Source organism: Arachis ipaensis, chromosome B6, assembly GCF_059453495.1.
Source record: "Arachis ipaensis isolate K30076 ecotype BB chromosome B6, ASM5945349v1, whole genome shotgun sequence".
NCBI lineage: Eukaryota > Viridiplantae > Streptophyta > Magnoliopsida > Fabales > Fabaceae > Arachis > Arachis ipaensis.
Genome location: NC_142441.1, coordinates 6926499 through 6998587, shown reverse-complemented (window position 1 = coordinate 6998587; position 72089 = coordinate 6926499). Strand labels below are relative to the sequence as shown.

At 34.8% G+C, this 72089-nt stretch overlaps 1 protein-coding gene and 5 pseudogenes across 2 annotated transcripts; 5 read left to right on the top strand and 1 right to left on the bottom strand.

The window, feature by feature from the left end:
• The first annotated feature begins 4762 nt into the window (after positions 1–4762).
• LOC148554501 (uncharacterized) lies at positions 4763–5304 on the top strand (annotated as a pseudogene).
• A 23131-nt stretch (positions 5305–28435) lies between these two features.
• On the top strand, positions 28436–29332 carry LOC148554500 (uncharacterized; annotated as a pseudogene).
• A 648-nt stretch (positions 29333–29980) lies between these two features.
• On the bottom strand, positions 29981–31249 carry LOC148554499 (uncharacterized). The gene has a single exon (XM_088490349.1). The coding sequence runs from the start codon at positions 31247–31249 to the stop codon at positions 29981–29983; it is 1269 nt and encodes a 422-aa protein (XP_088346475.1).
• Positions 31250–39557: 8308 nt separating this feature from the next.
• LOC110263747 (putative F-box protein At3g21120) lies at positions 39558–50990 on the top strand (annotated as a pseudogene).
• Positions 50991–62228: 11238 nt separating this feature from the next.
• On the top strand, positions 62229–64522 carry LOC107648723 (carbon catabolite repressor protein 4 homolog 1-like; annotated as a pseudogene). The gene is made up of 5 exons (XR_015885638.1): positions 62229–62819; positions 63037–63782; positions 63889–63975; positions 64060–64143; positions 64219–64522. The product of XR_015885638.1 is annotated as a carbon catabolite repressor protein 4 homolog 1-like (transcript).
• A 3233-nt stretch (positions 64523–67755) lies between these two features.
• On the top strand, positions 67756–67863 carry LOC148554498 (dolichyl-diphosphooligosaccharide--protein glycosyltransferase subunit 4A pseudogene; annotated as a pseudogene).
• Positions 67864–72089: the final 4226 nt, after the last annotated feature.

Below are 72089 nucleotides of genomic sequence, written 5' to 3'. Positions count from 1 at the left end.
TTGATCTCGTACCTGGAACCGGACCGATTTTTATAGCACCGTACCGGATGTCACCACTGGAACTGGCAGAGTTGAAGAAGCAGTTGGATGAGTTATTTGAAAAGAAATTTATTCGTCCCAGTGTGTCACCATGGGGAGCTCCAGTATTATTTGTAAAAAAGAAAGACGGTAGAATGAGGCTCTGCGTGGATTACCGACAGCTAAATAAAGTCACTATCAAGAACAAGTATCCACTTCCACGGATTGATGATTTGATGGATCAGTTAAAAGGTGCAACTGTGTTCTCGAAGATTGACTTGCGATCGGGTTATCACCAAATTTGAGTAAGCGAGCCAGATATACCAAAGACTGTGTTCAAGACTCAGAAATGATGACGATGCTGAGACGTGTGGGAGTAGAAGAACCAGAAGCTGTAAGACAAGATCGTAGTGGTCTCTGGAGATACAAGAATAGAATTTGTGTGCCTAATTCTAAAGAATTGCGACAAAAAATTCTTGCAGAAGCTCATCAAAGTAGATTTTCTATGCATTCTGGAGTGACAAAGATGTATCAAGATATGAAACAAATGTTCTGGTGGCCGGGCTTAAAGAAAAAAGTAGCTGACTATGTCTCAAAATGTTTAACCTGCCAGAAGGTGAAGGTGGAACATCAGAAACCGTCAGGAACCCTGCAACCCTTAGAAATACCACAATAGAAATGGGAGCAGATCACCATGGATTTGTCATGGGGTTGCCAAGAACCTCAACAGGACATGATGCCATCTGGGTAATTGTGGACAGATTAACAAAATTGGCGCATTTCCTTCCAATTCGAGTTGACTATACATTAGAAAGACTGGCACGGATATATATTCAAGAAATCGTACGATTGCATGGGATACCTTCGTCAATTGTCTCAGATCGAGATCTAAGGTTTACTTCTAGATTTTGGGGAGCTTTTCAAAAAGCATTGGGGACAGAATTGCAAATGAGTACAACATACTATCCTCAGACAGACGGACAATCAGAGCGGACAATCCAGACATTAGAGGACATGCTAAGATCTTGTGTGATGGATAACCAAGGTAGTTGGGATAAGTATTTGCCGTTGATCGAATTCGTCTACAATAACAGCTACCAACAAAGTATCGGGATGGCACCTTATGAAGCTCTCTACGGAAGAAGATGTCAGACACCATTGTGTTGGAATGACGACGGAGAAGCTAGTGTCTTAGGTCCAGACTCAGTGCATGAAACTACTGAGAAGATAAAGGGGATTCGTCAGAAGATCTAGACAGCACAAAGCCGTCAAAAGAGCTATGCCGATAATAGACGTAGACCCTTAGAGTTTAGTGAGGGAGATCATGTCTTTCTAAAAGTAACTCCGACTACTGGAATAGGTCGAGCCCTTAAGACTAAAAAGCTTAACCCTCGATACATAGGACCTTTCCAAATACTTAAAAAAGTTAGTCCAGTAGCTTATCAAGTAGCCCTTCCTCCATACCTGTCAAATCTTCATGATGTTTTTCATGTCTCGCAATTTAAGAAATATATTCTTGACGAGAGTCACATTTTACAACCAGAGACAGTACAGTTATGAAACGATTTGACATATCAAGCATCACCAGTTCAGATCATAGAAAAAAGTGATAAGTAGCCAAGAGGCAAAACTGTTCGCTTAATCAAAGTAGCTTGGGGACAAAGAGGAGAAGAAGAGCACACTTGGGAACTAGAAGATAAGATGAAAGCTGATTACCCGCATCTATTCTCAGGTAACTGAAATTTTGAGGGCAAAAATTTTTTTTTAGGAGGGTAGAATGTAACAACCCCGGTTTTCGAGAACGCGAGATCTTTTTTGAAAGTACGGATTTCTCCGAAAGATCAGTAAGGGGAGAACCTCTGATATATCATCAAGTATATCGATCCTTATTGTCATTACGTCTTCTTTAAGCTAGAACTTTTTTTGAGGCAAGCTCGATAACACAGTCACGAAGAACCTAGTTTTTGAATCGTATCGGTTAGGAGTTTTGATCCTACTTTTCGTAAATAATCTCAGTTTGACGAACCGGACTTGATTTATCAGAGAAGAGAGATAATAAGATAATATTATCATTATATGAGTATTAGAAGCTTCTTGAATGATATTATAAGGTTACCTGGTCAGTTTTAGTTAAAAACAGAAAATCGGTTTAACCGGATTCACAGTTTACTAGTGCAGCTTAGCACCAGCATTCTCTGATGACTTTAGCGATGCTAAGGCCTCATCATACATGTTCTATTCTCATAATAAATATGTTACTAGTGTCATTTATGCTAGTAGCTCAGAAAAGAATTTTTAGAGATGTTTTCACAAGTGTTCCGATACATCTAGTTTTAGTAGTTATACACCTGAGATATTTTAATATTATTTTAATCCACCTCCAAGCCAACCAATCACAACTCACCCTACACCCCCAAAACCCCCAAGGCTGGTTCATTTGCTCCTTGTGGCCGAAATTTCCAAGAGAGAAAAAGAGAGAAAAGTTCTTAGTTCCAAATCTTCAAAGCTTGATTTCTGCTGAACGAAAACTCAGATCAAAATTTCAATCCGACCAAAATGATTCTCTCTTCTTTCTCTACATGATCATATGACTTATCAAGGTGGGAATCAAGGTGAGTTGGCTGCACCATCTCCCTTTTGCTTCGGTTTCAAGGAAACATGCTTAAACATGTGTTTTCTTGATGTTCTTCATTAGGAATCATGCTTAACTTGACTTGAGGACCAAGAAACATTAATTTTCAGCAAGTATAAGGTGAGAAATACCTTCCTAACATGCTGAGTAAGATTCGGTTAGTTGAGAATTTTTGGATTTAAAGTTGTTCTTGATGTGATTTAGGAGGAAAAAGTGTTTAAGGACCACCTAAGGATATAACCGAATTAGGAGCAGCAAAACCAGGTAGGGTTTGATGAAATTAATCTTGATTGATTGTGTTTGAGTTGTGTGATTATGATATGGTTTGGCTGTGCTTGAAATTGATTGTTTATATGAGTGATTCTTGTTAAAATTTTCGTGAAAATTTGATGAAATTTGATGATATTCAAGCTATGAAACATGTTCTTGAGTGCAGCTGGAAAAATGAACCCTAATCCTTAAATTGGGGTTCAATTTGTGTTGAAATCATGTGAAAAATATGGGGTTTTGGTGGCTGCAAATTTATTATGAATTATGGTAAAAATCGGTTGCTAAAAAGACTGAAAAACGGGTAAAAACAGAGAAAGAATCTGAAGAATTTATGAAGAACATGAAGAACACTTTGAGTGTGATGAAGAACAATGAAGAACAGGCTTTAGATCTTTAAAAGGGAAAGGAAGTAAAATTTTTGGTGTTTAAGGGGTTATTTGGTAATTTCTGAAAGTTAGGGTAGTTAAAGTAGAAATATTAAAAGTTACGGGTGGTAAAAAGTGAATTTTAACGGTTAAAAGTTAAAGTGGGGTAATTTTCGAAAATTTAATGATAAAATAATAAATAATAATACAATATTAAATAATAATATTTAATTAAAATAATATTTTAATAAAAATAATAAAATAATACAGAAAAGGCAGTTTTCTGTAAAAGTTTTAGAAAGACAACTTTAAGCGCAGAATCTCATAATTACTTTCATAAAACACTTAGGGAGTGGTAAGAACATATTAGTGAGGCAAAGATAAAATAAAGATAAAAAGTTGAAGAAAAGATAAAAATTGAAGAAAAAGTCTGTAAAGTATTAATGACAGAAAAACAGACAGAGACTAGCGAACGAACTAGGACAACATAGTTAGTCCTTGAATTGCGACTAGGGTTAGGTATTGTATGAAAAGTTAAACTATTTCAGTATATACTTAATGAACCTATACTTGGGACAGGCTAATTATTTATACCGAAATTTACATAAGCTTTAAATACTAACATTAAATAGAGAAATCAGAGCAGAGTAAAGAGATACCGAGAAAAGAGTAATCAGAGTAGAGTAAAGAGACAAAGAGAAAAAGTAATATGATAAAGAGCAGAGGACCTATTGAGAGGTCATTTGTTGCATTAAGGCAACCCCAGAAATATCTATATGTTCATCTGCTACATTGTGGCAGTCAGATAGATGGTGGTGTGACCACTGAGAACGCTTTCTTGCGGTACAGATCCATAATTTAATTCTGTAAGGCAGAGGGGTTATTTCCTGCTACAGAAGTACCGTGACCACCTGTTCCATCTCTGTAGTAGCAGAGGGGTTATTTCCTGTATACAGAAGGTGTGTCGGCATACATCCCTGCAGTGGCAAATATGTTATTTCCTGCATACAGTGGACCCTGTGGTGGCAGAGGGGTTATTTTCTGTACACAGGGGTATAGCCAACAGGAAAGCCATATCCGGCTAATAATGCTGGGTTACGTCGGGAGCGGGTAGAAACCGACAAATGAGCTCATTACCTGCACTAGGACTAGACATGCATCATTCTTGTCTGCACATTATTCTCTGTTGTTTTTCTTCTTGTGTGTATGATCTATTGCTCTATGTTTGTCTATGTGTATGCTATATCTGTGTTTTATTTTCTTGTATTCTTCTATTTGTGTTCTGCTTTCTGTTTTCTCTACTTTCTCTATCTATCTTTATCTTCTATTTATTGCTTTGCTATATCCTATTATTTGCCTGCTAATCGACGCCGAATAAATGAATGTAACTAATAATCCCGACCTTACTAAAGGCTCCCCAGTTCTTACCCCCTTCTCTCCCTTCCTCCCCTTCAGATGGAGACGGGCGTGATATTCTATGAGTTCGAGGACCCTTACGTCTACGAGGACCCAGTACATCACAGTTACTTCATTATGGGATTGGAGCCTCGTATTAGACGATATGTGTTACCTAATCGAGCTTTACAACATGCTCTGTCTAGCCTACATTTTGACCCTGACGCTCTTTACGACTTTTCCTTATCCTGTTTACACCCTGACGCACCTGGACATCCTTTTCCTGATGGTCCCGGACACCCTATACCAGCTCAACCCTTGAATGAGGCGGCACCGGAGCCTATCTTTCCTGATGAGGCTGAGTTAGCTAGAGAGTACGTACCTGTGATTCCACCAGAATGGAACTTTTCCCTTGAGCCAATCCCTAACTTTCCACAGCCTGATGAGCCGACACTACCGGACGACGGGGTAGCTCCTATATATTCGAACGGACCTGTGCTCGCGAATGGTTTTGTACATAGTGACAGTAGTGCTTCTGGTGGTTCTGAGGGTATAGCTGTAGCTGCAAACGAGGAGGAGGAGGAGGATCCTGAGATAGAGATAATGTAGGATGAGGAGATATAGTCTGACAGCAGTAGGGGCATGATGCGTGGACTTTTGTATGGTATAGAATTTCCTCAATTGAATGAATTCTCGTTGCAAGTATAGTTCTATACCAACAAAGAGTCATCACATACAAAAAATTTGAGTTGTCACATGTAACAAACCCCAATGAAAATTAACCGAAGTATTTAGACTCCGGGTCGTCTCACAAGGAATTGCAATGAAGTGTATGCTTATTGGCTATGAAGGGGCAAGGGGGGTTTTTGGTTGATAAGAGGGGCAACAAAATAAATGACAAGAAAAGTAAATCAAACAAGTAACTAAAGAAAGCAATTAATAAAAAGAGACATTCATGGCAAGGTTGAGATCATAGGCTTTCTATCCTAATGCAATGATTAATTCATCTTATTTAGTCAACTCCAACAAATAGAGAGAAAGTCAAACAAGATTAATCAATCATACCACAATAATAACAAGAATTTATCTTATTACGTCATCTCCAACATTGGAAGAAGGTATCATATTATCTTCCATGAGAGAAAGTCTAATAAGACTAGCTAATCTCAATCCAAAAGTCCTAATTAACTTACTAATTAAATTATCAAAAGATTAGCGTCAATGGAAACAATATTAGCTAACAACTCTAGATCACCAACATAAGTTGGGTTTTCATGACTCAAGATTGCCTAATTACTCTTCCCAAGCCAAGAATGCTCAAAATCTACTCTAAAGTCCAACCAAGCATTTTGTCAAACACTTGGTGGGTACAAATGGAAAGCATGGTAAAATTGCAAGAATAATAAATCTACCAACTACCAATTGCAAGAAAAGTAAATCAACAATTCAAATCATTAACAAAAGAACATCAAACATAAATTTCATTAAAGAAAAGATCCAAATCCAACAAGAGTTCATGAACATAAAAGTAATAAAATAAGGGAAATGAACAAGTAAAACTAGAAGAACAAAGATGTAATACAAGAAATTAAGAAGGAAAACTAAATCAAAACAAGAATTAAAAGTTGGATTTAAGAAAATTAAACCTAAACTACCCTAAAATCTAGAGAGAGGAGAGAGCCTCTCTCTCTAGAATTCTATCCTAAAACATGATGAAAACTAAACTATGACTACTTTGTTCATTCTCCCTTCAATCCTTGGGTTCAATAGCATCAGAAATGGGTTGGATTGGGCCCAAAATGCTTCAGAAATCGCTGGGGACGATTTCACTAAAATGGACCCACGTGCTCCATCGGCGCGCACGTGTACATGACGCATGCGCGCCCCTATGAGTCAGGCAACATATGGCAAATTATATATCATTTCGAAGCCCTGAATGTTAACTTTTCAACGCAACTGGAACCGCCTCATTTGGACCTCTGTAGCTCAAGTTATGGTCATTTGAATGTGAAGAGGTCAGGCTTGACAGCTTTACGGTTCCTTCATTTCTTTATGAGTTCTCCCACTTTGCATGCTTTTCTCCTCACTTCTTCCATCCAATACTTGCCTTATGAACTGAAATCACTCAACAAACATATCAAGGCATCGAATGGAATTAAAATGAGTTAAATTTAGCTATTTTAAGGCCTAAAAAGCATGTTTTCACATTTAAGCACAAATCAATGGAGAATTGTAAAACCATGCTATTTCATTGAATAAATGTGAGAAAAGTTGATAAAATCCCCCAAATTAAGCACAAGATAGACCACAAAATTGGGGTTTATCAGGGCATTCTTTTGATGACACTCTAGTCTAACATTATCAGTTAGTTAGTCTCTCACTTGTGTTAGTACACCTAAGAGCTAGGAGCTATATAGTGATTAGGCTAGCCTGGATGCCAGTTTAGCGGCTTTTTGTATGGGTCAGGCCCTGAGAGTGTCGTATATATATTAACTACGTAGGATGACGAGGATGTAAACTGACTTGATCTTTTGTGAGCGCTACATGTTTTGTTATAGTGTACATGATGTATATTATCAGCTGTGTTTCTATGTTTCTTTATGCTTCCTTATTATTTCTATCGGTGTGTGCTTATTTATTTTACTCCCTCGCTCGCAACGATATAAGTTAAAAAAAAAAGTTACTCGTAAAATTGGCAACGTTCTAACAAGGAACATGCTCATATATTAAATAATAGTTAATAATTAAGAAGGACAAGTTAGTAACACTTAGCTTCTTGTATGACCATGGCATACTGGGAGTTGGGTCGTTACATCATACAATTATTCAAAAATCATAAAAAACAACATTCACTCTCATACTCATTCTTTTCTAAATAAATCAAGCACCAAACGTAAACTTTTTCTTCATAATTTCCAAAAATTAAATTATAAAATCCTTGAAAATCTAAATCTTTCTAAATAACCATTTTTAAAACAAAGTCTCCAATTTTTATAAAAATTTGGGCAGCATCTCCTCTAAAATTCAGACTATGCCACCCTTTCTGGGTCCCAACAAAACCATTTCTCAAATTCCTTTCAAATCAATTTCAAAATCAGAACAATTTCAATATCTCAAACTATTTTCAATTTAAATTCATTTTTCAACAAATCAAGCTCATTTCCAATATTATAATCCTTTCTAGATTCCAATTCATTTCCAACAAAGTCAACTAACATTTTCTCAAACTCTTTACAACGATTTCAAACCCAAGTCATTCACAAATCTCAAATCGTTTTCCGAAGTCAAACTAATTCTAACATCAAATCATTTTTCAATTCTCAAATTATACTTGATAAACATTCGAATCAGATTTTCAAATTAATCTTTCATTCACTATCTCAATACCAACTCAATATACAGAACTAGCCACAGTCAAGTAAGCAATCACATTCATTCAACGCAATTCAGTTTAATTCATAAGACTTCATAATCACCAAAAATATTTATTTGCCTAAATATCAATTTATAATAATTCTTAAGAATAAAAATGAGTTTTAATGAAAAACGCCCCTACCTCAGTCGCGATTCAACTACGCAACAAAGCTCAATTTTCTCTCGGCCCCAGTGGTGGCAGCCGCAATCCCAGCAACTCTAATCACATCACGCAAGAACCGAAACATAATCCTAAAGCATAACGTTGCAAGGACCTTAAAAACATATAACAGAATAGAAGCCATAGAGGTTCGGGATGAGGAACAACTTACTATACTAACGAATAAGCCAGAGAACAGAGCAGTGGCAACTCCGATGATGATGCAGCAGCTTGATGTCGCATGCAACCGTCCTAGAACTCAGCATGCAAGACCCGTAACTCGATCCTATGACACCAAAATCTCATATCCCTAAACAACTTAAAATAGAGGTACTATTTCAAAGGTTCCAGAACGAAACGCTTACCCAGACAAGGAAGGACGGCTAAACTGAAACAGTGGTAACTCTGATGGTGGTTTCGGTGATCACAACCACGTTCCCAGTAACCCAAACGGCGGCAAAGGATCCCAACGGTGACGGCGCATGAAGATCGGTGTCAGCAGCAGCTTCTGACGGCGACGGCAGTGTTTTTTCGGCGAGGGTAGCTGGGTTCTCCGGCGCAGGAGCTTGGCGGCACACCCCCATCTGCGACGACGAGGCTCGTGATAGCAGCTGGGCACCGTGGCAGGGACAACTCCGCAACGGTTCTCCTCCGACACGGCTCTTGCTCCTTCTCGCGACAACGCCAGCATCGTTAGCGGCATGCAGACCGGCGATGACTCCCACGGACGACGACTGGGTGGCACAACTCTCCTCGCAGCTCTCTCCGCGAATGCTCTCTCTCTCTCTCTCTCTCTCTCTCTCTCTCTCTCTCTCTCTCTCTCTCTCTCTCTCTCTCTTCCCTCCTAGTGGCGACACGACAGTGGCAGTGACGCGGAGCTCCGACGGCGAGGTGTGGCGACACGGCGGCGACGCTCTTCTTCCCTCCTCCTCTCTCTTTCCTTCCCGTTCCCGCGGCTCCCCTTTTTTTTCTTCCCTTTCTTTCTTTATTTTCCGTTTCAGCTGCTACTGTGTGTATGTTGTTACTTGTTTGTGTGCGTGTGTGTGAGCCGTGGGTGAGAAGGGGAGGGGTAGTTAGGGTTAGGTTTAGATGAAAAATAGGATTTGATTTGAAAATTTTTGGGTTTAATTAGAGTAGGATAGTTTGAATAAAATTGAGGCATAGGATATTAATTTGAACTCTAATTAAATCTTTAAAAATATTATTTGTTGTACCAAAAGACTAATTAATTAAAATCAAATACTTTAATTGAGATTATAAGATAATAAGATTAATTTCCTATTTTTTTAAAACTTAAAGTATTGAACTATATAAAAAAAAATATCAACTATTTAAATTAAATCATATAAAATTCTTATTATTTTATAACTACTAACATTATAATTTAAATATAGAAAATAAATTAATAATTATAAAATTGGATAAGAATCTTAATCTATTTCAAATTCAATTAATTAAAGCTTGTTTTAAATATTCTTTAATAAAGTAATTTCTGAAACTAAAGCTAAAAATGAATAATTGAATTTGAAATTAGTTTATAATAAATCTTTTCAAAAGTTCTGGGTCTTACATTCTACCCACCTTATAAAAATTTTTGTCCTCAAAAATTAATTACAAAACAAAAGTGATTCACTTTATCTTCACTTTTAAACACATTAGGAAAAGTAAAAACAAAGTTTGGCATATATATAATTTCAAATACTGAAAAATCATAAGTCGTAACATATAAAGAAGAAGCAATAAAGTCTCAACATAAATATACATATACAGCTTTCAAATCCCAGGATATTCATATAGCATAAGGATATAATAGTATAAGTGTGATGTAAAAGATTATATAGTTCCAGCATGCGGCGATAGTATAACGTGGCGGAAGGTTTACAAAACAGGCTGGCGTTAAAACATCGTGGTTAATAATCGCACGCTGATCTCATACCAACTTCAGAGATTTAACTATTTAAACTCCAACATAACTTATCTTCACCATCCTCAATCGTACTTCATCGAACAGTTCATCCGAGGGTTCTCAGCCTCGTCAAATACTTTGCAAACCTTACCACTAGTCATAGGTCCATCATCGACAAACTCTTTTGTGAGGATCAAAATTCCACAACATCCCATGACGTAGCACACTTACAATTTTCACCTTCCATGTTCATAAACCACTTCTTAAAGAATCAACGCATCGCGTTACTATACCTAAAGGTCGCACGTGACGTTAAAACAATCCTCGAGTTTAATCAGAAGGGTACTAAACTTTAGAAAAAGGACAAGTGACAAGGCCAATATCGCAAAAATTTGAAATAATTGTTGGGGTCACAAGTAATCAAGGGTGTACAAGGAATGAAGAGGATCGAAAAGAGAAATCAGTTTGGCAACCTTAGGAACGACCCCTGAATCAGAAAAGATCGATAGGAACAACAAAAAGGAAAAGCGGTGTGGTGGTTTGAAACAAAATCAAGCTGAATTAAAGAAGTATGAAATCATAGAAGAAGATTAACTAGGGTTAGTGATGACGCTCACAAGGTTTAAAAATTTACGATTAAGAACACTTTCTAATACATTTGAATATAAAGAATGAAAAACTTAAGGAAGATCACCTCATGTTCTAAAAGAAAAGATATGTAACTCGCATTTTGCAAAAGGATAACAAAACATATATCAAAACTGCAATATGGTCAAAAGAAAATTTAATTGCATTTCTTCCAAACAGTTCCCAAATAAAAGACAGAATATGTGAAAAAATAAAAATCAATTGTGTTAAGGCCAAAATAATGTCTCACCATTCTCGAAAGACATGTAGGTACTAAATCAAATAAAATTGTGTAATGGAATCGCGGCAAGGTCGAAAGGAGTCAAATTTTGTTGGAAAAGGAAAGTCGGGGATAAAGTCTTAAACTACACAAACTTTCAAAGTTCATATTCAAATTCCATTTATAAAAGAAATTTCGAGGTAAAATTTGCTTATAAGTCAGTAAAGGAAATAAGTGGTGCGTTGCAAACAAACAGGTTTCCGATAAATAAGGAAGCTTTTCAAAACTTTACTTAAAATAGCGTATGCTAACTTTAAAACAGCTTTGTCAAATTTAAAGAATAGCTATAGATGTAGTTAAGCGAGAAAAATTGATTTAAATTTTCTTATGAATAGAATCCAAAACTTGTTTTAAATATTCTTTAATAAAGTAATTTCTGAAACTAAAGCTACAAATGAATAATTGAATTTAAAATTAGTTTATAATAAATCTTTTATGTAAGACCCAGAACTTTTGAAAAGATTTATTATAAACTAATTTCAAATTCAATTATTCATTTGTAGCTTTAGTTTCAAAAATTACTTTATTAAAGAATATTTAAAACAAGTTTTAATTAATTGAATTTGAAATAGATTAAGATTCTTATCCAATTTTATAATTATTGATTTATTTTCTATATTTAAATTATAATGTTAGTTGTTATGAAATAATAAGAATTTTATATGATTTAATTTAAATAGTTAATATTTTTTATATAGTTCAATACTTTAAGTTTTAAAAATAAAGGAAATTAATCTTATTATCTTATAATCTCAATTAAAGTATTTGATTTTAATTAATTAATCTTTCGGTACAACAAATAAAATTTTTAAGGATTTAATTAGAGTTCAAATTAATATCCTATGCCTCAATTTTATTCAAACTATCCTACTCTAATTAAACCCAAAAATTTCCAAATCAAATCCTATTTTTCATCTAAACCTAACCCTAGCTACCCCACCCCTTCTCACCCACGGCTCACACACACGCACACCAACAAGTAACAACACACACACAGTAGCAGCTGAAACGGAAAAGAAAGAAAGAAAGGGAAGAAAGAAAAGGGGAGCCGTGGGAACGGGAAGGAAGGAGAGAGGAGGAGGGAAGAAGAGCGTCGCCGCCGTGTCGCCACGCCTCGCCGTCGGAGCTCCGCGTCACTGCCGCTGTCGTGTCGCCACCAGGAGGGAAGAGAGAGAGAGAGAGAGCGTTCACGGAGAGAGCTGCGAGGAGGAGTTGCGCCACCCAATCGCCGTCCGTGGGGAGTCATCGCCGGTCTGCATGCCGCTAACAACGCTGGCGTTGTCGCGAGAGAGAAAGAGCCCTATCGGAGGAGAACCGTTGCGGAGTTGTCCCTGCCACTGTGCCCAGCTGCTGTCACGAGCCTCGTCGTCGCGGATGGGGGTGCACCGCCAAGCTCCTGTGCCGGAGAACCCTGCTACCATCGCTGGAAACACTGCCGTCGCCGTCAAAAGCTGTTGCCGACACCGATCTGCATGCGCCATCACCGTTGGGATCCTCTGCCGCCGTTCGGGTCACTGGGAACATGGCTGTGATCACCGGAACCACCACCGAAGTTACCACTGTTTCAGTTTAGCCGTCCTTCCTTGTCTGGGTAAGCGTTTTGTTCCGAAACCTTTGAAATAGTACCGCTGTTTTAAGTTGTTTAGGGATATGAGATTTTGGTGTCATAGGATCGAGTTACGGGTCTTGCATGCTGAGTTCTAGGACGGTTGCATGCGACATCAAGCTGCTGCATCGTCATCGGAGTTGCCACTGTTCTGTTCTCTAGCTTATTCGTAAGTATAGTAAGTTGTTCCTCATCCCGAACCTCTATGGCTTCTATTCTGTTATATGTTTTTAAGGTCCTTGCAACGTTATACTTTAGGATTATGTTTCGGTTCTTGCATGATGTGATTAGAGTTGCTGGGGTTGCGGCTGCCACCACTGGGGCCGAGAGAAAATTGAGCTTTGTTGCGTAGTTGAATCGCGACTGAGGTAGGGGCGTTTTCATTAAAACTCATTTTTATTCTTAAGAATTGTTATAAATTGATACTTAGGCAAATAAATATTTTTGGTGATTATGAAGTCTTATGAATTGAACTGAATTGCGTTGAATGAATGTGATTGCTTACTTGACTGTGGCTAGTTCTGTATATTGAGTTGGTATTGAGATAGTGAATGAAAGATTAATTTAAAAATCTGATTCGAATGTTTATCAAGTATAATTTGAGAATTGGAAAATGATTTGATTTTAGAATTAGTTTGACTTCGGAAAACGGTTTGAGATTTGTGAATGACTTGGGTTTGAAATCGTTGGAAAGAGTTTGAGAAAATATTAGTTGACTTTGTTTGAAATGAATTGGAATCTAGAAAGGATTATAATATTGGAAATGAGCTTGATTTGTTGAAAAATGAATTTAAATTGAAAATAGCTTGAGATATTGAAATTGTTCTGATTTTAAAAATGAGTTGAAAGGAATTTGAGAAATGGTTTTGTTGGGACCTAGAAAGGGTAGCATAGTCCAAATTTTAGAGGAGATGCTACCTAAATTTTTATAAAAATTGGAGACTTTGTTTAAAAATGATTATTTAGAAAGATTTAGATTTTCAAGGATTTTATAATTTAATTTTTGGGAATTATGAAGAAAAAGTTTACGTTTGGATCTTGATTTATTTAGAAAAGAATGAGTATGAGAGTGAAGGTTGATTTTTATGATTTTTGAATAATTGTATGATCAATGAGTTAAGTAGAATTGAGAATGATGAGATGAGATATGAATTAGTATCGGAAATGAAACTGATAATTATGAGAGATGATTGAATATATTGAGCTTGGGGCGTTGTCCCCATGTCAGCCAGGATTTTTTCCGTGGTTACTATTGAGCTTGGTGTGTTGTTTTCCCCATGTTAGCTTGGGGTGTTGTCTCTTCTCCCCATGTCAGCTTGGGATTCGTCCCATAGATATTATTGAGCTTGGGTCGTTCTTTCCCCATGTCAGCTTGGGAATTTTTCCCATGGTGTATTTTGAGCTTGAGAATATGTCGGGATGGCTACGTAACCGACAGTTGATATCAACAGCCATATGATAGGCATTCATCATATGCATTTGTATGCTTTGCTTGAGTTTGAATTTGTTTGGGTCTGCCTAATTGCTTAACTGTTATTAACTGCTATCTGAGCTATTTGCTGTAACTGTAATCTATACCTGTGTTTTCCTTGTATGTTTTGCTTGTGTTTGTTTCTGTTGTGGTTCCTTTGAGTTTGGATATTGATGATGAGATGATGATTTGGTTGTAAAATTGTTTGAGTCGCTGAGTTGAAGGCTATGATTAGTCATTCATACTGTTAGGAAACTTCTAATTTTCTTTTATAAGAAAAACTGTGCTTTGGAATTCTGTATACTTAGTCACTGAGTTTGAAAAATAATTTACCTACTAAATATCTTCTTATAACAAATTCTGAAAATCTGTGGTGAGACCATGTGGTTAGGTTCTCACCCCCTACAGACTTTTCTTTTCAGGAAACGGACGAAGAAGTTTATGAAGAGTAGTTGAGTTTAGCTTATACGATAGAAGATGTTTCTGTTTAGTTATCATTATTCTTCCCTCGCAATTAATATTATAACCTTTGCAAGAGGGATAGGAGTTTTGATATCTGAAGTTTATATATTGGAATGATGTGTGTGTGCGCGCGCGCGCGCGCGTGCGTACGTGCGTGCGTGCGTGTGTGTGTTATTTGTAAATGTTGTAATTTGTATTGAAAAGTATGGATGTATATTATGAAAACTCGGTTTAAGATTTTAATAGGCTCATATTTTATTATTAAATATTTTAAGAGTCGTAATATCCGAGCTATTAGAGTGGCGCAATCGAAAACGTGACATTTTGATAGTTAGGGTGTTACATATACTATACTGATATTGAATATCAAAAAGATCAAAAATTCGTCTAAAAAATAATGGTGCTAAAATTTTGGCACGCACTCATAAGATTTATTGGGGTAAGTGAGAATAACAAAAAACCTCAAGAGTTCCTTTTAAATTCATTAAAAAGCACAAATTTAAATTTATCTAATTATATTTAAATTTAATTTATTGTTTAGATTTGTCAAAAAAAATTGATTTGATTTTAATTTGTTTAGTAGTATTTTTAGAAATTTAAAATATAAATTAAATCTGATTAAAATTAATTATCAGATTTTTAGATATTTAAAATTTAAATCAAATATGTCCTTTCTTTGATACTATCTTTGTCTTTGAAAGAATGAGCAATTTTTGTTTTGAATGGAAGTAGCTCACAACTTCAATTTTAGAGTTGAAGAGAGCTAAATTTGTTTGGAGTTTGTCTATCCATAAATACATATTAATATTAATTTTTTACACAAGTTACTCAAGGCAATTATATTACCGTTATGTTTATTTTATTTTGTTGGTTCAAACAATTTAGTAAATTCTTTTTTCTAATATTTTATATTAATTTAAATTTTGCAGTTTAATATACACTTTATTCTTCATTGTTTATATTGTTGACAATTGCTTATACAAATCATTTGAAAAAATTTGGTGATATCGAAAGGAATTTATGTGGTGTAATAATCTAAATTTTTAATAAATTTAATTGTTTAATTATATACCTAAGTTTTAGACACTTGGGTATTTTATCATTCCAATTCATTGTAGGAAAAAAAAATTATATTATTATACTCAACAAGAAAATGAACTTTTTTTTAAAAAAAATAATTCTTTAAGGTTTTAGTGCAGATACTTTTTTTTTGAATAAATATATGCATTTACAAGGATAATTCATATTCTTTAATATTCATGTTAAATTTAAAATAAGGTTTTAATTTTGGCGTTTAAAAAAAATACATTTTCGACTTGGTGAAAAGAAGTCAAACTAGAGAAATATACTATCCATATAATTCCCAAAATATTTATACCATGTTTATTAGAATATAGTATATTTTTTATTTTTATTTAATTTATGATAAAATATACTTTTTGTTCCTAATAGTTGTAATTTCTTTTTAAAATATCGCTAACATTTACTTTAATTCAATTTTATCTCTAATATTTTTGAATCATTTAATTTTGTCTTTAACATTTTTAATTTGTATCAAAACTATCCCCACAATTTTTTAATTTTGTTTGTAACATTTTACATGGAATTAACATTTAAAGATAATTTTGACTCAAATCGAAAATATTAGGGATAAAATTGAATGCAACTAAATATTAAAAGTATTTTTGAAGAGTTTTTTTTAAAAAAAAATTAATTTTAATATTTTTTAGTTAAATACGCATGGCACATTTTTTCAGGAGTTTGTTAGAGGTTCAGAGGAGGGATGCACTTACTTTTAATAAAAACAACTTTTAGAAATTTTTTTGTTAAAAAAGAGAGTTGGAAAAGCAGTTGAATGATGTTTAGATTTCTCTCAAAAATGAAAAAATTCGAAATTGAAAGTGAAAGAACAAAATATTTAGGAGGAGGTAAAATATTAAAGTATTAATAGATTAAATTTAAAAAAATAATAAAATAACCTTTAAGAAATAAATATAAAAGGTTGAGGTAGAGCCCTCTTGGAACTAATTTGAATTTTGTTAAAATTCATTTTCTTTTAATGTCTATAACTCTAAAATAAACATTAAGTGTGGTGGTGGATAGAAAATATTCTATAAAAGAATATCTTTATAAATTTAGAAACAAGTAATAATACTTTTTTATGTTTAAAACAAATTTAATTATTTTATATTTTTATGTTGTAGTTAAAAATATCGTACCATTTTATTATAATTTTTTAATAAGGTTAAAATTTTGTGATAGTAATTTGAATGAGTGAAAATTATAGTATCATATTAATTCAGCATACAGCTCTACATATTATGGCTGAAGTTGTTAGCCAAATTCAATTAAATTTCACCTAATTTTATTTATTTATTTAACATTTTTGGTAGAGAAAGTCTAGAGGATCAGGATTTTTATTAAATTTTGGTCAGTACTTAACTATAAAAAAATAAAATTGAGTAATCTTACACCATTAGATGTAATCTCACACTATTAAAAATATTATTTATGACTAATTGATGGCTACAAATCATAAAATCTGCTGGCCTCCTAGCACTCCTCTTTTTGGTATTTGGTTTTAGTATATATTTATATTTTTTAATGGTAAAGAAATGTATGGTTAGAAAGTTATATTTAACAAAATGTTTAATTAAATTTGATTAATTTTACATATTGCACGTTTCATTAATTATCAATTATATTTAGACTAAACTAGTAATTAAGCAAAAGTCAATATAATTGTTTAAACTAAACATAAGACCAAAATGTCAATTAAAATGTTATTACTTGAAATTGGTAATTTATTTGGTTTTAGAAAAAAAAAAAAAGAAACTTAGAATAGTAAAGTTGTATTTAATTTAAACATAGTTTCTTAATGCAACAATAGACTTCAATTTTCCTTAAAATCTAAAAAGATTTTTGCTTAATTATTCATTCCTTTAACTTTGTTCTAACTTTCATCAAAACCAAAGAAATCGAGAAATTCAAATGATAACATTTAAAGTTTTAATTCATACTTTGATATCAAATTTAGTTTAAATATAAATATTGAATTTATATTAAATAGTTTTGATTCTAAATTATAATTTGTTATATTTTTTAAGAATATTAAATAACTAATTATTAATACAATGTACAAACTGTAAAATTAATCAAATTATCTTAAACTAATTTTGTTAAGAATAATTTGATAACATAAGAATTAGGTGTACTCTAACAAAGTTATGTGATTTAAAAATAAATAAATTATAAAAAAATATACATTTTGTAATAAAAAAAAATAATGGAAAGAGAAGGAAAAAATATTGAATGGTGAAAAAAGTAAAATCACAAGTCATCTTGATATTGTTTATCATATCTACATAGGCATTTGATGAATTTAGGTTTCTTCTTTTATTAACATTTATTAGACATTGTTTTTTTATTAAAAAAAACCCAATCTTAGTTTACATTCATCCTTTCTAGTGCAATAGGAAGTTTTTTTTTTTTTTTTTTGGTAAAAGGAGGGGGCATAAGCCCAAAAGAAAGAACACAAAAATAAGGTTCAACTAAACAAGTACAAAGCAGGGCATTTGAACCTCTTTGGCATCATCATTCAATTTGGAAACAAGTTCCTCAGGCGGCACATCAACAAATTGAAATCCTTGCTCACAATTAAATCAAGACTACGTTTAGCTAACCAATCTGCACATGAGTTAGCTTCTCTATATATGTATTTGAATTTAACTTGCCAAGACTTCAATTTCATTTTCTCTATATTTCTGATTAAAGCATTGTGACATTTGCAAGAAGGTCTGGACTTGGATATGCTCTTGAAGGAGATCTCAGAGTCTGTTTCCATTATCACATGGCGCATTCCCATCTGCCACGCCATATTAAGTCCATGAAGAATTTTCCATAGTTTAACTTCATCGATGCTATATTGCTCCAAATTCACCATGTATCCTCCTATCCACTCCCCAAGGTATGTTCTGATTAATCCTCCACACCCCGTATTTCTTTATGTATTTTGTTGTGCACCATCTATATTAAGTTTAACCCAATCTTTAGGAGGAGGTTCCCATTTAATTTGAATATGAGTTCTGGTTTGTTTGTGCTGTATGAGCTTTTTCTTGTTGAATGCTTCTTTACTGTTTACAATATATTTCCTGATGAGAGACACTGCATTGATGGGTCTAGAGAAAGGGAGAGAGAAAAACTCTTTGCACCTCCACTTCCATATCCACCAGCAGGTAGTTAGAAATTCTTCTATCCAACTAATATTATTGGATTTTTCTAAATTATTTTTCAGATTTAGGCTTATCCAATCCTCAAATTGGATTCCAAAACAAAGAGGGGTAGAGCTGGGGTTTAAGATTTGTACCCAAATAGGAGCTGTTTTGGGACAATCCCTTAGTGCATGTAATATAGTTTCAGAATAATGTTGACATTTTTTACATCTTAGGTCAGTTCTCATCAGATTGGCAGCTTTGTTTGCAGAGAGTAGTCTGCTATGTGCAAGTTGCCAAGCAAAGACTTTGATTCTTTCTTGTCCTGGCCATTTCCATATTATTTCCCATATATCATTTTTCTCTTCTCTATTTTGATTCAGTACTTTGTATGCTGTAGATACAGTAAACTCCCCATCTGTGGTATGGCTCCATTTGATAGTGTCCATCTCTGCTTCTCTAACAGGGACTGGGATGGCTCTTATTTTATCTATCACTTTCTTCGCTAGAAAATGGGACATAGTCTCTAAATCCCATTCTCCTTCACTCTTTGTAAAGGCTGACACCTTCAAATTTAGTTGCTCTTGTGGAGGATCTTGAGTAGCTATATTCAATAACAGGCCTATTCCGGTAACCCAGTTGTCTCTCCAAAATAAAACTTTTTCTCTATTTCCAATTAGCCAAGTTGTGTTCTCCTTAAATTTTTCCAAAACTTGGATAATTCTTTCCAAAATGGCAAATCTGACCTTCTGCAATTGATTCCTTCCTTTAAGTCTTGATTTCGCCCATAGAGTTGTTGAAAGACTTGCGAGCATAGGATTTCTGGTTCAGCTATCATCTTCCAGATCACTTTAAGAAGAAATGCATCATTAACTGTGCTGAGTTTTCTGAAGCCGAGGCCTCCGGTCTTCTTTGGAAGGCAGATTGTCTCCCAATTGATGTGATGCACATTTTTTTATCATCCATCTCCCCCCATATAAACCTGCGTTGTGCTTTTTCTATTTCACCACATACTCCTTTAGGAATTCTTGTGTGTTGCATCTCGTAGTTGGCCATCGGAGCAATAGCAGTTTTAGCAAGGGTTATCCTACCTGCTAGGCTTAAGTATTGTCTCTTCCACCCACTTAATTTATTCTTCACCCTTTGTAAGATGGAACTGAACTTCTCCTTCCCTTTTCTCTGATTGGTGAAAGTTGCTCCTAGGTATCTCCCTGGGCAATGTTGTTCTTGATAGTTACATAAATCAATAATGACCTTTTTTTTCTCTTGTGGGACATTTTTTGAGAAAAATATGTACGTTTTAGCTTCACTAACCTTTAAACCCGATGCTTGACAAAACTGCTTCAAAACCTCACAAACAATCCTAATTTTCTCTTCATTTGCGTCAGCAAAAACGAGTAGATCATCTGCAAATAGTAGATGTGAAATGGCCGGTCCCAACTGTCCCACCTTCATAGGCCTCCGTTGTTGATTTTCCACGCTGCTCTCTATTATTTGTGACAGTTTATCCATAGCTATCACAAATAAATAGTGAGAAATAGGATCCCCTTGCCTTAAACCTCTAGATAGGGAAAAATCCTCCGTTTTTGCTCCATTCCACAAAAGGTTATATGAGACTGAGGTCACACATTCCATTATAAGATTCACATATTTGAATTGAGACCAAACTCAAGGAGGCATGATTTGAGATAGCTCCACCTTAGGCGATCATAGGCTTTTTCAAAGTCAAACTTGATAGCCATAAATCCTCTTCTTCCTCTTATTTTCTTCATTATATGGACCATCTCCTTTGCAATTAAGATATTATCTTGAACTTTTCTTCCAGGTATAAAACTTGATTGGCAAGGTGATAGTCTTTGTGCTAGAAGCGGTTTTAGCCTTTCCACTATAATCTTAGTAACTCCCTTGTAATTAACATTGCACAGCGCTATAGGGCGAAATTGAGAGATAAATTCTGGAGCTTGAACCTTTGGAATGAGAGTTATTAGAGTTTGATTATAGTGTTTTATTTGGATTCTCCGAAATCTGATGCACAAATCTAATGCAGTTTTCCTGTATAATATCCCAATTTTCTTTATAAAATAGAGCAGGAAATCCGTCATATCCTGGGGGTTTTAAAGACCCAATGGAAAAGAATGCCTTTTTAATTTCCTCCTTGCTAGGCCTTTCATACATACGGGTTTGCTGGCTAATCTCCATCTCTTGGTACAAGCTTCTTCTATAGTTGCTATCTGGACTCCTTTCTTCCTCATCATAAAGCCGTTTAAAAAAATTGACTACAAATTGCTCTAGTTCTTCTTGATCTTCCTCCTATGTACCATCTTCTCTTCTCAGCTTTAGGACCCTGTTTTTCCTCCTTCAAATTATAGTTCTCGTATGGTAATATTTAGTATTACGGTCTCCCTCCACAATCCAATTTTCTCTTGATTTTTGTAAACACAACACTTCTTCTCTTTCCATGATCTCCTCTAACTCTTTATTCAGCTGTTTCTCGAGATCCTCCAAGAACCGATTTCTTCCATAGCTTGGGCTCCTTTGAATTTCTCCAATTCTTCTCAACAATTCTCTTTTTCGTTTATGGATATTGCCAAAAATATCTTTATTCTATCTCATCAGCACATTGGTGAGGGAAAATAAGGATGCGTGAAGATCAGTGTTCCCATTCCAATTCTCCTTGATGCAATCTTTGAATTCTGGGTGTAAATTCCACATAGCCTCAAAACGAAAAGGTCTTTGTCTGTTGTTGATGAGCTCTGGTTCTAGATTAATAAGTAAGGGGTGGTGATTCGAGTTAGATCTCACTAGAACCTCCACCTTTGCATTTGTGTACCTCATTCTCCATTCTACATTAGACAATGCTCTGTCCAATCTTTTAAAGACTCTATCAAGTCCCTCCCATTACGGACCCTTCTAGGTGAATTTGGTACCTATGTAACCCAAATCAATGAGATTACATCTTTGGATCCAATCAGCAAATTTTCTGCACGCATTAACATCAACTTTGGCACCGCCTTTCTTTTCCATAGGGTCAGCTATCTCATTGAAGTCCCCTACCATCATCCATTCCCCCGTAATCTCATTCGCCATTAATTGGAGTTCATCCCATAGTTTTTTTTGCTCTGCCTCTTGCGGGCTAGCATAGACAGTGGTTAATAGCCAACTGCCTCTATTACTTTCCTTAACTTTCATATGCACATATTGACTTTTCGATTTAATTATATTGATCCTTAGGTCAGGATCATTCCATAGAATCCAAATTCCACCACTAAAGCATGATGCTTCCTCAATATGATGAAAAGTCATACCAAAACTTCTAATAATATTAATTGCTTTATTACCACTACACCTTGTTTCCAACAACACCACTATATCTGCCTTAGTTTGTTTACAAAGTTCTCTTAGAGTGCGACAAAACTTTCTACTTGTCGTTCCTCTGCAATTCCATGATAAGACTATCATTTGAAAGGAAGAATGAAAGGCAAATACCTGAGTAAGTTGCCTTGTTCTGCTCCCCCTGAAGAGGTGCTTCGTTCTCTATTATGTTATGATTCTCTATGCTCATGTGAACATCTTCACATTGCATGTTGCAAGCAATTGCATCCTCATGGCAATCTATTTTCTCTTGGATTTCTTGCTCCTTTTCAAGCTCCATAGCCGCTTCTAGCATGATCTCTGTTTCAATAGAATGAAGGTCAGGTGGCTTAGGGTCAAGAGGGTGGTTTATCTCTTCTTCCATAGGTGTTGATATGGCAAGAAAAGAATCTTGTATGAAGGTATCTTATGTATCTACTTGGGTGTTGCTTTGAGTGCATGACCAATTTTCAGGATGGTGGCTGTGTTAGTTTTTGACTATTTTTGTTTCAGAAGTGGCTATGTTATTTAGCTTGTTTGGTACTGGGTTAAAAGGGCTAGGTAGAGGTCCTGGGTTTGTAATGATAGGTTCATGAATTTTCTGGGTTGTTATTGGCTCCTCTGAAGTAGAGTTAAAGGTCTTTTTTGGTTTTGGGTTAGTTGGATTAGGTTGGTATCCCAGTGTTGGACTTGCTAGTTTAGAGGTTTGAGTATGATTCTGTGTGTTATGGGTCCCGTTGGAGGTGATCATTTTATTCTCTTTGTTTAATGCCTCTGTTTCAACTTGAATTTGCTTTGATGGAATGTTCTGTTGACTGGTACTTTCTTCTAGTTCCACCTCATCCTCATGTGTTCTTAGCACTGCGTACCTGGTACCACTACCCCAGCCTTTTCCATTCGCTCCTTTTTCCATTTCTCCACTACCCCCTGTAGTATTGTCTCCTTTTGCCTCTTTTCTGTCCCGTGTGGATATCTGGACCAACATCCAGGGTCCATATGCTTCATTCTTTTCTTCAATTACCTGCTTACCCTTCTCTTTTTTTGAAATTCCCGGATTACCCTCCCCTACTCTGTCCACAGTGGTTGTCTTCTCTATTCCCTCTACACCCTTTCTTTCTTTCTCTGTCACCCTCACCTCTATTCCTTCTGAATTTTCTAGTATTGTCTTCAGGCAATTAGACTTCTCATGCCCTACTAACCCACAACTAAAACAGATGTTGTGGATTCCTTCATATTCCACCTTATATTTAACTCCATTAATGGCATATTGAGAGATTAGGGGGGCTGTTAGATCCAATTCCACACAAAGTCTGGCAAATTTTCCTTTACTTTTATCTGCAGTGTTTGTATCAACTTTCAAGGTGCGTCCAATCACGTTTCCTATTTTCTTCAGCATGTTTTCTTCATAATATTCAATAGCCAAACCTGGGAGTCTAATCCAAGCTGCGATTTTATCTATGGTGGCTTCAAGAGGATTGAAATCTAGTTGCCAAAAACAGATGGATAGATAGTGGTTTAGGATCTTTCAAGGACCCTCTGTAAGAGAAAAATCAAGATCCTCCTGAGAATAAAACTTTACAATGAAAATTGTCATTGCCTAAGTCAATGACCTCAATGCTGCCCATTTTTCCCCACATAGCCTCCAGTTTTCTAGTAAGGGCCAGTAAGGATATACGCCTCCCAAGAAGTTTAACAATAAGAGTATCCCACCATGGGTATCTAAGTTCCTTAATGGCTGCTTCGTTGATCCTGAAATTGAAAATCCCTTCAATCTTCTCTACTGTAATTTCTGGAATTTGGCTTCCTTCCATATTTACCTCTGATTCCCTCGAATTCCTGCGGTCCTCATCCTCTTCCATTAGCTCCTTCCCAGAAGTAGAGATGTGGCTCACTTTTTCTGTATCCATCGACACTCTACCTTTTTTGACAGTGTCGCTGAAAAATCGTTTGGGGTTGGTGGTGAAATTGCCTTCCTCTTCCCTTTCTAGCATCCACTCCTCCTCTCTAGGGGTAAGGTGAGAACTAGCGTCTCCAGTAAAAGCATGCCCTTCCAAATCAGTCCGGACCTTTTTTTTGGATTGTGTGACCAGGAATGTCCTCCTCGGACATAGCCGTCTCTCATGAGGTCGGAATCAGCTAGTTTAAGATTGGAGAAAGAAACAGGAAAAAACAGTTGTGAACACTCTAGAAGCACTCTATTGTGATCTAGATAGTGCAATAGGAAGTTAAAGGTTAAAAAAAGAACCTACATGAAACACAAGGCCCACATCTCCAATTATTAAAAAGGAGCCCAACAATTGTAATAGGCTCGACTAACTAATTTTTGGAGTTTCAGCTGCTTCACTTAGTTCTCCTGCAACGTGCTCTCTCAAAGGGGACAAGCTACCCACGTGTCATGCCATTGTATGATACAAAAAAATATTTGTATATCTGTATGATAATTCATCTGTACCGTAGAGCGCCCCCAGAACATAATTCTATTATTATTATTATTATTATTATTATTATTATTATTATAAAGATCAATATTACTATAAAGATAAAGATATAATTAAATATTAGAAATAAAAAAATACAAGAGAGATTAAAGAACTCAAAATTTATTTATTGTTCACCTTACAACCTAATAAAAACTAATAAAAATATTTAGTTTGTTATCCAATTCATATTAAAAAAAATTACAAGAGTTGAATTAATATTTTATCTATTTATCATTTATGTATCGTGATATTAAAATCAATTTCACAGCAAAATCGAAACAATTTGAAAAGAATCTAATGGTAGAAACGACCAACTATGAAGGAGGTGGTCGGCAGCGTAGCAAATTTCTCGTAGCAGAGCAGAAGCGGTGCGGATTCTTCACAGAGCAGAAGCGCGGCTTGAGCAAATTTGTCGTCGCGGAAAAAGGATAGTGCAAGGAGAGGAGGCGGCGACAAGAGGTGCCGGCGGGCTGACGTAGCGGTGGAGAGAGGAGAGGATTAGAGAGAGAGAGAGAGGAGATTTTGAAATGTATGGGGAGAGGATTTGTGCTTCAAATTTTAGGACTCGATATCGTCGAATTTACCGGCGGATAAATCCGACGGTAACAGTCACCAAAATGCAACGTTCCACTAATGGAGTTTACTGACAGACAAATATCACGCAACATTTTGCGCACTATTTTTCTCGTTTTTCTTTCAATTATTACCGGCAAATTTATCGTCGGAAACGAAAATTCACCTATAGTGATTTGACCTAACGAATTCCACATCAAAATCGTCAATAAATTCGTCGGTAAAATCGACGCTAATGTGCAACGCTGAATCTGACCATAAATTCGACAGTATTCAACGCATCTCTTGTAATAAAAGTAGGTTGAATTAAATAAATTTTTTGTATGATCTCAATTATATATTTTTATCAATATGAATTATTATTATTATTATTACTCAACATTGCATCAAATAGAAAAAAAATCTTCATATTCTCGCCGACATTATAATTGGCTCTGCAAATGAAAAAAATTAATCAAATTTTATTTTATTAGTTTTTTTTTAGGATTTGAATCCTTCAAAAATTTTTAATAATTTTTTACAGTATACATAATTTTATCAAAATAATTTTATTTTTCATGTGTATAATGGTATAAAGTAAATTTCATTTTTATTATGAATATCTTTACTAGCATTTTGAATATTCATAAACAAAAATAATAATTTATCCATAATAAAAAAAGGGTAAAAAACTCAAATAAGCCAAGGGTGTCTCATATTTACCCAAATCCGCCAAATGAAAATCTGAGACATTAATCCACCAGAATACAAAATAATGTAATTCGAATCAATAGAATTCGAATTAGGTTTACACATAATTCGAATTGATTCAATTCGAAATACTCCCTAGTACAATTTGCACCTAATTCGAATCAAGAAGCATCGAATTATGCATGCAAAAATCGCACGTAATTCGAAACAACTTGTTTCGAACTATATAAGGCAAATTCGAATTATATCAATTCGAATTACATGGAGATGGCTATGCGTATAGATTTCAAATCATATTGATTTGAATTATGTGTTTTTGGGTTCAGAGGGTAATTCGAATCAACTCGATTCAAATTACAAGGGTTTCACCTATATAAGGAGTTCGAACCAACTTCATTCGAATCACTTTTTTATTCTCATACCCCACCAAATCCCAGAGAAAATGACCAACAATCGGGCCGACGAAGACCGGGGTGCCAAATTCAGGCGATGGGGGACGATCCGGGGAGGCTTTATCGTTTGGATGGAGTTGCTCATATCGCCGGGGTGATCAACGACGAGGTTAGTTGTTTCTGATATTGCGCTGTTTATAGTGTTTATTGTTAGTGGTAAAAGGTAGTGGTTGATGATAGCGGTTTCTGATAGTGGTATTTGTTAGTGGTTTATGATAGTGATTTTTGGCAGTTGATTATGATAGTGGTTTAGCCTACCATTTTTTGTTAATGGTTTTTAACAGTGGTTTAGGCTAGTGGTTTTTGTTAATGGTTTTTGATAGTGGTTTATGGTATTGTTAGTGGTTTAGGATAGTGGTTTAGGCCAGTTGTTTTTGTTAATGGTTTTTGATAGTGGTTTATGTTATTGTTAGTGGTTTAGGATAGTGGTTTGGGGTAGTGGTTTAGGCTAGTGGGTTTTGTTAATGGTTTTTGATAGTGGTTTATGTTAGTGTTAGTGGTTTAGGATAGCGGTTTATGCATTCAATTTTGGTCGCTGGTTTAATATATCTACTATTGCATGTTTACTGTGTTGGTTCTTTATGGCGTTAATTGTATATGTTAGTGTTATTTTAATTTTTTCTAATAATGCGGTTCATGTAATGCCCAGCCCCGGCGTTGCATATCGAGCATGCGGCGATAGCAGGGATGTGTCTTGATGATAGATACGTTCCGTACTTGCAGATGGCCGGATTATACCGTCTTACGAGACTGAACGACAGATGGTTCCGAATAGACGAGCCCCTACTGAGTGCATTCGTCGAGAGGTGGTGGCCTGAGACGCACACCTTCCACATGCCGTTCGGAGAGTGCACCATCACACTTCAGGACGTTGCGTACCAGCTAGGGTTGCCAGTGGACGGGCATTACGTCAGCGGTTACCTGACAGACTTCCACGTATACATTGAGGGTGGCCGGCCATCTTGGCAGTGGTTCCATGAGTTGCTCGGTGTTTTACCTCCTGAAAACCAAATTCAAAAGTTCGCAGTGAACTGCACCTGGTTCCAGGAGACTTTTGGAGAGTGCCCAGACGGGGTCGATGAGGAGACAGTTAGGCGCTTTACCCGTGCCTACATCATGATGTTGTTGGGCACCCAGCTGTTTGCCGACAAGTCCGGCAACCGTATTCACATCAGATGGTTACCGTTTGTGGCTCGGCTTGAGGAGATGGGAGGCTATAGCTGGGGATCGGCGGAACTAGCATGGTTGTACCGGTGCATGTGCCGAGTGGCCAACTGACATGTCGTGAAGTTAGCTGGGCCGTTACAGTTACTTCAGTCTTGGATCTTTTGGCGGTTTCCTGATTTTAGACCTGCTGGGTATGATGCGTTTAGCTAGCCCCTTGCCTCGAGGTACCACTATCTTATTGTACTATTTATCCTTCTGTCTTGTATTTTCATTGTCGCATGCAATTTTTTGGCTTTTAGAGAAACTCATGAATGCAATACTATATTTAATTCCTATGCAAGTGGTCAGGATACAATCCTGGGATTAGCGAGAAAGGACCTCAGGTGCAGACGGCTCGACTGAGACTCGACTTGTTACAGGCTCGGGACGTAAGTACGCTAAGCTCATATGTGTAGCTACTACTTCTTTCAGTGTATATATTTTAACGAATTTGTCAAACGGACTTGATTTGCTTTTTTCAGTTCATATGGATGCCCTACAGCACATCCGACGTCCTGCAGGTGGTCCATCCGGAGGTCTTAGAGCCTCGACATACGATGTTATGGCGGTGTGTGACGTCCCTTATATATTTTGCGATAGTCGAGTGGCATCAGGTTGATAGAGTGTTACCGCAGTTCAGCGGCGTTCAGCCTCCCCCACGTCCCGCCCTGAACATCGACTTCCTGATGTCGAAGGACGGGCGAGGTGGTGACCGTTGGTTTCTGTCCCATTTACAGCATTGGCATGTTCACTGGGAGACACGTGTAGATCACGTGTTACGGTTCGATATTGTTGCTGACCCGGGACCCTCACATGAGTTCTTGACCTGGTGGCATCAGCATGGGAAGAGGTTCTTGTCACCTGAGATGTACTTGGGGGATCCGAAAGGTATTCCTATTCCGGTTGAGGCATCGCAGAGGGGTGCAGGCCGAGTTCCAGATATGGACATAGTTGACGACGTTCCTGACAGGCGTCGGGTTGACAGGAGAGCTCGAGTCGGGACACGTCGTAGCCAGCGTGACTGGCGCTGGCTGGATCAGGCTATGTAGGAGGGTGATGAGGCCGGTAGGGGCGATGGTCGACGACGAGGGCGTGGAGGCAGGATGAGGCAGGCTGCTCCTAGGCAGGATAGCCCTGATCGTGGTGATCATGCGGCGGGAGGAGGAGCTCTAGTGGGGGATGTTAGGCCCGCTCAGGGTGGACATGGTGGAGAGTGGTATGGGTCCGGTATGTGAGATTCATCCAGTCATCCTGACACTGGGCTTGGCGTGGGGTCGCTCGGAGATTACTTTGTCGATGTTCCCACTGACGACCAGACACCTCAGGAGAATACGCCATGGGTGATTCCAGGTTCCATGTTTTCAGAGTTTCTTGCCGGTGATGGGATTGACGCGGATTTTGGAGGATCACATTTCCTAGATGAGATCACCACCATCATGCAGGAGGATGAGGCAGCCCGTCGACGGGGACACACGACGGGGACACAGGCAGCGCTAGATGTCGACCTGAATGAGCCTCCCTCAGTTGGCCCTGTTCAGCCTTTCGCCTTGGGTGGGACCCCAGCATCAGCACGTGCTGCTCCATCACATTCAGTCGCCGGACCATCCTCCTCCAGACCCCTACATGTCCAGACTAGGGTGCCTGCACAGCCACCCCCGGAGGACGAGGAGGACGAGATCGAGGATGAGGAGCCCCTTATCCAGAGAGGTCATAGGACACGAGTCCCACGTCGTTGTGGCACAGGGTCGCATCTATTTAGATGATTTGTTGGTTGTTATATGTTTTTGTCGTTATGCCCCTATTTTATGTTGTTATCTTTGTTGTATGTTAAATACTTTTGTTGTCAGTGTTGTATTTTGTATTCCTATTTAAGTTGATCATGCAGCAGTGTCTTTGGTTTTGCGTTATTCTGTAAGTTATTTCCATATGTAAGTTATTCCTATTTTAGTTGATCATGCAGCAGTGTCTTTGGTTTTGTGTTATATACTTAATTTTCCATATCTAAGTTATTTCCATCATTAGTAACACATTTAACATATATATCTTCTACGAGACTTGTACTTTAGCACTGAAGACTGACAACTTAGCAAACATAGTACATCGTTTTCTAGGAAAAAAGTTACGCACGAAAACACTAATACAGCAGCAGAATATAAAAACAAACGCTACTATTTATTTCACCCTGCATGACTGGGTCCTCCGGCCTGTAGGCAACTCCGACGAGTGTGTCCCGGTTGCCTGCAAAGGCCACATCTCTTGGGCCGGTTCGGATCTGCCTCATCCATGTTGGTCCTTATCCGAGTGGACGGCGGACGACCCTCCCTTGCACGCCTCATACTCGGGTCGGGTATAACGGTCGGCCCGTCATAAGGTGGCCAGAATCCCTCCGGAATGGCCGGAGTAAATCCCATCTAATATACGCTGAAAACCGAACTAAGTCGATACACCGGGTGGACGTATGGCTGCCAAGTAACACGTGAGTAGGCACAGCATGCCAAGGCGTGTGGACATGGGAAATGAAGTGCCTGGAAGTAGTCACAGTCACATGTCTGAGAACCAAGGGACACCCTATAGCTCCCCAGTGAGAACGAGCCTGTCGGAGTCGTCTCTGCCACGGTGTACTCCGAGTTATCTCTATCGTATACAGTCACCATGAAGCACCTAGCAGTTTTGAGGTTTGCCTCGATACACTTTACCAGGTATTGACTGAATTGTTGTCCGGTGCCCAGCTGGGCCTGTGCCTCCCTCCCCTTGCGGACGAATAGTTCAGCCAACCTGCCGTATGTGGCTTTCACCAGCGAGCACACAGGGAGGTTCCTAACACCCTTCAGGAATGAATTCACACACTCAGAGATATTGGTCGTCATGTGACCGAACCTCTGACCCTCGTCACAATACTGTGTCCACAACGAATACTCAATCCGGTTCACCCAGTCACACATTGCCAGATTCTCAGAACGGAGAATGTCAAACCAGTAGTCGAACTCCACTTTGGTCTTCGCATATGCAGCGTTCACAAGAAGCCTCCGGGCATCTTTGCCCTTGAAGGTGAGGGCGAAATTCGTTGCTACGTGTCGAATGCAGAATGCCCGGTATGCAGCCGGAGGTAGCCACCCCCCATCAGGAGCCTCGAGCGCTGCCTTGATGCTGTTATGCCTATCTGAAATAACTAACAGACCTGGCTGAGGTGTCACGTGCTGACGGAGGTGGGAGAGAAAAAAGGACCATGACTCAGCATTCTCACCCTCAACTAGTGCAAAAGCCACGGGAAGTATGTTAGAGTTCCCATCCTGTGCAATCGCGACAAGCAACGTTCCCCCATACTTGCCATATAGATGGGTGCCGTCAATACTCACCAACGGTTTGCAATGACGAAATGCCTCGATACAAGGCGGAAACGTCCAGAACAACCTCTGAAAATAAGCCTGAGACTCGTCTAGCTGTCCCCCGACTCGAACAGGGCAAGTCCTGAGGACTGCTACAGTACCAGGCATCGTCAACTGAACTCCTAACACCCACCTAGGGAGCTCGTTGTACGACTCATCCCAGTCCCCATAGATGACGGCAACGGCCTTCTGCTTCACCATCCACACCCTCCTATACGTCGGCCTCAACCCAAAGTGTGTGGCCGTGGCATTTAGCAGCACCTTGATGTTGACGGATGCATCAGCCCTCACCATTGGCATAATGAACGTCGCTATCACATGGTAGTCCAAACTCCTATGGTCGCTGGAGATGGAGGTGGCGAGACAGGTATGCGGTCCGTTCTACCGTTTGACTTCCCAGATGCCATTGCGCTGCCAGAGACTCAACCGAATCAACCATGTGCACCCATTCCCAAACTCAGTACACTTTCCCACATACCTGCGATAGTCAGACTCAACTACCTTGTACTGTACCCCTTGGCGGATGCTATAAGTCTTCACACTCAACAGCGCCTCGTCTTTATCCTGAAATTGTTGACCAACTTGGAACTCTGTCATACCAGCAGACCCTTCCGTATCTCTGGCGCCAAATCCAGCAACCTGTCCAGCATATTCATCCTGCCTCATGGCATCTAGGTCCAACGATGAAAAATGGGGTGGGTACTGCTGTGTGCCAGAACTAGATCCACCTGTAGCCCCTCTCGGATCACTCACTCCAAGATCATCGCCACTGTCGTCGGCGATCATATCCGGCTCGACATCATCGTCATCTGGATCATCAAACAACCCTTCACCAACACCGGCTGGTGCAGGACACTGTACTTCGGTCGGAAGATGTTCCCCATGTCGAACCTCGTCGCCAACATTGCCGCTGAGATCAACAGCGAACGAAGGGGAGGCGACAGGCTGGATCGGTGGCTCATACACAGGGACGGAGGATGAAGCAACCGCAGGTCTCAAGCTTGAACCGGCCACCGTGGCTATAGTGTTGGTATTCCGGTTCGAACCACCCGAGCTGGATACCACGTCAACCAACTTTGCCAACAGCTCTGGTGTCCTCACCTCAGGAAACTGCCTGCGACAATGAAACATGACCTGCAAGTCCTCATCACTCCCGATCGTGAAACAATCATATTTCACGGTATCATGGAGCACCGTGGTTGGAATGCGATAGAAAAACTTCTTTACCCTTTTCACTCCTTCTAGACCAAGCTTGACCAGCACGGAGCTAACGAGGGCATCGTAGCTCGTCGTAGGCCTCACGATAATACATAGAGGATCCTTATCAGTGAACTTCACACCGGACCGAGTTTTTCTCTTAATCGATCCTCTGTGGTGTACCAACACTAGAAAACTGTCCTCACTTGCCATCTTACCTCTCTGTTGAGAGCAACTCACGTTTAGCATATATATAGAGCTCTGCTTCACAGTAATTCGAATCAACCTCATTCGCACTAAAAAAATATAATTCGAATCAACTAATTTCGAATTAACAAAGCTTAGTAATTCGAATTGATATGATTCGAACTACATTAATGTCACCCTTTCTTAGTAATTCGAATTGATATGATTCGAATTTCTCTTTAGTAATTCGAAGCAACTTGTTTCGAACTACATGCAATTATAATTCGAAACGTATAGATTCGAATTATATAAATTTTTGCTTTGGTTGAATGGCGTATCAAATTTCTTTTTGGCTGATTTGCGTTATATGTTTTCTCCCATGGCTTAATACGATTTTTTACCCTAAAAAAACCAACAAAACCGATTGCAATAAAGTAATACACATTCTTCAATAATTTTTTCTATTATTTTACGAAAAAGTCTCAAAGTTTAGTATTTTCATTAAAATTTAATTCGTATTTAATTATCAAGAGAAAGAATATGTAATTTTATACTATTAAATATAATCTCATATTATTTAAAATATTAATAATAATTAATTAATAAATTAATAAATATAAATCACAAAATATACTAATCTCCTAACACTAATATTATTTTACACCCACCTACACGCATATTCCCTGTTTTTTAGTTTGAGTAACTCTCAATTTTCTTTGTTGGCGTACATTCCTTTATCCAAACAACCGTATTTAACATGTTTTTTGGTGAGCCTCAGGTTAGTTTATATATTTTTTTAGGGTAAAAAATACATATAAGTCAAGGAGAGATTTTTATTACGCAATTTAGTCAAACCAGATTCTCATTCATCAATCAACCAAAGCACACTATAATGTAATTCGAAGCAACAAAATTTGAATTACACTTCCACATAATTCGAAACAACATAGTTCAAATTATTCTCAACATAGGTGTATATGTAAATCGAAACTACATGGTTCGAATTAAAAATAGCATAATTCGAAGAGGGTTCATTCGAACTACAAGTGAGCACGTAATTTTCAAGGAGTTCGAAACAAATAGATTCGAACTACTCACAGTTTGAAAACATGGTGTAATTCGAAATTAGTATAAAATTATCAAATATAAATTAATTTTAACTCCTATTAGTACATTGAATAAAAAATAACATATAAAAATGTACTTATATTTATTAAATTTTAATAACATATAAAAATTTAACGACTTTTTAAATACTCTTTTTATAATACGAGTACATTTTTATATATTTTAAATACTTTATAAAAACAACATTTAAATACTTTATAAAAAAATTATTTAATAAAATGTTGTGTATGTTTATCATACAAAAATAAAGTGTTGTGCCAATATAATAACATTATAACATTTAAAATCAATTTTTTTTCTAAGATTAAAAGCAGCACATGGAAAAGTATTATTGGTATTCTAAAGCTAACTTAATGAAAAAAGATAGAACTGTATTTTTTAGGATTTTATGTACATAATTAACCTAATTTTTTTTAATATTGATCAAAGATGTGTGTTACACTAGGTTATTTGGTTTCAGGTAAGTTTTACTCTACTAAAATTTTTTTTTTATTTACTTTTCAGAGACACAAATCTAAAAAATTTTATAAATCAATTTAAAAGAAAACATCATTGACGTTTTCATTAAAAATTTAATTGTACTCGTTACAAAATTTTAGTAAAAGAGTACATTATAAATTTTTATAATACTCGTCATAAGACACGAATCTAAAAAATTTTATAAATCAATTTAAAAGAAAACATCATTAACGTTTTCATTAAAAATTTAATTGTACTCGTTACAAAATTTTAGTAAAAGAGTACATTACAAATTTTTATAATACTCGTCATAAGACACAAATCTAAAAAATTTTATAAATCAATTTAAAAGAAAACATCATTAACGTTTTCATTAAAAATTTAATTGTATTCGTTACAAAATTTTAGTAAAAGAGTACATTACAAATTTTTATAATACTCGTCATAACAAATTTTAGTAGAGTAAAACTTACCTGAAACCAAATAACCTAGTGTAACACACATCTTTGATCAATATTAAAAAAAATTAGGCTAATTATGTACATAAAATCCTAAAAAATACAGTTCTATCTTTTTTAATTAAGTTAGTTTTAGAATACCAATAATACTTTTTCATGTGCTTCTTTTAATCCTAGACAAAAAAAAAATTGATTTTAAATGTTATAATGTTATTATATTGGCACAACACTTTATTTTTGTATGATAAACATACACAACACTTTATTAAATAATTTTTTTATAAAGTATTTAAATGTTGTTTTTATAAAATATTTAAAGTATATAAAAATGTACTCGTACTATAAAAAGAGTATTTAAAAAGTCGTTAAATTTTTATATGTTATTAAAATATAATAAATATAAGTACATTTTTATATGTTATTTTTAATTCAATGTACTAATAGGAGTTAAAATTAATTTATATTTGATAATTTTATATTAATTTCGAATTACACCATGTTTTCAAATTGTGAGTAGTTCGAATCTATTTGTTTCGAACTCCTTAGAAATTACGTGCTCACTTGTAGTTCGAATGAAACCTCTTCGAATTATGCTATTTTTAATTCGAATCATGTAGCTTCGATTTATATATACACCTACGTTGGGAATAATTCGAACCATGTTGTTTCAAATTATGTAGGAGTGTAATTCAAATTTTGTTGCTTCGAATTATATCATAGTGTGTTTTGGTTGATTGATAAATGAGAATCTGGTTTGGCTGAATTGCGTAATAAAAATCTCCCCTTGGCTTATATGCATTTTTTACCCATTTTTTTACTTATTTTTTTGGTGGCTGTATTTTTTTTTACTTGTTATAGTATTTAATTTTTGTTTAAGTTAGTTTATATTTTTTACTTGTTATGATACTTAATTTAATTTAATATATTCTTAATTTAATTAAAGGATTGGATTTTATATTAGACTTGATGGTACATAGAACAGATGGAGCGTAATTAAGCAACTATGCAGCAATATAAGGAAACTCTCCCTAAATTCATAACTACTTTGTAACAACAGATATCACTCTTAATCTTTTTTTTATTATTGCATGCAGTACCTAGTATAATTTATATCCTATCACTTCATAGTAGATTTAAGTTATTATCATTAAGTACCAACGAGTTATAGCTCAAATGACATAATCTTCCCATACTCATTTAAGAGGTCGCGGGTTGGAGTCCTATCTTTGAAAAAAAAAAAGTTATTATCATTAAGTTGTTTCATTTATTTCATGCATTATATATATGAACATAAAATGAATAAACTTGATTCTTTTACTTTTATTTTAGTCTTGTATTAACTCATGGAGTCTCACATGACAACAATAAAGAAGTCTCACAGTCCACAAATTCAGCCTAACAAAATTCATAAATTCAGTTTTAATTTTAGCCTTTATCATCTTATCTTATCTTTATGTTACCATCTTATTTTATCTTTGCTTTTCTCTTTCGTAGACAATACTCTATATATATTTAGTTTTACTCTTATAATTCAATCAATCAAGAAATACATACCAAAGTATTCTTTATCTTTGCGTACTCTTTTTCTCTTTCAATTTTGTTATGGTATCAGAGCTCTTCTTGAGCTCTACTGATATCCATGGATAAACCAACCGATTCAGATCCTAAAACTCCTTCAACTCCCCCGCCTACCATGAATAATCAACCTTCCAATTTAACTCAAGATACAACCAATCCCTTTTATATTTATGCAAGCGAAAATCCTACCTCAGTCTTGGTTACCCTGTTCTCACAGAAAACAATTACCATTCATGGAATAGATCCTTCACTATGGCTATTATGTCCAAAAATAAATATAGATTTCTTACCGGTTCTATCTCCTATCCTCTACCTGGGGATCCTCTTTTCTCGGCTTGGAAACATTGCAACAACTTGGTCTTATCTTGGTTATTCCATTCTTTGTCCCCTTCTATAACTCAAAGTGTCCTCTATTTTGCTATTGCCTCCTCTGTTTGGACCGATTTGAAAGAACGATTTGCTCAGAGCGATCTTCTCCGAATTGCTGAGTTGCAAGAAGAAATCTATGCACTTAAGCAGGGCACTCTGTCTGTCTGTCACCGAGTTCTACACATCACTGAAGTCTCTTTGGGAGGAACTCGACAGTTCTCGCCCTCTCCCGGTCTGTTCATGTCCAGCAACATCTCACATATCACAAGATTTCATAATTTGCTTTCTTAAGGGATTGGATGAACGGTTTTCGGTGGTACGATCTCAAATACTTCTCCTAGACCAATTACCTCCAGCAACCATAGTTTTTGCATTGGTCATCCAACATGAACGACAGCTATAAGTTACCGCTGGGATTCTAGATGATCCACGTTCCATCACTGCCACCGTCTATTCGCGGCACCCGTCACAAGGTCGCGGTCGCGGTCATAGTGGCTTTTCCTCTGGCAAGGGTGGCGGTGGTTTCCCCTCCAGCGCGGGACGTGGTGGTTCCTCTAAGTTCTGTACGCATTGCGGTCGTAGTGGCCACACGATTGAAGTCTGTTATTCAAAATACGGGTACCCGCCAGGGCATCCACGTCACTTTGATAGTCCACATCACTCCGCTGCTGTCGCCGCCGCCACTTCTCCTTCAATCGCCCCTCCAGTTTATGATGAGAGGGCAGCCCTAGGTCATGTTGAAGGGCATACCCATCAGCCGAATCCAAACCCAATTTTGGACCTCTCACTAGCCCAACAACAAGCTCTCATTGCACTTCTCAAAAAGACCGAGTCTCCCTCTTCAGAATATAGAGATAATGGTTCATCAAATCAAAATGGATTTTTGCCTAATCCGAGTACTCATTATCTTTGTTCTTCAAACACATTTTCTATTTTAAATAATTTTTCCAACAAAAATACCTTTTTAAATTCATTATTGACTCTGGTGCCACAAACCATATTGCATCAAACTTATCTTGGTTTATTTTATATTACAAAATCTATCCTATTATCATTCACTTACCAAATAACACTAAAGTCACTGCTTCCTATAAGGGTGTTGTACAATTTTCTTCATCCTTAATCGTTCATGATGTTCTTTATCTGCTTTACTTTAATTTTAACATTATTTTCATATCTAAAATTACTTCCAATCTTCAATGTCAATTCACTTTTTCATCTTCTTCTTGTACTTTACAGACCAACACTTTGAGAACGATTGGCTTTGGTAGAATGAGAAAAGGCTTGTATGTTGTTGAAAGTACTCTCACTCACACTCCATCAACTTCACATTCCATTCATACTATCAAAACAAAATCAGCCATTACACCATCCGAGCTATGGCATTTTCGTTTGGGTCATCTTTCTGAACAACGACTTAATTATTTACATAAGCAATTTCCTTTTATTTCTATGCATTATGATAAAACTTGTGATATTTGTCATTTTTTTAAACAGAAGAAACTTTCATTTTCTCAAAGCTTTAATAAAGCTAATGCAATTTTTTATTTATTACATTTTGACATTTGGGGCCCATTTCAACAAAATTCTATTCATAATCATAAATATTTCTTAATTGTCGTTGATGATTTTAGTCGCTTTACATGGGCTATTTTGATAAAATCAAAAGGAGAAGTGCAAAATCATGTAAAGAATTTTATTACTTTAGTTGAAACACAATTCAACTCTAAAGTCAAAACTGTCCGTTCCGATAATGGACCAGAATTTATTTTACATGATTTTTATGCTTCCAAGGGCATTATTCATCAACGTAGTTGTGTTGAAACCCCTCAACAAAATGGACGGGTAGAACGCAAGCATCAACATATTTTAAATATAGCTCGTGCTCTTATATTTCAATCTAATTTACCATTATCTTTTTGGTCTTATGCTGTTAAACATGCTGTTTATTTGCTTAATAGAGTTCCATCCTCTGCAATTAATTTTCAAACACTATTTGAGATTTTATTTAATCATCCACCAAATTATCATGACCTTAAAGTTTTTGGATGTTTATGTTTTGTGTCTACCCTAATGACAAATAGATCAAAATTTGATCCAAGAGCCAAAAGGAGTGTTTTCATTTATTTTCAAAATGGTTTTAAAGGATATATCATTTATCTTTTGGATGACAAAAGGATTGAAATTTCTCAAAATGTTGTATTTTATGAATTAGTCTTTCCTTTGGTCCACACAAATGACCCAATTTCTCCCTCCAACCCAACAACAAATTCTGAACCAAACAATTTTTTTATCAACACACATAACCCAAAAATACTAACCCTTCCAGTTGAACCCTCACCCATACCCATTGACCCAACTCCATCTAATTATTTATTCTCTCTAACAACCTCTCCTTCTTCCTCACTATCATGTCCTAACCAACTTAAATCCATGACAACCGAATCTCTTTTGAGGCCCACACCCTCCTCTTCTTCTGCACTAGACACTAGTCCATCATTACCTCCTCATCTCCCGTCACCTTCCTCACCAGCTGAGCAACTTCATTCTCGTCATTCTGATCGACCTCACCGACCTCCAGCATATCTCGCTGATTACTTGGGTAATTCTTCTCTCACCTCTACAAATCAATCTCCCTCAAAGTGCAGGTATCCTTTATCTTCAGTCATATCTTTTTCTTCTCTTTCATCTTCACATAAAAGGTTTCTATTATCTCTACATTCTGACGTTGAGCTAAAGTTCTTTAAAGATGCCAATCAACATCCCAATTGGCGTAGTACTATGAAAGATGAGTTGGATGCTCTTGAGTTGAACAAAACTTGGTGTCTTGTTAATTGTCCTGTAGGTGTTAAGCTGGTTGGCTGTAAATGGGTCTATCGCATCAAACGCAAACCTGATGGTTCAGTTGATCGATATAAGGCTCTCCTTGTGGCCAAAGGATTCACCCAGACTGAAGGTGTTGATTTCTTGGAAACCTTCTCTCTTGTTGTCAAGTCTGCCACCATCAGATTAGTTTTGGCATTGGCCTCAGCATTGGCCCATACATCAGTTAGATATCAATAATGCTTTCTTACATGGGGATCTTTCTGAAGATGTTTACATGACTTTGCCACCCGGGTTCCCATCTCCTCGCCCAAATCAATGCTGCAAGTTACTAAAGTCATTATATGGTCTACGACAATCTAGTCATATGTGGTATGACAAACTTTCTCATCTTTTACTATCCCATGGATATCAGCAGACTATTTGATTATAGTCTATTTGTTAACTTTACTGGTGCCCAAATTTCTATACTTCTAGTCTATGTTGATGACATCGTTCTCACCGGCAATTCTATTTCTGAACTTGCTTCTATTAAGTCTATTTTGCACCAACACTTCCGAATTAAAGATTTGGACCCTTTAAAATATTTTTTGAGCATTGAAGTAGCTCAATCAGCAAAGGAAATTTGCTTATCTCAGAGAAAATATTGTCTTGATCTTTTGGAGGATTCTGGTTTATTAGGTGCTAAACTTGCCTCTGTTTCAATGGATAGTTCCACAAGATTATATCAAGACAAAAGTCCCTTGCTATCTGACCCTTCTGTGTATCTCCGTTTGGTTGGGCGTCTTATCTACCTTACCGCTACTCGACCAGACATCATGTATGCCACTCAACAATTAAGTCAATTTATGGCAACTCCTACTGAATCTCATCTTCAAGCTGCCAAGCATGTGTTACGATATCTGAAAACTAACTCCGACAAAGGACTTTTTTTTCTAAGAGAATCAGAAATTCAGCTTCTCGACTTCAGTGACTCTGATTGGGCCGGATGTCCTGACACTCGGCGATCTTTAACAGACTATTGTTTCTTCTTAGGCAACTCTTTAGTCTCTTGGAAGACCAAGAAATAAACCACCGTTGCCTGCTCATCCACTGAAGCAGAATATCATGCACTTGCCAACACAACTTGTGAACTTCAATGGATACTAAATCTGTTACATTTTTTACGCATCTCTCCTATCCGCCCACCAGTTTTATACTGTGATAATCAAAGTGCTCTTCATATTGCTGCTAATCCAGTTTTTTATGAATGGACCAAATATTTATAGGTTGATTGTCACTTGGTTCAACAAAAAGCTCAAGCTGGAGTGATGAAACTTCTCCACATTCCTTCATCTGGGCAATTAGCTGACATCTTCACGAAATCTTTGTCTCCTCAACCCTTCCATCTTAATCTCAATAAGCTTGGAGTTCTCGATATCTTTCATCCTCCAGCTTGCGGGGGCGTATTAAACCATTCTTCTACCTTAGCCCATGACCACAATAAAGAAGTTTCACAGCCCACAAATTCAGCCCAACAGAATTCATAAATTCAGTTTTAATTTTAGCCTTTATCATCTTATCTTATCTTTATGTTACCATCTTATCTTATGTTTGCTTTTCTCTTTCGTAGACAATACTCTATATATATTTAGTTTTACTCTTATAATTCAATCAATCAAGAAATACATACCAAAGTATTCTTTATCTTTGCGTACTCTTTTTGTACTCTTTCAATTTTGTTAAGCATTTCGAAGGTCTAGCCATGTCAACAGCCATTTAGGGTTTGTTTGGGTGAACTTCTAAAAAAAGATTTTTTTCGAGTTATGGGAAACTAAAAGTAATTTTATATTTGGGTATCTCATGCGAAAAGATCTTTTTATTTATCAATTATGTTTGGGTATAACAATATAAAAGTACTTTTTTGTTTATTTATTGCATGAAAATTTTTTTTTAAGGAAAAAAGATATTTTAAAAAAAGATGTAAATTACAACTTCTCAAAAAAGATGTTTTTTTTTTTATTTTCTAGTGCTTTTATTTTTACTATTAGAAATTTGCCAAAACACGCTAAAATATAAAAAAAAAATATCTTTTTCATTGAAAAAAAATTTTTTTATCAAAATAATGGTGCCCAAACATGCACTTAAACTAGCGTTTGCTTTGAGGTACTGAGACAGAAACTGGAAGACTGACACTCAGTATCGTGTTTGTTGGTTCAGAGACTGGTACTAAAATTTCTATCTCTGTTCCCAAAATCTCAGTATTTCAGTACTTCTAAAATGTAGGGACACAGGGGACTCAAATTTTTAGAGATAGAGATTGAAACTTTAATAATATTTTATACCTAAAATATTCTCATTTCAATTAATTAATTTCAATTTTACCCTTTATGCAAATTAAATTAGAGTTTCATTCTTTTTTCAATTTTTGTCTCTCACTTTGTACCAAATAGAATACTGATATTTATTTTAATCTCTGTCTCTTAATCTCTGTCTCTCTATCAAAGGCTATCGTACTCAACTTTTTCTTTTAACTAAGTTCAAATATACTCCCTATTTTGGACTATTATTTTAGAATCTTTTCAATTTTTTAAACATAAAACAAATAAAAGGGTAAATTACTGAAATAAAAATGACATTCTAGTATCACACCACTCACTCTGGATTGGTATATATAGTATGACTTGGTGCGTGCATAAATCGATGGACTCCTTCCACGGTTTATGCATATTTTGCATCCTCACAGAAACTGTGGAACCCCTTCCACGATTCTTTCCAAATGCTTCATCTCCAGCGGTTTACATGTATTTCAAATTTGTGGGCGAAAGCTAGTGCACTCCAGAAAAAGTAGAGAGTGCAGCACTCTTTAAAAGTTAACCTATTATTAAAGGTTATCAGGTAAATTAAATTTATTTATTATTGTTATTATTATTTTTGTCATGGGCTGAATAAACAAATTAACACTAACAAGAAAAAATAATTCTTTCGTTTAACACAGAATGACCTTTGCACCACAAAAGTACTTAGGAAAACTTGATCGAATTCTTCCATTACTTTGTATTGTCGATGCTATGTCTTCAAGCATCTTCACTGTTTTGTTTGGTGGCGGTGCTTCCACTGTCGTTCTGGCTAGCCACAGATTTTGAAACTCTTGAACTCACTCCCTTCCACCTCTGCCATGAATGACCTTTAAAGCCCGAAAAATCGCTGCCATAGAAGAAGAAGAAGCATATCTGTCGCCGCTGCTGGTTGGCTAACTCCGGTCTCCATGAAGTTGCCATAATTCTCAGATGAAAGCACAAAATACATGACAATTACAACAAGTCCATTATCTTTTATTTCAAATTATCCTCGACGTAATAGAATGAAAAATTAAAATACAATTATAGTTAAACAATTATTTGTATTATTTTTTATTAATTTATTCAAAAAAAATTAAACTTTAAAGATAATTGGTATAAAATATTACGAATATAAAACTAAGAGAAATTTTTATTTGTATAAAAATGAGCCTAATAAATAATTATTCTATTTAATATATAATTAAGAGTATTTCTTTCTTTGCCAACGAGTTATAATTCAAATGACATAGTCTTCTCATACTCACTTAAAAGGGTCGCGAATTTGAGTCTTCCTATTTTTGGTAAAAAAAATGAGTACTTCTTTCTTTTATTTATTTTAAGAAAAACTAATAATATATTTTTAATAATATTTTTAATACAAAATAATAAATTTTAAATATTCTGTTAAATAATATATATTAACTAAAATAATATAATTATTTCAAATAATATATTTTAAATATAGTAAAGTAACATATTTCAATAAAAAAATTGTTAATAAAAAAATTATATAAATATTTTTTTATATGAATTTTTGTTTCACACAAAATAAAATTATTATATATTTGTTTGCTTCTTACATTGTATATATATTGTATATATGTTTTTTAAATTAAATTTATATAATACAAAATCTTTTATCATTCACTTCATTAAATATTATATTTTTGTTTCACACAAAATAAAATTATATATATATATATATATATATATATATATATATTAAATTTATATAACACAAAATTTTTTATAATTGTGTTTATATTTAAATTATAATTTTGTTTTACACAAAATAAAATTTATTTAAATTTTAATATGATATACATAATATATATTTAATATTATTTTTTTAAGATTCTAATATATATTTTTTTCTGAATTTAGTACATGAATTTTCAACTTATTTTTCATGTAACATTTATTTTAATTCTAAGGTCCAGTAATTTTTTTTGTTGTACAGACATGTTGCTTTTAATATTTATATACTATTTTGTTTTGTTTTGAACTTCAGTCCAATATCTGAAATTTATAAAAAAATCTAAAATTTATAAAAAAAAATGGTTAACCTAATTAAGAGGTTACCTTTTTAAATCTAGACCATTCAAATAAAATATAATAAATGAAGAGTTCAGATTTAACGAATTAACAAGGTGTACAGCACTCCATACTTAGTAAGGAGCATTTAAGGATGAGCCAAATTCGTGGCACCCCTTCCACAGTTTATATAAATTTGTAGAAAGTTACACTTTCATATCCAAACTTCAAAAGTTACATTTTCATAATTTTAGAAGCCAAATATTTTATTTTTGTAAATTGCCCTCAAAATTAAGTAATTTAAAGTTTGAATTGAAATAGTACTTCCTTAAAAATCGAAACAAGCCTAACAACCCTGTTTAACATGTATTTTGGCCGGCCTCAGTTTAGGTTAGTTTATATTTTTACTTGTTAAAATATTTAATTTTAGTTTAGGCTAGTTTATATTTTTACTTATTATGATATTTAATTTAATTAAATATATTTTTAATTTTGTTAAAGGATTAGATTTTATATTTATGAGTTTATGATTAGATTTTCTGTCGAACCAATATAAAATCTACAAATACCACTTATTAAACTATTGTAACATTTATGACAAAATATAAAATGCACAAATAAAGTTAAATAAGTCATTTTTAAATGAGATAAGGTAGATTTTTTATCCAATTTTATCTTATTTTTATTTTGATTTACTTCATTCTTTTTATTTTGGTATTTTGAATTGTATATATCTTTGATTTAAGATTAGTCCAATCTTATTCTCAAGATGAGATTTGATTATTGAAAACAGAAAATAATGTGACCGGTGCTTTTGTTTGTGATTTTTTTAAAAATTTATTTACAAATGATGTAAATCAGATTGAGAAATGTACGGTATTTTTGTTTGGTAGAACCCATTTTTTTCCGTATTGCAATTTTTTATGTGTTTTATTTTTTATTATTTGGTAGTTGTTATAAAAATCAGTAAACTTCCATTTTAAAATTCAATAATAAGTGAGTTCATAAGATTTCTAAAATATCCTCCAATCTTAAAACCGTGTGAGTGCCAAATATCTTGGGATTTTGGTTTTCACCCAAAAATAAATCAATACAAAATAATGAGACTCCATGTCTTCAAATATGATCTTTAAACCTGATAACCGAAAATTGAGGTTCTACTGTTGGTGTTACTTTTTCTTTAGAAAATTATTTTATTTGATATTTTTTTATTAATAGCAAATTTTTGCTTAATTATTTTAGATTCATATTATAATACTCACATCTTATTTAGTTACTTAACTATTGTCTCTAACTACTCAATAGTATTTGCATTAGCAAAATTTCTTTTTCTAAACTAGCTATTATAATTTGAAATTTAATTTAATTTAATTTAATTTAATTTATAATCCATATTCTAATTTTATTGGTTTAATCACCTTTCACGAAACAAAATTTCAAATTTTGAATATTAAAAAATAAAGAACTAATTTAAATTCACAAACTGATTTAAAAAAAAAAAAGCAATTTAATGTATTTACAAAATATTTTTTATAATAGTGCGCCCTTTACACTAAAAATCAATTCCTGTGAATTTTTGTACTATATACATTTTTTTAAAAATAATCAGTTATCAGAATAATCAAGTTTATTTACAGTGTAATGAAATTATTTTATAAAATGTAAAATTTGTAGTTCTATATAAGATAGTTAATTGGGGACTGATTTTTAGTATATTTATAGCATGATTGTATAATTATCATTATGAGATTAAAATATAAAATATAAAAATGTTAGATGTACAATAAAATTTAATTACCAAATTAATTACCATATATTTATATAAATATAACATATGTTATTTAATTCATTTTCATTTTCAAAGTGTATTGTATATGTTTATATATATTTTATTTTATATAAATAATTGATTTAAACTGATATTTTATAAACATATAATATGATTGTATTTAATATAATCGTGTATGATTAACTAATAATTCATCAATATTATTAGCATTTGCATTCTAGTTATATATGATTTGCAGTAATTACTTCATTCTTAAAAGAAGATGAAGGTAATACTACTCTCAATTTAGTACGCAAGTAGAATTAACCATTACCCTTTTCAGTACAGTGAATCATTTCGCAACCAGTAGTATTATACATGCCTTTACTCAATTTGTACTCACTAGTTTTATTAGCCACAAGCTTTCACCAACTCATCATTAACTTAGATCCTCCAACCCAACTCCTCTTTCAATTTATCAATTTAATCCACTCAATATACTCGCACTCTTTTCAGAATCTAAATACTAGTTATCGTTCCTTAAACAGAGGTTAAAGAAGTGAAAAGACTGATTGGATCGGAGAGGTTAAAACAGTTAAAAATTAATATTTTCTGAGAAATAAAATAATTATGTATAGGTAGGGACGGATCTAGAGGGAGGCGAGTAGTGGCCTCGACCCCCAAAATTTTTAGAAACTATATTTATATATGAAATATGTATTTAAAAAAATAAAAAATATTATATAATTTAATATTTTTATATGTATTATTTTTTATTATATGATAGATTTATGTCTTAATTATTTAATTCACTAATATTTTTCACTTAACTAATCTAATATCATACCCTCAAGTCTTCGTAACTTTTAAATTAGTTTTTATATAATAATCTCTATATTTATTTAAAAAAAATAATTTGTTTATTTAAAATTTATATTATTATATTAATAATAACTTACGTAGTTATATTTTGGTAATCACGTTATGTACTTTCGATATTCTTTTCTTATAAAAAATACTTATTTTTCTTCTAAATTTACGTTGTTGAAAGAAAAGCTTTTATAAAAATATCTTATATCTTGTATTCTATAAAGGTATTGTGTTTTTCAAATAATTAATAATTTATCATTTATTTTCAAATTTTTAAAAATTTTTGAAAGAATTAATTTTAATTAATAAGATATGTGATATTTTTAACTAAACACACTATAAATTATTGGTACTTTATAATTTTATAATGTATTATTGATATTGTTATATTTTTTTATGTAACTATCATATTAAAAATAAAATTGTGAAAAAATTTATAATTATTTATATATATATTTTTTTGATAAATTTTTTGAAAAACTAACTCTAATAACTATATGTTAATTATTTTTATGGAATCAAAAAAATTTATCTAAAATTCGGCCCCTCCATACTAAAATTTCTAGATCCGTCTGTATACGTATTTGGTTTTTGTGCGCACACATAGTTATACGCACGAAACTCTTTCAATTCCGTAACACCCTTCATGCGTATGCAGGACCCTAGTTCTCTGCAACTTCTGCAGAATTCAGTTTTAAACCCAAATCTTCAAACGTTCATAATTTTTTTTTGTTTAAAATCGTTTTCCGTCTATTCTTTGAACGTCATAAAATAGATAAACTAAATTTTAATTTAAAACAAGTTCCACAAAATTTAGAGGTCTGAGAACTAAATTATGTCCATCGAAGTTGACTAAAATTCTGCTCTTTTACCAAATTTTACACAATCTTCATTTTGACAAATTTTCAATCCAATTCAATTCCATACCATTTCAAAACCACTTATAAGCCTCCTCTACTCTCAATTATCCATTTTCAACTATTTCAAACCTAACCAACCCAAATTTTGTTTGGTTTTACTCGTTCTATCACATCAACACAAAATCCTCATACAGCCAATAGGGGTGGCAACGGGGCGGGTAGGGGCGGATTTTTGCTCTACCCGACCCCGCTCCGCCGTACAACAGCCCGCATAGAACTCGCCCCACTTCTACCTGCAGGTAGTAAAACGTTGAACCCTAACCCGCCCCGCCCCTATAATTATTAAAATTCAATAAATAAAATTAAATTTCAAAATTTATATAACCATCATCACATATATAACATAAATTAAAGTAAAAATTTAAATATGATACAATATTATTAATCATTTACTAATTATTTTACATATATCATGCATATTATATATTAAAATTATATATATTATATATATAGCGGGGCGGGTAGGGGCGGGTATTACCTTAACCCGACCCTGCCCTGCCCCTCCCAAGAATCCACCCCGAGCGAGTAGGGGCGGGGTGGGTACCCGCGGGTTCGAGTGGTATTGCCATCTCTAACAGCCAACACATTATCACTATCTCAACAAATTGCAACGTAATACACCAATATTTACCTCAATTTACTGAATGGGAGAAAATTTCTCACCTCATCACGGCCTTCGACCCAAATTCCACAGTCACTATAGGCAAACCATACCTTTATCATCATACATACATATACATATCATAATTCAAATTATTATTCAACCAATTAATCACCACAGCAATCAATTTTATTCAATCCTATCCTAGAAGCAATTAACCTAGATTTTCATATAACTTCACATAATGTCTATCCGAAACAAAAATTTGTACCTCTTAGACGACAGTTCCAAACCCTTAAATTTTCTTTTCAGCTGGACTCAAACCTCAACCAAATCCTCCGAACCTCCACTAATTGTTTTGCAATCACACCAATTGAATCCAATATGCCAAGCTAATTCATATAATTTAATCACAATAATTAACTCAACATTCATACTAGAATTTTTACTTAAAATTATGAATAATGAAGTGATTGAACTTTTTTATCTTAATTTACTCGAAATTTGAATGGAATTCATTTAGAATTTATGCTAGAATACCTTAAAGAACCAAAATCACCAAATTTCAACGATATAGGAAAACTATGCAGCAATATAAGAAAACTCTCTCTAGCTTCATAACTACCTTGTAGCAACCAATCCCAATCTTAACCTTTTTCTATTATTGCAGTACCTATTATACCCTTATCACTTTATAATAGATTTAAGTTATTATTATTAAGTTGTTTTATTTATTTCATGCATTATATATACGAACATAAAATGAGTAAACTTGATTCTTTTACTTTTATTTAGTCTTGTATTAACTCATGTTAGTTTTATAATTTTTCAGGAAAAATTGAAAATTTAAAAAGTTTATATAATAATTAAATTTAAAAATAAAATTAAACAAATCAAAATCAAATAATTTAAAGTTTAAATTGAAGTGATACTTCCATAAAAATCGAAGAAAATCAAAGCAAGCTAAATTACAAGTTACGACCCTATTTAACTTTTTTTTTTTTCGGCAGCCTCATGTTAAGTTTATATTTTTACTTGTTATAATATTTAATTTAATTTAATATATTTTGAATTTAGTTAACGAATTGGATTTTATATTTATGGATTTATCATTAGATTTTCTCTCGACCTAATATAAAATTTATAAATACTACTTGTTAAACTATTGTAGCATTTGCCAACTAACTATAATTTAAATAGTATAATTTTTTTATACTTACTTAGAGATTGTAAATTTGAGTCTTTATATCTTTGATAAAAAAAAAAACTATTATAACATTTGTGACTAAATATATATACAATGCACAAATAAAACTAAATGAATTATTTTTTAATGAGGTAAAGTGAATTTTTTTCTATCTAATTTTATTTTATTTTTATTTTAATTTACTTTATTTTTTTATTTTGATATTTTGCTATATATCATTGACCTAAGCTTAATCCGATCTTATTTTCAAGATGTGATTTGATTATTGAAAGCAGGAAATAATGTAGCGGATGCTATTGTATGTGGTTTTTTTTAAAGAGTCTATTTACAAATTATATAAATTAGATTCAGAAATGCACTGTCTTCGTAGTAATTTTTGTTCGGTAAAACCCATATTTTCTCATATTGTAATTTTTTATGTGCTTTTGCTTTTTTTTTTTTATTTCGTAACAACATAAAAATAGAGTCTGTATTATATAATATATGTATAAAAATAAAAATATTATCTATACATTAAAATTAATAATTTTTTTAAATAAATAAAATAAATATTTTATTTACTAAAATAAATAATTTATATCATATTTACAAAAATCCATTACATATTTTTTTTGGTTTACAGTTATTTATCTAAACAAATCCTAAAATTAACTATTATATATTTTAATTTATATTCGTAACTGATTTCATATATAGCTGGTATGGTTGTTATAAAAATCAGCAAATTTCATCCTTAAAAGCATCAATTTCACTTGTTTTAATCATCGGTGCTGTCTTCTTCCAACAATCATTGCTACGTGAGAGTAAGAGTGATGGCTAAAATGATCAAATCCCTCTTTCAATACTTCTTTGCATGTCGGTGAGGTAAAGCCATATTTTATTTTTTCATAGAGTAACACAAAATATGACCGTGAATTTCTCCCTTCTCTTTTTCTGAATTATTTTGTTCTTAATTAATTGCCAGGAAACTCCAAATACGAAAGTCTTGTTTTGCCAGTCTTCCAGTTGATGTAATTACCGACATTTTTGTTAGGCTTCCCATAAAGTCTGTTCTGATTTGTAGATGTGTTTGCAAGCATTGGAACACATTGATTTCTGATTCAAACTTTGTCAAATTACTCTTTACTTATACACCTACGTGTACCATGATCCGACACTTGCATTCTAGAATCTTTCACCTGGTTGAATATGACCGAATCGAATGGCATGAAAGGAGAAACAATCCATTATGCTGCAGTGTGTTTGAAGTCCTGGATCCCAATGGTAGTAGCAGCATAAAACTTGATCCTAAATTTGAGATTCCTCTCCCTAGTCCCAAATCAATTCAGGGTAGAAGAGTTTATGTTAATGTGTTTTCTTGTAATGGTCTTTTTTACTTGAGTTGTTCAATGGACAGAGACATTTCACTTGTTTGCAACCCAATAACAGGTGAGTTCATAAGACTTCCAAAACAACCTCCAATCCTGAAGCACTACGAGCAAATATCTCGAGGTTTTGGTTTTCACCCAAAAACAAACCAATACAAGGTGATGAGAATATATATCTCTAAACATGATCATCGTATGGTTGTTGAAATGCACACAGTTGGAGCTTCGACATGGATAAATATTGAGGTAGATTATCCCAAAAATTTGATACATGTGTTATATCATTCTGCTTATTTCAATGGGGCACTTCATTGGATTGGTATAGATATCGATGGAAATGTCTCGATATGGGCTTTCAATTTTGACACGGAAAGGTTCCAATCCTTTCGATGGATCAAGGTACAAAAGTCGGGATATTTGAATTCAGGGGTTCTATTTGCTTGATATATTTTAATGAGCTACTTGTCACAATGTGGATGATGAAAATATATGGAGATGGAGAATCTTGGACTCCCATTTTCCAATATACTAATTCTTCCATAACCACATCTCGGTTACCTAGCTGCATTGGCTCTCTTGATCGTGAAAATAAAGAGTTTAGGATTTTTGCGACTCCTTGGTGTGATTTCAAAGCTCATGGCAAGTTTCAAATAATTCACCATATTCCTACTCTTATCCCACTGAAAGATATTATCATAGGAGATAATGTAGTGGTGCAGAATATTTACTCGCTGGATAATCCTAATTAAGATTCTAATGTTTGTTTGTTAGTTTTAGAGAAAAAAAAAATTCATTTCGATATTTCTTTATTAATAGCAAATTTTTACTTGATTATTTTAGATTCACATTATAATAGTGTTCACATCTTATTTGGTTGCTTAATTATTGTCTCTAACTACTCAATAATGTTTATAAAATTGTTAGTAAAATTCCTTTTTTTAAACTGTTATAATTTAAAATATAATTAGCTGCAATATGGCTGATTATTAGGTAATAATTTTAAAAAGAAATATTCAAGTTCATGCAGTGTTAAATTGTTATCAGTGGAATATGAAATGATACACAAAACTAATAAATAGAAGATCTCCTGCTTTTTTTTTTCTGCCAAGTTAGCTTTTGCTTAATTAAACCACTATATACTACTAATTAATCATGTAAATGACGTATTGTTAAAAAAGTGTACGTGTATGTTATCTTTTAATTAGAAAGAACGCAAGCTGTGATCATATTGATAAGTCTTTTATTTTTTTAAATGACTAAATGTATTTTTATTCTCAGAAAAATAAATATATGCTAGTCTAAAAAACATTAGATGTTGTACGCAGATATAAATACACAATAATTTAATTTAAATTTTGGTGTTTAAAATTTGGTTAATACACTCAAATTGATCCATTTACACTTATAAAATTCTAACTTCCAAATTTTCATCTTTATCATATATTTTTTTTTGTTGTCTCCACTTCTCTTTACTGTTAGTTCATAATATTCTCTTGTCAAGTTTTGAAAACTCGTTCTTTTGGGTGAGTCATAATGGATGATAGTAATAGAAATCAAGAAAACTCAAGCAAGAACAACTATAATAAAGAAATTACAGTAACAGGGACATTCGAACTATGAGGTAAAATTTTCTATTTGATGAAATTATTAAGTGGATACGAGTTTAAAAGAATGATTTGGTGATTGTTGATTCAAAATTTTTTTTGCATTGTTGTAATTTGGAGTTTATTGTAATTTTTTTCATTGGGCTGATAAATATAAAGAACAATAAGGTATATGTGATTTAGGTTGTACAAGAAGTTTTGAACGAGCTCAATTAGAAAATGAAAAATTTAGAGAGCAGTATTAGTACATTGAAGATGTTGATGATGGTGCTGTTGTGTGTCATAATAATTATTAGATTTGGTTTTAGTGTTTGGTTGTTTTGGTTTTTAATTAAGAAATAATTAGAGTGTGAGTGTGTTCATGATTATTATGCAATGATTATAAATAAAGTTAAGTTTCCTCAACAAAAGAGCTAAGTTTGAATGATTCAATTTTTAATCATATTGGAAATTTTCCTTCTCCTAGTGAGTTAGCACACCTTGATGAGCTGTTTTTGGCAAAGCGAAGCAAACTTGGGTATAGAGCATGTTGCAAAATAAAACTAGCTCAAGCTATCGTTGAAGGCAAAATTCAATTAGGACAACTTGAAGAACTTTCCAAAGATGCAAGCTTATCCAGGTGTTGTTTTCTTGTTTTTTCCTGTTTCATGTATGCTAAATGATCTTGAATCTTGATATATGTATGGGATTTGTTAATTATTGCAGTAGGTTCATTCAAGAAATTCTACCTTGAAAACAATTCAAACAGATGTTGAAAAAGTTTATGAAAAGTATGAGCCCTATCAGTTCCTAGCATACTGGTACATAACAAGATGTCCAAATCTAAAATCTTCATGTTTTGTTGGTGTTTTGTGAAAGTTGTTTAAACATCTGCCTTTGAACAGGTCCAAAATATGGGACTTTTATGAAAAAGATTTGGCAAGATGAATGAAATGCTTCCTTCTAACTATAAACTTGTAACAGCTAGTAATATGAGAGGCCATGGGGAAGGCACAAGAAGGAAGAGAAACAGATCCTCCTGAAAATGCTAATATAAACTTAAACAAGGTGTATTATCATCATCACTTAAGAAGTGATTTGCCCCATTGAAGAAAGCTCCTTGTTTCATGTTTATAATTATTTATAACATTCTGTTGCCTGTTAATAACAGTTGAGGTTGAGGGAACCTCTCAATTTGTTATCCCTTCTCTTTTTATAAATGTAATGCGGCTACATTTTACATGGGATGTAAAATTATGTATTTCCATGTTTTCTAAATTCTGAATAGTAATATTAGGTCAAGTTCTTATGGATTACTGGTCTTATTTTATTTATTTATTCTTTCTAGTTCTGACTTTGATGAAAAAGTAAAAAACAAGAGAATCGATTTCACTTTAACAATGAATTTTACAATTAGGGATAAAAATGGGCCGAGCCGAGATGTTACCTCTCGCAGGCTTTTTTTTCAAGCTCAAGTCCGACCTGTCTAAAGCCCGACAAGTCTACGAATTAATTTGAAAAGTTTGTTTTATAAATAAGAACTCAAAAAACAATAAATTTAAAAAAATCTAAATTGACATTAAATAGATTCTAAAATTTATAAATCATAATTTGTAAAAGAATTCATTTATATAATAATTTTTAGTCATATATCGTAATCATATTTATAATTCAAAATTTTTTTTTTAACAAAAAAACTACAATCTTAATTAGTATTAACTATTAATTCTTTTTAGTTTTGTTTTGTGTTTAAGAATAACTTATTTTTACAAAAAAAAAAATTGACGAGCTGACGCAACGAGGTTTGTAAACTTTTTAAACTTTTTCTAAAGCTTATAACTTTACCTTTTTAACTAATAGACTTTACAAAAACCCAAATCTAACTTGTTTAATAAAATAAATCGAATCGAACCACAAACTTCTATCGAATAGCCTGACTCACTTCTATTCCTATCTACAATGATATAAACGGTATACAAAAACCTTAAACTATGACCAAATATGATTGTGTAATGGTGCATAATACCTTGATACCTTGATCATAATGATATAGTGTCTACGAGCATGGGTGTAGCTGCCAAACTTTAGGAGACAATCTCAAATAAGTACCATACACTCCTGTATACCAGTTATAGTATTAGTCGTAAGGCATATAGTTGTCAACTTGTTCTCCACTAAGCACATTTTGATTGCTATTTCGTAACTAAAAATCAAAACAGCCAAATACTAAAACTAAAACCAATAATTATTACAACACAACAGTATCATTATAGCATTTTCAATATACCAATATCGCATTCTAAATTTCTCATTCTTCAATTGAGTTTATTAAATTATTTTTATGTAATCTGATCTATATTTTCTTGTTTTTCATTTCCATCAGCTCAGCCCAGCGAAAGAAATACAGTAAACTCCAGACAATAATAATATAAAAAAAAAAACTTGAATTAACAATTACTAAATATTCTTTTAAATTCGTATCAACTTAACAATTCTATTAAATAGAAAATTTTACTTCATAGTTAAAACATCTAAAAAAAATTTTTTTAAATTCTCTTATTTTGCTCAATATTTAATCACCGTATACAACCCACAATTATATAATATAATGTTTTTTTATCTCTGGTTTGAATGTTCTTATTACTGTAAATTCTCTCACTATAATTTTTGCTTGAGTTTCTTTGATTTCTATCACTATCATCCATCATGTCTCCCTAAAAGAAGAGTAATACCCCAAATCAGTCCCTAAGGAAGTTTAGACCGGACAGTTTAGTCTCCAAGGAATAAAAATACCCAGATCGATCCCCAAAGTTAAACGCCGTTAGTCGTTGCAGTCCTTATCCGTTAAAAGGTAACGTCTGCTGCTGAGTTGTAGCGTTAAGTTTTCCATGTGGCCGTTAAGTGCCAGGTGGAGCGAAGAGGACAATTCAGTCCCTGTAGAATTAAACAGAACAATGCCATTTTAGAGGCGTGGAACGCTGCGTTTTGAATGGAATTACGGTTTGTCTCTTCGTTACCCCCCACTCCTTCACAAGACTTGACACAAAAAGACCTGAGACCCCAAACCCTCATCAAACCCTCATCTTCTTTTTACAGAGGATTGCCCTAACCCTCTCCACCGTCATCTCCCACCTCATATTCTACATCACCCTCAACACACTCTCTAATCCATTTATTCTTCGTCGTTGCTCTTTCATCCATGAACATAACGTCTGTTTGCTACAACGTAACCGCCAAAGCATAGAAGCAAAATAGTGGGAAGGCTCGATTGTTGATCAAGCCTTAGTTGCGTTGACCAAAGTAACCCTGTGAAATCAAGAATATAGTGCTTACTGCAAATATTGAAGGTGTTTATTATACTACATGGTTAATCAAATTTTGAGTATTTATTAATATGTTTTCGTTGATAATAGCAGAGCATCTTCAGCATAGTGTGCTCTTATTATATGATTATATGGTTCTTATGTTTCATTGCATTGTATCTTTGTAGCCCATGATTATATCTAATTATGTATGGTGCTTATTTAGAATAGTTAAATAGAGTAATTTATAAAATTAAAAATTAATCTTCTTTTACATTTCTGAGTTTATGGTGTATGTAATTTATGAAGTTAATATTTTTTCCACCATATATTGCAGATGGAGGATATGGTGGTTCCTGTGTTCCACCATGGAGGCAATATTGTAAGGGATAATAAAGGTGTTATGCTATACATTGATGAAAAGGTTGAGAGATTCCCTAAGATGGAGCTGTCCTCTTCGCTCCACCTGGCACTTAACGGCCACGTGAAAAATTTAACACTACAACTCAGCAGCAGACGTTACCTTTTAACGGGCGAGGACTGCAACGACTAACTGCGTTTAACGTTGGGGATCGATCTGGGTATTTTTATTCTTTGGGGACTAAAGTGTCCGGTCTAAAATTCCTTAGGGACTGATTCGGGGTATTACTCCTAAAAGAATGAGTGAGTTTTCAGAGCTTGACAAGAAGATACTATGAACAATAGCTAAGAAGAGTGGAGATAGAAAAAGATAGGGTTAAGTACTGTTTTCATCCCTAAAGTTTTGGGTGAAAATCAAAATCATCTCCGACCTTTTTTTGTTATTAAAATCATCCTCAATGTTACAAAACGCTATAAAAAATCGTTCTTTTTCACTTTAATTTTATTTTTTTTTACCATATTACTCTTCATTATTAATAAAAATAATTAAAAAATAATATTAAAAAATTAAAACAAAACCATCCCCCTCCCCCCCCCCTTCCGTGACTCCCTCACCCCCTCACCCCACTCCCACACTCACTCTCTCGTAACCCCCTCACCCCCTCACCCTTCACCCCACTCCCGATTCCCGTAACTCCCTCACCCTCCCGTAACCCCCTCACCCCCTCACCCCACTCCCGTCACCCCCCCCCCATCCCCTTCCTCATGCCCCTCTCTTCAAAATTCCAACCCCCAATTTCAACTTCAATTTCTCTTCTCGTCGCCGCCGCCGTCGCGTGGTCATCGAGAGGGAGACCCTGCCAGCGCTGCTTCTTCTGTGACTGCCTTTGCTTCTTCTTCTATGACTTCTTCTTCTGCTTCTGCTTGAACTTCTGCTTCTGCTTGAACTTTTGCTTCTGATTGAGTTTATGCTTCTTCTTCTGTGATTTTTTAATTTTTTTTAATTTTTGTTGTTTTGCTGTTTTTGAATCTGAAAACTGAAATTGTAGTTGATGATTATTGAATTATTGTTTATTGAAATTGTTGTGATTATTGAAATTGTTATGCTTCTTCTGCCTCTGCTTTTTTTGTTGATTTATTTTGTTTTGTGAATGTTGCTGTTAATTTGTTTTGTTTTGTTATGAGTAATGAATGGCTATGGTGGCAGTGGTGATGGTGGTGAGGAAAGGGAGAGGGAGGAGGTGGAAGGAGATTGGGAAAGAGTGAGAAGAGGAAAGGGAAGAGGGGTGGGTGTCCTCCGGCAGTAGTAATTGCCACGGTGAAGGTGAGAAGAAGAGGGTGATGGTGAAGAGTAAAAGGAAGGGGATTGGGGGAGGGGTGGGGGGAGAGACCGAAGAGATGATGGAAAGTGGGTGGGGTGGGGTTTTGTTTTTTTTTTTTTAAATATTATTTTTATTAATAATGAAGGGTAATATGATAAAAAAAAATAAAATTGAAGTGGAAAAAGACAATTTTATAACGTTTGTAACGTTGATGATAATTTTAATAATAAAAAAAAGTCGGGGACGATTTTGATTTTCACCCCAGACCTTAGGGATGAAAACAGTACTTAACCCAAAAAGATATGACTAAGATGAAGATTTGAGGGGTTAGAATTTTATAAATATAAACAGATCAATTTGAGTGTTTTAACCAAATTTTGAATTAAACTCATTGTCCACATCAGAATGCAGTTAAAACGTCTAATGATTTTTGTATTAACAAAGATTCACATGTACGAGAGTGGAGAAAGAAGTATATTTAGTCATTTTAAAAAATCAAGAACTTAGAGTAAAAAATTTTAAAAACCATTTTAGACATTATCTCAATTATTAATTAATCATACATGATTATATTTTATATTTTATTTAATAACAACTGTGGTTAACGTATAATTATACAGCCATATTATATGCAAACCATTAACTATCGCCTTTAGAAACGTATTTTTCATGTCAAAATTTTTTATTACGTTATTATAAACAAATTTAATTATTCATCTGTTATAAATTTAATTATTTTATTATGATAAATTTGATTATTCTTGTGGTAATTATTAGTAAAAAATATGTAAATTAATATGTAATATATATTAGTTAATTTTTAGTGTATGTGAATTATTTTAAAAAAAAAAAGACTTTCATATAAGTATTGATGAATTGCTTTTTTTATAAATCATTTTTAAACTTAAATTACTTTTTTTATTTTGTTAATATTCAAACTTTTAAATTTCATTTCGTGAAAGATGCTGAACCAATATAATTCAAACCAGAAAATAATAAATTTATAAATTAAATTAAATTAGCTTAAATTATTTTTCAAATTATAATTGGTGATGTCAAAAATATATATTTAATTGGGTTGAAAGCCCAAAATGTTTGATGAAAACTTTAATGATGGAGGTCCAAAATAAAAATAAGTGCACAGCCCATGAAAAAAGGAAGCTAATCAGCAAACAAAGGGGTATTGCATTGTTAAGAAAACCTTAGGAGCATGCTTTTAAATTTTGTTTTCATCATTATTATCACTTTATAATAGATTTAAGTTATTATCATTATCCTAAATTTTGTTTTCATTTTTTAATATGTATTTAATTTTCACAAATTATTAGTCTAAAGTTATTTTACATATGCATTTAGAATTTATTCTTGATGTATTAACTTTATGCAGTCGTCTAACTATATTTGTTCTTTTAGATGATCATTCATGTAATTAATGTAAAAAAATAGTTATTTTTATTAATGTGTCATTGCATAATTAAATGCACGTGTAAAATTACTTTACACTGACTGTATATCAAAATTAAATTTTTTGCATTTAATCATATATTATTAAGTCAGAAAAAAATAATTTACACATTTACAATATAAATAATTATAAAACAATATATATAAAAGTTTAATTTTCATGTACTATAAAAATATTTTACACACTTAAATTTATATTTTTATATTATTTTTTAGAAAATAAATTTTAAAATTAATTATTTTTATTAAACAATAATATATGATTATTGTCCATCCAAATTTTTATTAAAACATTTAGGGTTTGTTCGGGTGAGTTTTTAATAAAATATCTTTTTTTTAAGTTATCTTTTTTTAAAAGATTTTTTAGAAAAGTAAAGTAATTTTATGTTTGGATATCTCATGTGAAAAGATATTTTTATCTATTAATTATATTTGGGCAATAAGATAAAAGTATTTTTTTGTTTATTTATCATATAAAAAAATATTTTTTAAGAAAAAAAGATCTTTTAAAAAATATGTAAATTGTAGCTTCTCAAAAAAGATTTTTTTTAAATTTTTTTAGTACTTTTACTTTTGTTATTGAAAATTTGGCAAACATAAATTTTTTTTTATCGATTTAATGGCGTCAACCACGCACTTAACAGATTTTTCTAAATAAATAAAATAAATATTTTAATTACTAATATACGTAATTTTTAGAATATTTACGTTTTTCATTATGTGTCTTATCTCATTTACAGTGTAAACGAGATGAATAAGGCATATGTTATAAAGTATATAACTTCAATCATAGGGATCAATTTCCAATCGCATAGCCTCATAATAATTCTGTAAAGCTTCTGCATAATTTTCTTTAGATTGCGCCGACATCTGTCTCATACACTATGGGGATGGTGAGAAAAGATATATTTTATACCCCAGGGGGCTATAATTGGAGATACCATTGTTTCTGGTACAGAAGTTCCTATTAAAATGGGAAATGCCCTACCTTTGAGATAACACATGTCAATGTATCACGTTTATAAACATGTTACGTAGGAAAGAGCGAACTATGCATATCTCGTTTATTCTATAAACGAGATATGTGGGATTTTAAAATATTTACACAGTAAATGAGATATATTAGGACAAAAATCAACTATCAATAAAAGGATCAGCAAACCGTTGGTATTCTTTACACAACTCTCAGATCTTCCTTCTCTTCTGTTTTTTCTTCCAAAAACTTAGCAAAAATGTCCAGTGGCAGTTGTTTCTTTGTTGTGATGGTGTATCTCAACTGTTAGATGAGAAATAGTGACAGCGGGGTTATATTTGAGTGTGAGAGTCTTGCGCTATTCCAAACTTGAAGAGCAAATTCGTTGTTCGAATTAAAAAGTATGATATTGATGGAGTAGGTGGTAGGAAGAGAAAAGAGGTTGGTAGAGTTGGGTATAGGATGCTAGTACCGATGGGGAATGGTATATTTCAGTTTCGTCTGTTATGGCTTGATGGCGATGAACACGTGCGCCTAATGTTTGACGTGCACGGGAGAATTATGGTTGAACAAGTGATGGAGCTTTCTACGGAGGTTCGTGATGTTGGTGGCGATGATACTGGCAGCTCGGACTTTGTGCCGGATGACCCTCCTTTCGCACCACGACCGTTACACTGTGCTAGTCGAGTGCAGGACATGGACGTTGAGAATGAGGAATCCGACGAGGAGTACATTGTCGATAGCCACAGAAGTGGTTCCTCTAACGATGATGATAAAGATGAGTTCATACTAGAGACTCCTGTTGGTGGATCAGTTCGATATCTTTTTCCTACATCACGTCTAATTTCAGAGTTATCATCTGTACCCAGCCACTACCATACATTAGATTTGGATGCGATGCACGAGAAAATTCCATATTCGAGTATGGGGGCCGACGATTACGATACCGACGGTGGTCTAAAGTTTAGGGTTGATCACAGATTCAGGAGCAGAGAGGTAGTGCTGCAAGGCGTGAAGAATTACAGTATTTAGAGAAGTGCGGAGTATCGAGTAGTCGAGTCGAATCGGTTAAAGTACCACGTATGTTGCCGGCAATTCACTAATGGTTGTCCCTGGAGTTTGCTTGTCGCCCTTGGACAGAATCTAGGATATTGGTGAGTGCTATAGTATTTTAGTTCGTTTTCTTCTTTGTCATTGTTATTTTGGTTATATTTTAATTTGATTATATTTAAAATCATTAGGGAGGTACGTAAATTTGGCGGATCACACACATGTATAGCCTCACCATGTTGCAAGATCATCGACAATTGGACAGCAGCCTCATATGTAGAATCATCTTGCCCCTCATACAGTCCAATCCATCAGTTTCCATCCCTGTTCTTCAGAGTACAGTGAGTAGAGCTATCACTTCAAGCAGTCATATAGAAAAGTTTGGATGGAAAAATAAAAGAAAATTGCGCAGATATATGGTGATTGGGCAGGCATCTGAATGTCTGGTCGCACCTCCCTGGCATGCCTACGACGATCAGGGACATCTGGTGGAAGGTGGAGGACCTCCCTTAGCATACTAGGTATGGGCTGGACGTTGTTAGGGAGGGTTAAAAGTCTGGGATCGTCAAGTACATCTTCCCCCGGACAGATGCTTGACCCTGCAGGCCTACTGGTACCAAACCCAGTATTCCAGTGTCGGCCTGTCGTCAGTAGTAGGCTGAATAGAGATCACATGGCCCGCCTCAAACCGGGCCCTGAATGCATCGTACCAAACCCGATGAGATAAAATCGAAACCAAAATCGTATCTCACTTATAGGGAAAAGGTCGAAATCTGCTTGTCGGTCGGATACCACTGTGGAAACCTGTGGTATATCCATGAGACAAGAAGCGGTGTGCAACCAGCTATGTCGGTAGTGGCACAATGTGCTGCATAGCACAAGGAGTAGTACGTCTATGCAAGCACAGTGGATCCCCCACGAAAGACCGCCGCACCTCCCAAAGTCAGCCAACAATGGCAGCCATCTGATATGCACCTGATTGTCAGACTTGTGTGTCATCAGGTAGCCACCGATCAACATCATGATATAACACCTGGTGTATTGTCAAAGGGTGGCTGGATCGATAGTTTGTGGGGACAAGTGCCGGACTCGGTCTTAGAGTCACGTCAACTTTATGCTAAATGACTCTTTCCTCTGGACACCCTGTTGCGCTGGAAGTGGCGGTCTGGCACCTAGGAGTTTCTCCACGTGCTCCCATGTTGGTCGATGGTACCAAGTCTGAAAGTCATGTAGGCACCCACTCACTGGCTTCTCGTCTGTGTGTAACCTGAGGTGGCATGCAATGTCCTGCAGGGTGATGGTGGACTCATCCCATGGCAGGTGAAAAGTGTGGGTCTCCGAATACTACCACTCAACGAATGCAATGATTAGAGAGTTATTAAATACAAAATCAATGAGCTGCACCGTGTCGCCGAACCCAACTTCCCTCAGGTAAGGGACAATGGCGTCCAGGGGGGACAAGTGTGTGACTAACCTGTTTAGGTAGTAGCAGGCGAGGCCTCTGTTTAACAAAAAAAAACTTTTATAAAGATTCCATTTTGTATTGAGTTCTCTAGTATATTAAAATTTTTTCTAAAAAATATAAAATGTAATTCATATAAACATCACAATCTCTTAAGTGAGTATGAAAAGACTAAGCCATTTGAACTCTAACTCATTGGCAAAAAAAAACCCTGCACTTTAACCTATTATAAAAAAATGAAGTGAATTGTTTGATGTTATAAGAAAAAAAAGTTGTGAATTACTCTTTCTTAGTGATTATTTTATTCACATGCACAAACTAATTCATGATATCAATCTTACTAAACACAAATATATTTTATAATGTAAGTCCATCAAGCATAGGAATATAAGATCTCTTTAACTAAAGTAAATTCAGCTAAGACACGAAGACAAAATACAAAGAAAAGAAACAAATAGGAAAATGAAAAACAAAACAAGATTAAATAATCGTATCTTGTCTTCCCCCCCAATTTACACTCACTTTCACACACAGACGCCAAGAAAGAAACCATTTTTTCACATCCTCAGTAGTAAAAACCCTAATCTTCGATCGCTCTCCTCTTCCTCTCTCTAAAACCCTAATATCCGATCCTCCAGATCGCTTCGCCCATCAAATCCCCGCTCCCCAATCGCTAAGCTTTCGTGTTGCGCCACCAATTTTCCTCCTAGGGTTTGTTCTGATTGAAATTCCGTCAAGGCTGGCGGCTACCCGGGTCATGTAAATGGCGGATCCGCCAACAATCCGCCCCTGCAAGCGTTGTGTTACAGTTACAGATACAGTTACGGGCGGTAGCATAGGAAGCAGAAGGAGAAGAGTGGTGTTGATAGGGTCAGAGAGCTGTGAAGATTGCGAAGAGTGAAGCATGCTGAGCGTGGTGCAAGTGCACCTCCCTTCCGATATTCCCATCGTAGGATGTGAGCTCACACCTTATGTGCTCCTCCGCCGCCCTGACAGGACCGTTACCACCGATGATGTTTCCGAGATCAACCCCTTAGATGGCCATTTCTTGCGTTACAAGTGGTTAGTGCACTTCCCTCTATTCGCATCTTCTTTTTACCCTATTGTGAAAGAATTATTTATCTTTCTTGATGATCTTGAATTGTGTTTCTTGTTTCTTAGAAGTGGGTGTATGTAGTGTTTGCTGTTAGGTTGTAGCTCATTTAGCTATTTTGGCGTATTATTAAACTTGAATCTTTTAGTGTCTGCTATTTGAGATCACCATTTGGACTTTTGGCAGGTATCGTGTACAAAGTGATAAAAAAGTTGCTGTTTGTAGCATACATCCATCCGAGCAGGCTACACTGCAGTGCCTAGGTTGTGTTGAGGCTAAAATACCTGTTGCCAAAAGTTACCATTGCACTCCAAAGTGTTTTTCAGATGCATGGCAGCATCATCGTGTCTTACATGACCGTGCTGCAAGCGCAGTTAATGACCTTGGAAATGAAGAGGAGGAGTTATTTGGGTGATTTAATAATTCTGGTTCTGGATCTTCCAATACCACCTTATCTGCCTCTGCTTCAAGTGCTAGCCTGACAAATGGAGCTGCACCTGTGTATCCGGCAGCAGTTACACAACGAAGTGGTGGTGAAATCGTGGTTTGAAGTTGGACATTCTAAGACATACACCCCTACTGCTGATGACATTGGTCATGTACTTAAGTTTGAGTGTGTTGTAGTTGATGCAGAGACAAAACTTACCGTGGGGCATGCTTGCACTCTACTAACATCCCGTGTCATTCCTGCTCCTTCGCCTAGTCCACATCAAATGATACCTGTTGATGGGATGGGGCATTTAGATGCAGAAGGGCGTATAACATCTTCGGGATCTTTTACGGTTCTATCATACAAGATATTGTCTGATTCATATGCCTCAAGTGAATTATACAATTACTGCCCTTCGTGGGCTCTTTCGTGGCCTTATCGCAGGCAAAATTTGTTACGAGAAATAGTTGGTTACCAAGCTGATATTATTTGTCTTCAGGAGGTATGTTCATGTGCTGTTAGATGTGATGAGAATTTTTTTTAAATGTTTTTTAAACTCTTTATTCGTTGAATGGTTCTGAGTAAATAGCTCTTTATATCGACCACAGGTTCAAAGTGATCATTATGAGGAATATTTTGCCCCTGAACTGGATAAACATGGTTATTATGGTCTTTACAAGAAAAAAACAAATGAGGTTGTTGTTGAACTTTACTTCGTTATTTACATAATTTTAAGTTTTTTCTTTTGTTGTTAAGCTGAGATGATGGAGGTCTTGCAGGTATTCCTTGGTAATGCCAATAGAATTGATGGTTGTGCGACATTTTTTCGTAGAGACAGATTTTCACATGTGAAAAAATACGAGGTGAGGAGTTATTTTATGGGTATAGACTTCTCTTAAGTTTCTATACAACTTAAAATGGTGTTCTCTTGCATGCAGGTTGAATTTAATAAGGCTGCACAGTCATTAACAGATGCAATGATTCCAACCTCTCAGAGGAAAACTGCCTTGAATCGGCTGGTTAAGGTTGTTTATTGCATGAAACATGATACTTTTGATATTTTGAATGAAGAATTATCTGTAATAGAGTTGTCACACTATCAGTAATAATTGATGAGTATAAAGTTATCCATAAATCGCGGAGATAAACTCAATATGTCAGGAAATCGTTCAAGTTCAGTGACAGACAAATTATATACAAATAGCATATAGATACAAACCTGCCCCAGATTTTGCTTCTCTATCTCCGAGAGCTCAACCAAATCTTCAGTACTAGCATGTTCCACTTTCGAACGGCAAAGAGGCATCGAGAAACAAACATCTTAGTTGCCATAAGTATAATGGTTATTCACCAAAATAAATAGTAATTGGAGATTCTAGTACAATAAGCTACTAAAACAACCCTTTGGATAAAAAGCAAACTCTGGTAGCACAAAGAGTACCTAAAGTTTTAAGTAGTTTTAGATAAACTGCATAACTCAGGATTAACCTTGGATGCTTCAGTCAAACTATGGACCCGAAAAGGCACTAAGGGCCAGAAAATAAGAGAACTATATTGCTAAGCAAACAAAAATGTGAAGCTGAGAATATACGTAGTTAAAGCAGTATTGCATACTAAATGCATAATTCATGAGGTTTTTTTTTTTTCTAAGATGCCTCATAATAAATTTTAATTTTAGAATATCCCCAGTTATTTTCCAACCCATGATCTATTCAAAAAACAAACAGCCATGTTGAATTGAAATCAGTGTGTCTGAATAACTGTACATAATATGAGTACAAATTACATGCTCTTTCAACAATGATCTTAAACCTCTGGTTGACTGAGACATATATGCATTGCACGAATATTTGGAGCTACCCGAGCCATCACCACCAATAAACATCACCACAAACTGGGAAGTGCAAACTAGAAAGCGAGAAAAAAATAATTGAGAAAGTTTCATGCAATATTCCTATATGAATATAGATATATGTTAAGGTTCTTAAAGAAATAAGTAAAATGCTTAATGAATCAGAAATTCAGAATAGTTCAGAGTGTGGCAAACTTTCAAGTCTATGCATTAGTTAACCATAGGAAGATAGTAAGCTACATCAGTAGAAGGACGCAAGTTTTTATCATGTTAATTGATCATAATGCAGAAACAATTTGGATTACATAATACATTTTCAAAAGAATGGACACTGAAAAGAGAATTCAGAAGAGAAGCAGCAACAAAAATGGTATTGCATAACTACAAACAAATTTCGATTCAAGCACCATCAGACTACAAAGAGATACAGTTATGTATAATTACCATAAAAAAGGCCACATATGTTTTTTCGAAGCATGTAATAGAGATCTCGGAAGGACTCTTCCCAAGCTGATTGCCGTTTACTTAAGAAGTCCAGTTCTATTGACAAGAAAAGAAAGGAGAGAAAATGGGGAAAAAAAGAGAAATAAGGGAAATTGAAAAGGAATAAGACAAAGAAGAGGTATGAAATGGGATAAGTTTAAAGATGCTTGTTCACCTCCATCTGCAGTTGGTGAGCTCAAGGCTGATATGAGAGACGGTGGTAGAACAGATTGAGGATACATCCAAGAATGTAAACCTTTAAAGCCCTGGGAACCTGTCATGTTTTGATTAGTGGAGAAACAATGTTGGAAGAAAGGCATTGTACCGCATACAGCTGATCTATGTATCCTGAAATTAGAAAGCCACAATAGCCAAATCAAAAAGACAAAAAAAGGATATAGATGATGGTTGAACTGAAGCAAGCAGGTAATTATGGACCCAAATATTGAAACCATGAATCCCAGTCTAAGATAATTTCTATTCACTCCATTCCAGTGCATCCTAAGCACTCACCAATTCACTGAAGAAGAGGATACTACCCGAATACTGGTTTTTAGAGTAAGATCCAGAGGAGCCTTTTGGCCAGGTACTTGACATTCTGACATAAAATTTCCAGTGAAGTTTGATGATAGATCACATTTTTCAGAAGAATCAGCAGCTAAACCACTCGATGCCTGAGGTTCAAATGCAGCTAGTCCTTTTAATGCTTTGCCCTGTTGGGGAAAAGAAAAAAGTGAAGCCTTAGCTAAGATATAGCCTACAGGATCTGAAATATGGCCAATTCTATGGTGCCTATGACTTGGTGTCTAAATTTTGTCTAACTTTTTTTTTGTAGTAAATTTTAAATTTTTAAAAATTATTTATTTTTATATCTTTTAAATTAAATATTAATTTTTAACTCTTTTTAGTAAATAGACACCACATTTTAGGCACCATAGCATTCACCCTGAAATATAAGTAAACATCCAACATATGCCATTATATACCATGTCAATAGCTGCTGCAGAGCCAGAAGATCTGTCAGCAGCTGATGAAAGCTCGGCAACATTAAGAAACTTCCCTTGACTGCACTTCTCATTTGTTTGCGAAGCTTGCAATTTACCATCTTTACCAACTTCAGTTGAAGCAACAGACCGTGGGCAGGAGATAAAGAAAAAGCATAAAGTATAAAGCAAACCATGAAATTTCCTAGGCCTGGCAGCATGGACCCTATCCGCGGGTAACTCAACCCGGTCGGTAGGGTTGCCAACCCGATCCGCTGCGGATAGATTGGGCGCGGAGCGGGTTGAGCCTCAACCCTACCCGCGGGTTGAGCCTCAACCCTACCCGCACCCTCCATAATATGTATTATACTTATATATATTTAAAAATGTTACATATGGGAGTTGAACCAAGGACCTTAAGCATGTGCAAAAAATTCTTGGCCATTGAACCAAATTTATAAATTTCAAAACTATACTTATTAGTTTTGTCAGAAATTTACGAAAAAGGAGAGATCAATTCAAAAGCAACCTTCAGTCAAATAAACAGCGTTGTTGTACGTTTAGGGTCCAAATAAAGAAAAAAGCAGCCTTTAGTCCTTCACTTTCTCTCTCTTCGAACCATGGAAGCCTTCGCACACTAAGTCCTAGCCCCTTTGCCGAACAGCTTCGTCTTCGTCTCACTCACCGTCGTCGTCTTCGTCTACACTCTGGGTGTTCGTCGTCTTCGCCTGTCTTCTGCTCGCCGTCGTCCTCATCTGCCCTCTGCTCGCGCCGTCGTCTTAGTCTGGTCGTGGAAGGTCAGCACTGCTTGCTCACTGCTCTCTGTTCTTCTTTTTTTTTTCATGCGCTCTGTTTCTGGCTTTCTGCTCACTGCTCTGTTCTCTCTCTTTTTAACTGCTCACTGCTCTGTTCTTCGTTTTGTTGTGTTTGTGATTTGTGTTTGTGCTACTTGTTATTGAACTGTGTTGTGATTTTGTGTTTGTGTTTGTGCTGATTCATCTGGTGATTCTGCTTGCCGCCTCAGATCGAAGGTCAGTGCTTGCTCACTTGTTCTTCATTTTTTTAATTTTGTTAATGCTTTGTTTAGTATTCTGTTGACTGCAGTGCTGCTGTTTTGTGGGTGGGTTGTGATTATTTTGTGTAGTGATGTGCTGCTTTGTATTTTGTTAATGCATTTCTTTGCCAATTTCCTTGGCATCTTTATCTTCGTATGGGTGATAGCTTACCATGTTGTTATGGCTGATCCAAAGTATGAAGGGAACTAGGATACTTTGTAGTTGTGATTTTCATGTTGTAGACTTAGCTATTTTTCTAATGAAAGTTAAGTTGATATAGAAAGGAACTTTCTTCTTCTTTTTTTTTTATATATGTATGTGTGTAATTTGATTATATAATTTGATTTTATTTGGACTAGTTGTAATTTGTATATCTGACTATTTGTACAAAGTGTATTTAAACATGTTACATATATATATTTGTAGGGAGTTTACTTTGAAATGTCAAGTATCAACATGGATGTAGTAGCACAAGATGTGGCTGCAGAAGAACAACAACAAGAACCCCTGGTGGAAGCAACCGCTAATTTTGTTCCAGATGAGTCCGCTTCGATTGAAAATAGCAACAAATCAAGTGTGAAGAGTGTTTATTGGCAATACTTTAATCAATTTCAAGAAGAAAAAGACTGGAAGGTAAAATACAACCATTGCAAATATGTTCTTGGAGCCAATCCAAGAAATGGAACTACAAGTCTGAAGAATCATGTGCTCCATGGTGCACGAAATTGTGATGTCCAGGCTCGAACAATCCCTGGCAACGTGAGCAACTTGGTACGCGTAATCGTGATTACACTTTAATTATGTAAAAGTCATGGCTCTTTCTTTCCCTGGCAATGGCGCCAAGAACATGGTGCCAATACCATGGTTCACAACTTCGATACAACTAACCAGCAAGTGCACTGGGTCGTCCAAGTAATACCTTACGTGAGTAAGGGTCGAATCCCACGGAGATTGTTGGTATGAAGCAAGCTATGGTCACCTTGCAAATCTCAGTTAGGCAGATATAAATTGATAATGGTGTTTTCGAATAATAATTAATAAAATAGGGATAGAAATACTTATGTAATTCATTGGTGAGAATTTCAGATAAGCGAATGGAGATGCTTTTCGTTCCTCTGAACCTCTGCTTTCCTGCTATCTTCATCCAATCAGTCTTACTCCTTTCCATGGCTGGCTTTATGCAAGGGCATCACCGTTGTCAGTGGCTACATCCCCTCCTCTCAGTGAAAAATATGCTCACATGCTCTGTCACAGCACGGCTAATCATCTGTCGGTTCTCGATCATGCTGGAATAGGATTCACCCTCCTTTTGCGTCTGTCACTAACGCCCAGCACTCGCGAGTTTGAAGCTCGTCACAGTCATTCAATCATTGAATCCTACTCGGAATACCACAGACAAGATTTAGACTTTTCGGATTCTCTTGAATGCCGCCATCATTCTAGCTTACGCCACGAAGATTCTGGTTAGGAGATCTAAGAGATATTCATTCTAGCTTATTTCATGTAGAACGGAAGTGTTTGTCAGGCACGTGTTCATAGGGGAGAATGGTGATGAGCGTCACACATAATCATCACCTTCATCACGTTCTTGGGTGCGAATGGATATCTTAGAAGCGAAATAAGATGAATTGAATAGAAAACAGTAGTACTTTGCATTAATCTTTGAGGAACAGCAGAGCTCTACACCTTAATCTATGGAGTGTAGAAACTCTACCGTTGAAAATACATAAGTGAAAGGTCCAGGCATGGCCGAGATGGCCAGCCCCCTAAAGCGTGATCAATAGTCTCCTAAGATGAATAATGGATTAAAACTGAGACCAAAGATGTCTAATACAATAGTAAGAGGTCCTATTTATAATAAACTAGCTACTAGGATTTACATGAGTAAGTAATTGATGCTTAAATCCACTTCCTGGGCCCACTTGGTGTGTGTTTGGGCTGAGTTTGAGTGTTGCACGTGTAGAGGTCCTTCTTGGAGTTGAACGCCAGCTTTTGTGCCAGTTTGGGCGTTCAACTCTGGTTTTGGCTCCTTTTCTGGCGCTGGACGCCAGATTTGGGTAGAAAGCTGGCGTTGAACACCAGTTTACGTCGTCTATTCTTGGCCAAAGTATGGACTATTATATATTGCTGGAAAGCCCTGGATGTCTACTTTCCAATGCAATTGAAAGCGCGCCATTTTGAGTTCTGTAACTCCATAAAATCCATTTTGAGTGCAGGGAGGTCAGAATCCAACAACATCAGCAGTCCTTCTTCAACCTCTGAATCTGATTTCTGCTCAAGTCCCTCAATTTCAGTCAGAAAATACCTGAAATCACAGAAAAACACACAAACTCATAGTGAAGTCCAGAAATGTGAATTTAACATAAAAACTAATGAAAACATCCCTAAAAGTAACTAGATCCTACTAAAAACATACTAAAAACAATGCCAAAAAGCGTATAAATTATCCGCTCATCACTCCACTATTGTAAAAGGATCAAATTAGCAAACTCTAGGTAATCAACAATTGCTGATTCATTGTCTAAACATGCAAGGAGTGCTGCGGATGTTTTTGTATTTGATCCATCTTATACAAGAAAGTGTATTGCCAAGGCCATATGTATGCATGAGTACCCTTTATCTTTTGTGGAACATGTTGGAATGAAGGAAGTATATGCATCAATGCAACTAATTTTTAAGGTGTTTAGTCAAAACACAATCAAGAAGGACATTTTTGAAATGTATGAGTTGGAGAAGCTTAACATGACTAAGCTAATGGATGGAAATGATAGTCGAGTAGTAGTTACAACCGACATGTGGACTTCCAACTAGATGAAACTCCACTTATGTGATGTTAGAGACTGCATGGTTGTATCGAAATGTGTTTTCTCGATTAAGACAAAAGGATCCTAATTACAAAAGTTTGCCAAGCAATGAGGAGTGGGACCTTGCTAAAGAAATTTAAGGTAAATTAAAGTTGTTTTATGATGTGACACAATTATTTTCTGGTACTCAAGTTTCAACAGCCAACATTTATTTTAACAAAGTATGTGATATAAATGTTGCCTTGAAAAAAATGGTCTGCTTCTCCAGATCTACTGATTAGTAATATGGCAGGTAGTATGAGGGTAAAATTTGATAAGTATTGGGAAGAAATTCATGGCATGATGGGTGTTGCTGTCATTCTAGATCCTAAGTATAAGCTTGCTAGGCTTGAGTATAAATTCTCAATGTTATGTCAAAATCAAGATGAGTGCTCAAGTAATATTGAGAGGATCAAACAGATATGCTATGACTTGCTTTATGAGTACCAACAGAATCTGTCTAATTCAAGTAATGCATTTTAGGATTCTACACAAGAGTTATAGATGAATGCAGAGCAAGATGAGGATGCTGCTTACCAGTTGTATATTAGACAAAAGAAGAGGGAAAATGGTTCATTTGTGAAGACTGAATTTGATCATTACATAGAGGAAGATGTTCATCCTTTGAGTGCCGACTTTGATATTTTATCTTGGTGGAAAGTGAATAGAGCTAGATTTCTAACACTTCAAAGAATTGTGAGATATATTTGCTATCCCTATGTCTACTGTTGCTTCTGAGTCTTCTTTTAGCACAGGTGGTCGAGTAATTGCTCCTCATCGCGGTCGTCTTCATGAAGATACTGTGAAAGCTCTTATGTGTAATCAAAACTGGTTGTGGGAAGCATATCGTCAAAGAGGTTATTTATGATTTAACTTTTCTATTTGTTTATGGTAATGTTAAATTTATATATAGATTGATTAATAAATAAATTTATTATCTTTGATTTTTAGGTGAAAAAACTGATTATCAAACTGCAAATGATGATGATGATGATGATGATGCTGTATCTGAAGTCATAGACTAGTGATGGTATTGTTGCAACAAATGGAATGCTCATGGAGACATGAACTTAAATAATTTTATTTATGTTTATGTTATTTACTTAGACAAAGACTTCTATGTGTAATTTAATATTTGATGGTTATGTTGTGTATGAGATACTTGTGTTATTTGTGGGATAATTTGTGTTGTTTGAATACTTGTGTTATTTGAATGCTCATGGGATAACTTGTGTTATTTGATGGTTATATTGTGTATGAGATACTTGTGTTATTTATGAGATACTTGTGTCATTATAATGTTTCTTTTTGTCAACCCGTGGGTAGAGTCGGATACCCGCGGGTTGAGTGCGGGTAGGGTTAGGGTTAGGTATTTCTCAACCCGCGGGTAGGGCTAGGGTTGGGTTCAAACCCTACCCTACGCTACCCATTGCCACCCCTAAAATTCCCTGTTGTCTCTTGGTATCTGATGCAGAAAAAGCTGCAATATTATTCAGGTTGTTGGTTTGCTCCAAAGATGGACTTTCTTGAACACAGAAACAAGCTTACTTTGTTAAGTGTCAACAACATTAGCAGCCAGGGACAATAATATAA

Excerpts from the sequence above, each read along its gene's own strand:
- LOC148554499 (XM_088490349.1), bottom strand. The coding sequence starts at position 31,249 with ATGGTGAGGGCTGATGCATCCGTCAACATCAAGGTGCTGCTAAATGCC.